The sequence below is a fragment of the Thamnophis elegans genome, chromosome 10, assembly GCF_009769535.1.
Source record: "Thamnophis elegans isolate rThaEle1 chromosome 10, rThaEle1.pri, whole genome shotgun sequence".
Lineage (NCBI taxonomy): Eukaryota > Metazoa > Chordata > Lepidosauria > Squamata > Colubridae > Thamnophis > Thamnophis elegans.
The window spans coordinates 66,214,665-66,286,753 of NC_045550.1; the positions used below are offsets into that span (position 1 = coordinate 66,214,665).

A 72,089-nucleotide genomic window follows, 5' to 3' on the forward strand; every position below is an offset into this window, starting at 1 on the left:
GACCAACTTGCCTTCAGAATTTGTGGGGGCTTCATCAGTGGAGGTTTTAAAGAAGAGAGTGAACAGTCATTTGTCTAAAATGGTATAGGGTCTCCTGCTGGAGCAGGGGGATGGACTAGAAGACCTCTAAGGTCCCTTCCAGCCCTATTCTGATTGATTGATTGAAAGTAGTGGACAGGGAGGTTAGAAAGTGACTTCCCTTTTGTGGATGTATAATTTTTCCTTTGAAATGGTGTACCATCCAATGCATCCTGAATTGAAGATATCTATCTGATGGATATCAACAATACCCATTAGGGTATTATTCCCATTAAGAATTGAATTTGCTCAAAGATAGCATTCAACATGGACAACTATTTCACCTGCTTGATACAAATCTTTACTGAATTCCTTGGTGATGGGGTGTACTCTGGAGAACAGATTATTATCCCCTTTATCCATGCTTTGTCTCATCTACAGGTGAACGTGCCTGTGTGGGAGAGCAGCTGGCAAGAATCGAGATCTTCATCTTTCTGACCAGCCTGTTGAAGACCTTCAGCTTCCAGTTGCCTCAAGGAGTGAAAGAACTCAATGAAGCACCTCTTATAAAAGTGACAACGCATCCACACCCTTACAAACTGTGTGCTATTCCCACACAGGCTTAAATGTAGACACCATAAAAAGCATAAAACTAAATACAGAGTAGCTACTTGGTATGATAAATGTTTCCTATATACCTATTCATTTAATATTGCCTTTTGCTTCTATTTACTCAATACTGAAACTTGTTCAATATATTGCTGTGTTCACACAGCATACCTAACCAGGTAAATGTGCTATATGCTTGTTGAGTTTTTTCTTTTTTTCTTTGGGGTGCCAATAAAACTTATTACTTGATAAGTTCTAGTTTGAGAATTGAGTACCAAACAGATGATGACTACTAAATTATTTGCACATTTGAGAGATTGCCACAAATAGGAGGGGGTCAACTTATTTATCAAAGCACATGTAGGCAGGACAAGAAACAATGGATGGAAACTACTCAAGGAGTCAAGCAACTTAGAACTAAGGAGAAACTTTCTAACAGTGAGGACAATTTAACAAGTGGGACAGCTTGCCTTCAGAAGTTGTTGGTGCTTCATCACTGGAGGTTTTTAAATAGAGACTGGACAGTCACTTGTCTGAAATGGCATCTTGCTTGAGCAAGGGGTTGGATTAGAAGACCTCCAAGATCCCTTCCAGCTCTATTCGGATTGATTGAAATGTTTGCATTATAATGCATTGTGGAACAAATTTAATGAGTTTCAAAGCAGTCGAGTACCAAGGTACCACTGCATTTATTTATTTCTGATCCCCACTAGTAACCAATCTTTGAAGACCCCATTTTATCGTGTTTTCCCTACTGAACAGCTTTTTTTAAATGGAAAGCATTCTTACAATTAATTTCAAAATCTTCATATGTTTTTAAACAAAATTCAAGTCTGCCTGGTCCCTCAGTTTGTTTATCACTTTCCAGAATGAAGGTTCTAATCAATCTTTTGCTGTTTATTCCAAAATAAGAATTTTTAAAGACCTAATACTTTCATAAATCTTCATTAGCCAAGTATTGAAGGAAACTCACACTGTGTAATCAAACTTGCCCTTCTGAAGTGTGTGTGTGTGCGTTTGTGTTTGTGTGTGTGTGTGCATGGCATGTTTTTTCCCCATTTTTTAATGTTCTGCGCATGCACAGATCTATTTATGGGCCTGCACAAATATGCGGAGCAAATTTGTTAACATACTGATAATAAACTGATTTATTTAATTGCACCAAACTCTAAATAAAACGAGAACAGAAAGTCCTAAGCTCTAGTGTAGGCCTATGCTACTCAACTTTGGCAACTTTAAGGTGCATGGACTTCAAGTGTGTGTGTGTGTGTGTGTAGGTAGATACATACATACCAGTGGTGGGATTCAGCCAGTTCACACCTATTTGGGAGAGCCAGTTGTTAACTTTCTAAGCAGTTTGGAGAACAGGTTAATGGAAGAAATCTTACTTAATTTTTTCCCATTTCACAGGGCTAATCCTTAAGGAAGGCAGGAAGGAAACATTCTGGCTTTTTTTTTTTTTGAGTGCGCACTTTTTTATTTAAGTATTGTAACAGGAATTCATGGGTTTTCATTTTAAATCTCCCCCCTCTAATGGACAACAAACTCTGATTCTGGATTTAAAAGTCAGCTGAGTGACATCCGAAAGATCAAAGGCAGAGAGAAAAAATGCCAATAAAATAAGTTACCTCAGGAAGAGGCAGAAAGTTATGGAATCTATAGCTTAGATTCCAAAAGGGAGCCAAGTGGTAATTTTATTCCCCTTAGGCCATCATCTTCCACCATTGTGCACCATGAAAAGTCTCTTTGCCAACCGACAGATAAATTCTAACTCCCAAACAGGAAACCCGCCTCCAAATCTTAAGATGGCAGCAAGGGAAAACTTTTCAGGAAGGAAACATTCTGGTGTTGCTTCTAGCCCAATCTTTATTGCCTTGCTTACAGAAACTGCCTCTCTGGTTAACTCTTATTACATTATAACAGTTAAGGCAAAGCGCCCATCGATATGAGTGACGTTGAATTGGCTATGCCCACACAGTCACATAACCACTGAGCCTGCCTACCCAGCTGGTCACTAGGGCAGAAAACCGGTTGTTAAATTATTTGAATCCCACCACTGATACATAAATACCGGTTTGGACCAGTTAGAATGAACCGGAAGTGGTTTACCAGCCTGGGTTACTGAAACCGGTAGCCTGCCACGCCTCTGAACTGGTTGTCCTGTTGGCGTGGCATGTTTTTCATTTTTTAATGTTCTGCACATGCACAGATCTATTTATGGGCAACTCCACAGATATGCGGAGCAAATTTGTTAACATATTTGTTAACAAAATCACAACTGATTTATTTCATTGCACCAAACTCTAAATAAAACAGGAACAGAAAGTCCTAACTAGAAGTCCTTCTAGTGTAGGCCTATGCTACTCAACTTTGGCAACTTTAAGGTGCATGGACTTCAAGTCCCAGAATTCCCCAAGCAGCATGAAGTTCACCCATCTTAAACTTGCCTGACTGAAAAATGCTGATCTGCAGATAGGGATTTTTCCATTCCTCTTTTACTGGTTGTTACTTACTTATGAGCAATCATAATGCAAAATCCTCATTCCCAACTCACCCTAGAGCAGGGGTGTCAAACTCGATTTCATCGAGGACCGCATCAGGCTTCCTTTTTTTCCTTGACCAATTTTTTTTTCTTTCGATTGTGCCTGTGCTCCCAACTATTATTTTCTTCAACTATTTTCTTTCAGTACTCTGCCAGCCAAAATGGAGCATGCGGGGGCCACTTGACACCCCCCCATGCCCTGTTTTGGGTCTGGAAATTCTCCTGCACCACCCTGGAAGCCAAAATAGCACGTGTGGGGGACTCCTGGGAGCCTTGAGTCCTCCCCACTGCCCCATGCCTCAGGCGCCTCCTGATGGCCAACCATCTCTGGTCCCTGCTATGAGTCTGAACCCTACCCAGGGTCCTCCACATCTTCCCTGGCAGACTCATAGGGTTCCTCGCTATCTGAGTCCATCAACAGCTCAACCGGATCCTGCTGGGCCACAACACCTACCCTACCCTACACTACCCTACTCTAATTCTATTCATTAAATTAAAACTTGCTATACTTACAGCCTTATATCCAGCTTTTCTATCTTTCTCTGGAGCCAGGTAAATGTTTGCATGCACCAAACCAGCAGTAATGCCAGGAGCAACCTGCCCCTGCATGTATCCCATGGAATGTGTTCATTTTTTTTTTAACAACCAATAGTTTGTATGGTGATTGTATTGCTCCTGTGGCCAATCTTAATTTAGGTTCTCTCAAAGGTGCTCTTTCAAGAGGCAACTGGACTTTCCAGAAAGTCCAGTTGTCTCTTGGAAAAGCACCTTTGGGACAACCATGACCTGGATTACTGAGAACTTCCATGGACACTTAATTCAGGTTGCAATCCATCAGATAAAGAGCAACATTCCAGGGCAGATCAAAGTTTCTAGACCGTCCTATGAACACAGCAATCAGTTGGCAAGTTGAAGAGTTGATGAATTAAGATGAAGAGGTTGAGAAACCTCTACAAAACATCCAAACTGAAGTGCACAAAATATGTTAATCAGAACCATTTGGACCACACGTCTCAACCAGGGTAAAGCAATAGACGCTATTTACATAGACTTCTGCAAAGCCTTTGATTCAGTAGTAAACGACAAGCTACTGTTAAAACTAAGCTCTTATGTCATTTCCAGATCCCTGCACAAGTGGATAGCCGTGTTCTTGTCAAACAGGCAATAAGTAGTCAAAATAGGAAGTGCCCTATCAAACCCGACACTTGTTAACAGTGTGTGCACATGTGTATATGTATATGTATGTATGTATGTATGTGTGTGTGTGTGTGTGTGTTTGTGTGTGTGTACTATATGTAAAGTGGATGAGGGCTAACAAGCTTGTACTCAACCCAGAGAAGACCGAGTGGCTGTTGTGCTTTCCTCCCAACAATTCGACCAGTGCTCCATCGCTCAGGCTGGGGGGTCAAATTCTACACCCCTCAGAGAGGGTTCGCAACTTGGGAGTCCTCCTGGATCCACAGCTGACTTTCGACCATCATTTGACGGCTGTGACCAGGGGGGCATTTGCCCAGGTTCGCCTGGTGCGCCAGTTGCGACCCTACCTGAATCGGGAGGCTCTCACAACAGTCACTCGGGCCCTTGTGACCTCTAGGCTGGAATACTGCAATGTGCTCTACATGGGGCTGCCCTTGAAGAGCATCCGGCGACTTCAGCTAGTCCAGAACGCAGCCGCGCGAGTGATCGTGGGTGCACCTCGGTTCACCCACATAACACCTATCCTCCGCGAGCTGCGCTGGCTACCTGTCGATCTCCGGGTGCGCTTCAAGGTGCTACTTGTGACCCATAAAGCCCTCCATGGTAGTGGGTCTGCGTACTTGAGAGACCGCCTTCTGCCAATTACCTCCCTGCGACCAATTAGATCTCATAGACTAGGCCTCCTCCGAGTTCCATCTGCCAGCCAGTGCCGGCTGGCAACTACAAGGAGGAGAGCCTTCTCAGTAGTAGCTCCGACCCCTTGGAACGATCTCCCCGTGGAGATTCGTACCCTCACCACCGTCCAGGTCTTCCGCACAGCCCTTAAGACCTGGCTAGCCCGTCAGGCCTGGGGACAAAGATAATTGCCCCCACCCGAATGATGGATGAATGTTGCTCATTATTTTATTCTATGTTTTGTTTGTGTTATTGTTTGTATATCCCTTCCTTGATTTTATGTAAGCCGCCCTGAGTCCCCTCAGGGAAAAGGGCAGCCTATAAGTGTTAATAAAACCCTAAAACCCTAAAGGTAAAGGTTCCCCTCACATATATGTGCTACTCGTTCCCGACTATAGGCAGTGGCGCTCATCTCATTTTCAAAGCTGAAGAGCCAGCGCTGTCCGAAGACGTCTCCGCGGTCATGTGGCTGGCATGAATAAATGCTGAAGGCACATGGAATGCTGTTACCTTCCCACCAAAGGTGGCTCCTATTTTTTTACTTGCATTTTTTACTTGCATTTTTACAATTGTTGAATTGTTAGGTTGGCAGAAGCTGGGACAAGTAATGGGGGCTCACTATGCTACACCGTACTAGGATTTAAACTGCCAAACTGCCAACCTTTCTGATTGACAAGCTCGGCATCTTAGCCACTGATCCACCGCATGCCTATGTATATATGTGATATATATGTGAGATAGATAGATAGATGATAGATAGATAGATAGATAGATAGATAGATAGATAGATAGATAGACAGATTGATAGATATAGAGATAGAGATATACAGATACAGATATATATTAAATTTTTAATTTGTATGGAGAGTGTTGTGGTATGATTGTGGTTGATTGAATGTACCCACTTTTATTAATTATACTGTTGTTATTTTGTTTTAAATTGTTTGTGGGGATTGGCTGACAGTATGGCTGTGTAAGTTTGAGAAGGCTGGGACCACAGCCGGGTACCTCCTGCACTGAGTGCTCTGCAGAAGTGTCAGGGGGGCCTAGGCCTAATCCCATCCTTGGATGTCTGGGTTGAAGGGCCTGCCGGGGAACGCGGTGGCCATGGGGGAGGGTGGAGGGACCGTGGACACGGGAGTGGGCCGGAGCATTACGGTCATAACAGGGAGGGCCAGATATGGCGGGGACTTTAGGGCTAGCCATTACCGGGGAAGGAGGGTTCACTACGTCACAGAGATCCCCCTTCCGGCCCTATTAGTTCCACTCCAATGCCAGATGGCGTGAGTAGTCAGGGCCCTGGTCTCAGGCTGCAGTTGCTAAATGCCAGGTCTATGGTTCACAAGGCTTCCCTCGTACAGGACCTAATTTTAGACGAGAGGGCAGACCTGGCATGTATTACTGAAACCTGGCTGGGCCCGGAGGGAGGAGTCCCCCTCACTGAGATGTGCCCAGAGGGTTTTCAGGTGCTTCAGATAGCCGCAACCCCAAAGAAGGGGTGGGGGGAAGGGGTGGGGGAGTGGCCATTGTTATCCGAGGGTCTCTAGTTCCTTGTAGGATCCCTGCTCCGGAGCTTGTCGGGTGTGAGTCCTTACTGGTGAAGTTGGACCTTGAGGGTCAAGTGGGCTTGTTGTTAACATACCTGCCTCCCAACAACGTTACAACAGCTCTCCCCTCACTCCTCGAGTCAGTAGCCGAGCTGGCAGTTGAGTTCCCCAGGCTTATGGTTCTGGGGGATTTCAATTTGCCTTCGCTCGGTGAGCACTCTGATGGAGTGCAGGAGTTCATGGCTTCCATGACAGCCATGGGCTTGACCCAAGTAATCCAGGGCCTGACTCACTCAGCGGGTCACACGCTCGACCTCGTATTTTTCTCAGAGCAGTGGAGTTGTGATCTTGGTTTGAGGGGTATTGAGATCTTGCCCCTGTCATGGTCGAACCACTTCCTACTGAAGCTTGACTTTTGGAGGCCAATCCCCCACTGTATGGAGGAGGAACCGATTAGGTGGTTCCACCCCAGACGCCTTATGGACACTTTGGGCTTTCAGACGGCGCTTGGTGTTATACCTGATACTCTTGTCCACAGTCCGGCTGAGGCCTTGGTCGCTGCTTGGAACTCAGCGGCGGCGGAGGCTCTTAACTGGATTGCGCCTTTATGGTCTTTACGCAGGGCTCGGTCTGTCCCCCCTCCTGTTTAACATCTACATGAAGCTACTGGGTGAGATCATTCGGCGACACGGGATAAAATACCACCAATATGCGGACGATACACAGTTGTATCTGTCCACCCTGTGCCAACTCAGTGAAGTGATTGACGTGATGTGTCAGTGCCTGGAGGCTGTTAGGGTCTGGATGGGTGTAAACAAGCTTGCACTCAATCCCGACAAGACCGAGTGGCTTGTGTTTTTCCCTCCCAATAATTGGCCTTGTATTCCATTTCTCAGGGCTGGGGGGTGAAATTATATGCCCCTCAGACAGGGTTCGCAATTTGGGAGTCCTCCTGGATCCACAGCTGACTTTAGAACATCATTTGTCGGCTGTGACCAGGGGGGCATTTGCCCAGGTTCGCCTGGTGCACCAATTGTGTCCCTATCTGAACCGGGAGGCCCTCAGAACAGTCACTTACGCCCTCGTGGCCTCAAGACTGGACTACTGTAATGTGCTCTACATGGGGCAGCCCTTGAAGAGCATTCGGAGACTTCAGCTTGTCCAGAATGCAGCCGCAGAATGCAGCTGCACGAGCGATTGTGGGTGCACCCCGGTACACCCACGCTACACCTATCCTCCGTGAGCTGCACTGGCTGCCTATTGGACTCCGGATGCGCTTCAAGGTGCTAGTCGTTACTTTTAAAGCGGTTTTTTGAGAACCGGGCGGGATGCGGGAAAAATGATGAAAAGTTGTGCCTGTCCCACCAGATGCAGGACGTCTGGTCACCCTACCTATGTCACACGTGCCACAAGTGGCATGCAGAGCCATCGCCCCAGTTCAGTTCCACCGCACATGTGTACACACACCTCCCACTGGCCAGCTGATTTTTGGGTCTCTGCTGTGCATGTTCAGGGGGTGGGACACATGTGGGAGACACACGTGTATGTGCAAGGATGGGGGGCGCATGCAGAGGTCACGGGTGCATGCACATGAAGTGGGTTGCACAGGGATGGGTCACGTCCACATGTGCGGGGATGGGGCATGCAGGGTTGTGTGTACGTCATTACTCAGCACCCAAAAGGCTAACCATCACTATGCTAAGAAATTAAGCGCTGAACTTCAGTTCAGAATTGTAACCATGCCTGGCCATGTGTTTTTTTTTCTCCCTTTCTCGGGGCAATGTGGTGTGATAAAGAAATATGCACCCAGCTCTGTGTTTTAATGGAAGGGAGGAGAGAAAGGAAGCTAAACAGTTGAGAAGCTACTGCTCTCACCAACTGCTATGGAAATGAACAAATAGGAGTTCACAGTGTCAAGCTACATGTAAATGTTTCATCAATATTGCTGGAACTTTTTCACCCGTTTCCCTGATGAAACTGCTCTGTTTAGTCATCTCTATTTTTACAGGGAAGCTTTATTATCGCAGACCTGTGCTCCGTCCTTCTTGATCCTGAACAATGGGAGATACCTGAAGAATTCAACCCAAATCACTTTTTAGACAAAGATGGGAAGTTCATCAACCGAGAAGAATTCCTGTCATTCGGAATAGGTACATCCAGGAACCCAAAGTCACTTATAACAAAGAGATTCCCACTTATCATCACCCCTGCGTTTTTCTATGATCATCATGGTCTGAATAGAAAACCAAGGAATCCTGATTCCTATTCATTTGAAAACTAAGGGAGTCCCATCCACATAGGTGAAAAACAACTACTGCCTACCAGGAAATTCTGAAAAAAAAATTCCCCAAGCAGCTAAAAGGCAGCTGAAAGATTTCTAAGCAAAGAGAGCTAGAAATGTAACAGAGCTTTTACCTAGTTTAGCAGCAGAAAAGCATCTCCATATTGCAACAATTTTGAATGAATGAATGAATGAATGAATGAATGAATGTGTCAGTATACCAAGTAATAAATCCACAGCAAGCAAAACTTCAAGGCAGGTAGATTCCTCAAATAATACTTTTATTGGAATTATCATATTGGCACATATCTGGTGAAAACTGACTCTGAAGTCTCCCACAGTTCTCACCTAATTAAAAATAAAAGTTTTTTCTACTTTCTCAAAACAATCAGTCACTGTGTGGACTGGCAGCCAGGTGGCATCACTCAGCCTTCCTCCGACCAGGTGTGAGAATGTCCTTGGCTCCCAAGAGAAAATATTTTGTTTTGGCTACAGAATCCCCTCTATCCCAAATCTTACCTCCCTATCCTCAGCTCGACACTGAAGATAGCATTTTAATTTCATTGTATGAGGTGCAATTACAATAAAGTAAAGTAAACTAAATTGAAGCAGTCAAAGATGGCTTCAGTTAGGTCAGGTTTAGGGTTGACAGGATGAATGAATGAACTGCAACAACTATTATCTGTAAATCTAGTAGCACCTGACAGCTAATTCCCAAAATTCAAACCTCCCACTAATTGCCCCAGCTTCAGCCAACCTAGCAGTTCGAAAGCATGTAAAAAAATGCAAATAGAAAACTTGGAATCACCTTTGGTGGGAAGGTAACAGCGTTCCGTGTGATTAGATGTTTAGTCATGCCAACCACATGACCACAGAGACGTTTTTGGATAGCGCTGGCTCTTCAGCTTTGAAACGGAGATGAGCACTGCCCCCTAGAATCGGGAATGACTAGCATATATGTGTGAGGGTAATCTTTACCTTCAATATTTGAGAACTATCTATAATAAGGTGACCAGATTTTCAGATTGGAAAAGAGGGACACCCTTGACCGGGGGGGAGGGGGGGGGCTTGATTAAAAAAATTTTTTTTTGTCAAAAGGTCACCCCAGGACACTGAAACCAGCATAAATACGAATCTGTTGCCAAACAAAATTTTGATCACGTGACCATGAGGATGCTGCAACGGTCGCTAAGTGTGAAAAATGGTCGCAACGGTCGCTAAGTGTGAAAATGGTCTCAACGGTCGCTAAGTGTGAAAAATGGTCATCAGTCACTTTTTTCAATGCCATTGTAACTTTGGTCACTAAATGTTTTCCCCCTCCTCGAGACTCCTCACTTTTTCCTTCATTCCTCTTGCTTATCTACCTTCACCTTATCTGTCTTCTGCTCTTTCCCTCTCTTCCTTCCTTCCTCCCTCCTTCCATCCTCTTCTTTCCTCACTCACTCCCTTCCTCCTTTTTTCTCTTCCTTCCTCCTTCCATTATTTATACGATATAAAATTCAATGAGGGTGAAACACACCAAATCTGGCAAAGCTGCCTTGCACCAACCTGGCCTGCCCATAGAATAGCAGCCACTTTGAGACACATAAACCTGGTCTGAACATATTGCATCACAAAGATTTGCAAAGATCACATTTGCAAAAAGGAACATTTCTTGTAGTAAATACATTTTATAAACAATTTAAAAGTAAAAATCCCCCCAAAATAATAAAAAAGGTATTCTATAAATAAAAGAAATCCTTAAAAACCATTGTTAAGTATTACACCAGCAATAATTTATACTGTCACCATTTCAAACTATCATCAGAAATACGAATCCGTTGCCAAACATCAACATTTTGATCCCGTAACCATGAGGATGCCACAACGGTCGCTAAGTGTGAAAATGGTCGCTAAGTGTGAAAAATGGTCATCAGTCACTTTTTTCAATGCCATTGTATCTTCCTGATTATTAAAAGTGCAAATTCACTCAGTGTCAATCATGACTCCTGAGTCCATTTCAAAGTATTGTGCATAGAAAATTTAAAAATGGCTTGTTTCAATTTATTTTGGATAGAATCTTTTTTTAAATAGTCTAAGACAATTTAAAAAAAGAATCAACACAGAATACCACTATTTTAAAAAAATCATATGCACAATAAATAAAATATTATTTTAAAATACATTGAGCCTATACTCCTTACAGTAAATGACTCATCTGGAAACAAGCCAATAGCATTTTTTGTGCTTTCAAATTTACAGATGTTCCAAAATCAGCTTAAAGTCCAAATATTTAAAGACCACCCCCCTCAAAGCTATCTTACCAGAGCTTTAAATATCTTCTGGGGAGGCCCTGTAATCCCATTCATGACAAAGGTAGGGCTTTCTCAGGAGGAAGGTTTCAGCTGGTGCCCATCCTTTGGAAACCTCCCCCAAGAGCAGGGAGCCCTAACCTGCTGTCCATTCAGGAAGGCTGTACAAATTATTCTGTCTTCTAGAGCCATTGGGATTTAATATGGTTTTATCACTGGATTTTCTTTTTATTGTTTTTGTGGAATTGTTACAATGATTTTATAATAATATAATTTTATTTGGCATTTTTGTTGCTGTAAACTGCTGAAAGCCCCTGATAGAATACAAATTATTTAATAATAAATTTAAAAAGCTGGGTGCAAGATATGAAAACACTGCAAACTATTGTTCAAGATAATTTGAGAAAAGGGAATCATTCACCAAGAGTGCTAATAACTACTGCTAAGTTATATAGCAAATCAGATACTAAGGCCTAATGCCACAGAGGGGAGAGAAATTCATAAGTTTTCAAGATTTCCTGCACTGCTTCAAACATATACACTTAATACCAATGAATCCACAGCTATTATTTGATACAAGAAGATGGGTATGGAGAACGGAAAGAAATTTAAATTAATAAAAAAGATGCCACTGAAATCATCTGTTTTAAATTATAATCCCTCTTCCTGACAGTGGATCAATAAAAAAAGATTATGCCCAATTCAAACTGGAAAAATACATTTAGCTCAAAAAAATAAGATCGTCATGGTGATGAAAGAACATGGCAAGTATCCCTAGGAATTATTTGTCTCTCCAGGCAAATAAGGAAATACCTGTTGCTCTGGTCTTTAATGCAATTCTTGCTTAAGGCAGAGCCCTCCCCCGAAAAAATGCTTCTGCCGGGCTGCGAGAGCCACGTGGAAGTTGTCTGCACAGCTGAAAAAAGGACTGTTTGCTGGGCTGGGAGGAGGAGACAGCCCCCTGCCTTCTCCCCCTTTGGCTTTGCGGAGTTCCCAGCCAGCACGGGCGGCAAGTCTGGATGGAACCACGTGGAAGTTCTCTGCCGCTTTTTACTCCCGAGTAAAATTTTTACTCGGGAGTAAATTTTACTCCCGAGTAAAATTTTTACTCGGGAGTAAGTAAAATTTACTCCCGAGTAAAAATTTTTACAAAACATGATTAATTTTACTCACCACCAGTAAGCGCAGCTGCAACCCCAACAAGAAAGACAAAATAAAATGGAGACTCCTCTGCGTCCTCAGCTAAGGAGTCCAGCCAATCAGTGAGCTGGTTGGCCAGCTCACTGATTGGCTGGAGTCCAGCCAATCAAATCAGTGAGCGGCAGACTGGGCTGGCTTAAATTTGTAGGTAGCATAGAACAGAACGATGAGCCAGCCCAGCAGCTGATGGGCGGGAGCTGCCAGGGCGTGCCTTTTAAAAAAGCGGGCGGGACGCGGGAAAATGCATCAAAAAGCGGGGGTGTCCCGCCAAAAGCGTTATGTCTGGTCACCTTACCCATAATGCAATGCATGACACCCCCCAGCACGCCTTTGTGCATGACAGGCGTGACCCACCCACTTTTTGCATGCTTTTTTCACCCTCCCAAGGCTTTATAGGAGCTGGGGGAGGGCAAAAACAGCCTCCCCCATCCCCAGAGACACTCCGGAGGCTTCAGGAGCTTCCCTGAAGCCTCCGGAGTGGAAAAAACTCGGCCCTAGGGGCAAACCGGAACTCTGTTCTTGAAAAAGACACTGGAAACATGGAGGCTGACTGGAAAGATGGTTCTTAATGGTGGATAAGACTACATGATTTGAAGTCCTGGAGGGGGGGGAAGTACATGGGGGGGAAAGATGTATACCCTCTTATGGGCTCCACCTTAGAGCTTTCTGTTCTTGTGTAAGAAATGTATTCTGGTTGGTGGTCAGACTCCTAGGAGGCGGGGGTCTTGGCTATCTTTGTAGGCTGTCTGTGTCCCAGGTTTGGTTGAGCCTTGCTGGGTGATGTAATCTTCAGAGGTGCCATGTTGTCAGTTGGGTATAGGGCTAATTCTACCATGTCCTGAGGGCCATGTCTTAATCCCATCCCCTGGAGCTGAAAGGTCGGGGGGGGAGGAAACTGCTTTGTCTTAATATGTGTTAAATACTCTGAACTTAGTGTGGGTGCCAGAATAACTGAGGCTCAGGCAGGAATAAAGGCTAACAAGTTTATTCCAGCTAACAGTAAAACACACCCGCTTACTGACAGGCAACAGCTGAAGCTGCCGTCTGACAGCCTGTTTTTATAGGAGCTGTCAGATGGCTCCACCAATCAGCTGTTAGCTGCGTTCCTGCCAAAACTAGAACGTGCTGAGCATGCTCAGAACCCAACACGTTTCTCCTTTTCTCACCCAGGGAAATATAATATTCTGCCTTTTTAATATTTCCTAGAATATTTCATTCTTTTAGGAGAGGGGTGGGTGCTAACTTTCTACAGTTGTCAGGGAAAAATTAATGTGGGAGCAAATAGATCTTTCATTCCAGATGGCTGCTTTCTATTTCATTCCCCTGCAGTTGATTTTATGCCCAAATATCCCCCCCCCTCCCCCAATAGCCTTTTCTTTGTTCCTCTTTTGTAAGGGACAGAGCAGACCAAGAGGTCACAGGGTGGCTTTTCCCCCCTTCAGGCTCATTTGGGTGACTAGTGAGGCTCCCAGGGAGCAGAGATGCTACATGTCAACTGCCATTCCCTAGAGGGCCTTCCCACCATTTCCCCCTCAGCAATGTCTTTGGCTGAGGAATTGCTCCCATTTCCTCAGCCCCCTGAGAGGCAGCAGGGGCAAGATGGAGGAGGAAAGAAGACCTCTGGCTGGAAAGGCCTCCCTTGCACAACCTGGCTCTTTTTCCTGTGGTTAAAATCCAGGGGCCTTGATGTCCTCTGGCTTCCGATGCACAAGAGAGAAGCCATCTTGCTTCCTTCTGCCAGAAATCCAATAAGAGGGAGGTTTTCATGGCTCTGATGTTGCTCCCACTTTGGCCTCTGGCCAGAGATGGCGGATTAGCACTGGCATAGCTGCATTTCTCCGTGAAGCACAAACACAGATGCTGCAGCATTAATTCCCCTTATTAATGTGTTGCTGTTCCCCTCATGAAAGAACCCAAAGAAAGTATGTGATATTGACACTCCCCATTGAAAGAAAAACACCACAAACATAAGTGCCCATTTTTTTCTCTTCAGTCAGCTTGGTTTCAAGGAGACCAAGCTTATAAAAATACCTCAACCGCAGGAAGAAGCCTCAGCCTCAGCATGAATTAGCTAAATTTCCCTTTATTTTCCTTTGTCAGATTTATACCTGACTTTTCTGCAAGAGCTTCCTTGGCTGAAAGTCCCCCTGGCAGTTGATGCCACAGATCCCTGGTTTCCCCACTCCCAGCTCAGAGAGAGGAACTGCCCCACATTTCTCCAGGGAGCTTCTGTGGCTGAGGTGGGCTCCCCATTCCAGCAGATTCATTATCTTATGGTTCGGTGTATTTTGGAAAGCCAGAAAATGAGTCATATCAGTAATGAGCTCAGTTAGGCATTTTGTGCCCCTGTGGGTTTGCTCAGGCCATTTATCTGGTTTATTATACAAATCTATTACCTGCATTATACTACCTGAATATACTACCTGAATTATAAGATAATTGAACAGGTAGAGTTTGCAATGCATAAAATAACACAACATTCAAATTTATATACAGGATGTTAAGCTGAATAGCAACCCAGTACCCAGTTTTAACTGGGTTTTAACTGCATTTTTTTCTGGCAATTTTTCAAGGTAAGAATTTATTTCCAGAGACAATGGAAAAAAATAACCTTTTCATTATTGGTGTGACAGATCCTTGACTTTTCAATACTGGTGTGACAGATACTTGAAATAGAAAAAGGCAGTAAGATCTTTAGAATAAAATAAACATTTAGTCATTTTTCCCTTCTATGGTGTTCCAGAGCGAGGAACAGCGCAGATCTTAAAAGGAGAGGGATGATTAATTACTCTATTTACTGGTTTTTCACTGAGTTTCTCCACTCCTTCTGGGGGTTGCAATCTAAATGCCCTCAGTAGGCTGGTGAATATAATGAAAATCTGAATCCTTGCAAAGAGTTCTCCCAAGCAGCTCCGAACACCTACAATGAAAATAAAATAAAAGCATAAAATGAATGATAGCAACCTTTACTACCTGTTCATTGACCTTTACCACATTTAGCAACAATCCAAAAAAGGTATCTCAAACTGGTGGAGTAAGTCTTACTTCACTCACTAGTCCCATACCAATTGACAGGAATGGACTCTGCTTCACTGGATAGTTATAATAAATTTCATAAAAGAAAGATGTATCCCTTCAAACCAAAGGCTTATCTAGTCCGAGCTTCTGTTTCTATTGTGGAAACTAGATGTTGGTGGGAAGACACCAGCAGGAACTAATTAGTGCAAAATCACTTTTGTAGCACTGTTCTCTTTTTTTACTCATTTACTCATTAACATTCATTAGAATAGTCCACACGACACAATGTCTTAGGCTGAGACTTTTCCAGGATCTGGTTCCTCTTCCATACCCTATCAGGAGAAATCCTCAATCGAGACTACCATGTTTGCCTCAACAAAGAGTAAGGCGATTTTATTCACATTTTAACATGCTTCAACAGATACATTGCTTTTTATTTTTCTCAAATCTCTTTTCCAACAGGTATTAGCAATCCAGTATGTGGTTTTTGCATCCCTACATTTTCTAACAATGAAAAGAAGTGGCTACATTAACCACTGAGCCGAGGTGGCGCAGTGGTTAAAGGCAGCAGTGCAGGCTACTTCAGCTGACTACAGTTCTGCAGTTCGGCTGTTCAAATCTCACCGGCTCAAGGTTGACTGAGCCTTCCATCCTTCCGAGGTGGGTAAAATGAGGACCTGGATTGTTGTTGGGGGCAATATGCTGACTCTGTAAACCGCTTAGAGAGGGCTGAAAGCCCTATGAAGCGGTATATAAGTCTAACTGCTATTGCTATTACATTTAAAGAAGCAGTTGTAGGGGAAATCCCTTTGTAGGACAGAGTCAGCTTATAGGGGAAACGGCATCAAAATAAATAAATAAATATCTAATAATTAAGAGCAGATGGTTGGATTAGCTTCACTATAAAGCAATAATCCATATATTTTTATTGCTTTGCTTTGCAGAACTCTTTTTAATCCCCAATGGCTTGCCATTCTGCCCCACACCTCAGCATACAGGCTTTAGGGATAAAAGGATCCATCTTATATGTGCGATTTGAAGAGCTTCCTCTAATTCTTTCTTGAACCTTTCCTCTGACTCATCTAATTGTCTTCTTCCAAGTCACTGTCCTTGGATGCCAGGCACTGTCAGCCCTTGATTCAGGATGGTGAGGTCTGATAGTGGTGACTGCAGTAGCTCAGAGGCTCCTTCCCCAGCTGAAGTAAATATACAAGGAAGCCCTCATTTCCTGATCCACTTATATTTTCCTCCCTTTTCTTCAAGCTGGGACCATTTTTAAAACAAGGATAGAAAGGAAGCATACAGTCGAGGGCCACTGCAGAATCACCATTTGGACCCACCATGGATGTACTGTATTTCTGCTCTTTTTTTAACCCTGCCAGATGCTCTGGGGATGAGGGTGGAGGGTCCATAAGATACAGAGTACTGGGGCCTCATTTTTCAAACAGCCTCTCTGGGACTTTTGTCTCATTTTAGGAAAAATAAAGATTATTAAACTCAAGGTTTGACCACATACTCACTGGCTGGAGCTAAGATAGCTATGTGTATGCCTGAGTTTTACTTAGATTAATTAATGTCAGGGGAAATTGTATAACAAAAGGTTTCTTTCAGTTTTCCTGCATCCCCCCCCTCCGTTGATCCAGTTCTGTATAATGGAAAAGAAGATTCTTAATTTACCTTTCCCCAAATCTCCAGTATATAAATGCTATTTTGCCCTTTAACACTTTCAAATGCAATCTCTTTCCTTACAAGCAAAAGAAACCTAACCCTTACCAGGGAAAGAAACCTACACTTTCTTTTTACAAAAGAAAAAGAAACCTACATATTACCTGCTCCAAAGGGCATAAATGCTTCTTTTGTGACAAAATGTCCATCTTTGTCCAGAAAATGGTTGGGGTTGAATTTTTCAGGTGTCTCCCATTGTTCAGGATCAAAAAGAACAGAGCGCAGGTCTGGTAAAATCATAGCTCCCTAAAATGAATAAAGAAACAAGTGGAAAAATCTAGACAATATCATTAGTTTCTGTATATCCTATTTCAAAATAATGTCATCTCAGAGCTGTTATTCTCTGTGTGCATATGTGGGTATGTGTTGAAACAGATTTTATTCCTGTATGCTGAATAACCATTCACTCATTACACTACTGAGCTACATGCACTAACATGGAAGGATATAGTGTTTCATCTGATGCTTCTCTTCATTAATCATATTTTTGTCTTTATACTATACTAATATAGTGGTAAATGATATCCTTTTCCAAAATTAAATCCTTGGAATGGAAGTATAAATCCTTCCATTCCCCACCATCCAGTCAGAGCCCAAGAAGCTTCTTGCATAAGAAGCAAAATGTCTTCAAAGAAAAACCAGAAAGTCCAGTTCAAATCACCTTGAATGTTTCAGGTATATTCAAGTAGTCAATTTTTTGTAGCAGTTAAGGTGCTAGCCTGGAAAACCAGGAGACTAGGAGTTCTAGTCCCAGTTTAGGCAAGAAAGCCACAGAGTGGAGCCAAGGCAAGAAAACCACAGAGTGGAGCCAAGGTGGCGCAGTGGTTAAATGCAGCACTGCAGGCTACTGCTAGATCAGCAGTTCAGTGGTTCAAATCTCACCGGCTCAGGGTTGACTCAGCCTTCCATCCTTCCGAGGTGGGTAAAATGAGGACCCAGATTGTTGGGGGCAATATGCTGACTCTCTGTAAACCGCTTAGAGAGGGCTGAAAGCCCTATGAAGCGGTATATAAGTCTACTGCTATTGCTATTGCTATTGTAGGAAAAATAGGAGGAAGGAATATTAGGTATGTTTGTTGTCTTGAGTTACTTATAATAAAGTAAATAAAATAATAAAAAAATAATCTGATGTTAATAACATAAATTCTTCAAGCACTCCCTTTGCTTAATCTGCAGGCTACATCTGCCACCTCCCTTTTTATTTCTTAATTTGTACTCTGCATTTATTATTTTTAGAAATAACGAATCTGCCTTTTCGCTTTGACTGTCATCTCTTCATAGAAGCAGCTGAGAAGCAAATAGGGAGGTCCTCCATTGAGAGAATTTGTCTCCTTAAAGTTTTGGATGGGTAGTGCTAATTTTCCCAATGAAAGACCTAACACAAGGTCGACTTTGAGTTACAGCCTGGAAATTAGCCCAGTTTACAGCAAATACAAGTGGTCATTTCTGAACTGTACGTTTGTGGGTCAAAACAAAAGAGAGCCAACTCAGTTGAAGAAGAAAGAAGCCTTGATGGTTTGATACAATAGTGAAAGAAGTGAACAGGGTTCACCGACAAATGTGCGCCCGACAAAAGCACACCGACAAAACCACAGCGAGAAAACCGCAAGCTCAAAATCGCACCCACAGAAGCACGCCAACAAATGCGCACCGACGAAGCGCACCGTCAAGAAACAACGTGAAAACAACGTGAAAACAACATAATAACAATGTAATAACCCTAACCCTAACTCTTACCTTAACCCTATTAGCGCTTTTGTGGACACGGTTTTGTCGGTGCTCTTTTGTGGGAGCACTTTCGACCTCGCGGTTTTCTCACCGTGATTTTGTTGGGGCGCTTTTGTTGGGTGCGCATTTGACGGGTCACGAGTGAACAGCAAGCAGACAATGTAAGTTTAAAAAGGAATCCTCATTCACACCTAATCAGATAGAAATAATAACCAGAAGGGTAAACCGAGGCCCAGACAATGGTTTCCACTGTGAATGTTCATTTATATTACCAAGAGAGAGCAACCTTGGATGTGAATGGATGAATGTCAGTCACTGAATCTTCCATTTAAAAAAATAAAACTGCAAAGGAGAAGACATAAGCATTTAACAAAAATAGGTCTGAGAGGACAGGCTGCCTACAAAATGGCCAGCACCTAGATATTTTCCTCAAAACAGTTAATTCCCTTAATGCACCTTAATGTTAATTACTGATATTTGTCTTCATCTGTTCAATCTCTATGTCACAATGTATACACATACATCCATGCATACATATACATATATACACACACACACATATGCATACACAGACAGACACATACATACATACATACATACGAATGAAAAATATCTAGACATGATTTTGCTTATTAAACAGCCTTTGTTTGATCATCTTACGCAATCAAAAGCACATCTTTATTTCAAACATAAGCCTGCATAAGATAACATGAGAGTGTAAAAATTAGATTATGCAAGCACGGGGAATTAAGGTCACAGTGATTAGGGAATTGGTAATTTGATATGTATGACTTTAAAAAGGTGTAACCCATCCTTATATATGTTTATGGCCAGAGCTGCAAATGCTGCAACAATGGTGCCCGCACATGTCTGCCCGACATGTGGCAGAACATTTTGTGCTCAGATAGGTCTTACCAGCCACCTGCAGAGACATCGTAGGCAGCCCACAACCTGTTAGATGTCAAGGTCCTCTTCAAACACAATGGACGAACATCATGTTTGCAGCAAATGAATGAGCAAATGCCATTTAAGCCACCAGCAATGATAAAGGGGGAATTTTCTTGGAATATTTTATTTGAATTAGCTGGACATGTGCTTAAAACATTGGTTAATGTTTAATTTCATATTAAATGTAAAATTTCAAAAATGGCTTTAGGTTGTAGGTAAACAGATAAACAGGATTGAATTTTAAACACGATTGTTTAGAATGTCTCCCTATGCAGGAAATGCTCAAGCAGTGCAGTTATTAAATAATATTTTTTTTAAAGGCCAGCATCTGTGCTGCTGCTGTTCCTTTAAGGTCTTTCCCTAGTCTAATAGCAACTGTTGGCTATAAAAGTTGAGCAGAGAGGCAGGTTGGGGTGCTATGTTTGTCTGTGGAACTGAAACGGCATGAAGTAGCCTAAAACAGGCAGAAATATATTATTCTCCAGCAGTAGGACTCACAAGAAGTAAGGTGGAGGAGCAATAGGAGGAGGTGTAATGGATAAGAGTGGAGTAGTGAGCAGTGAGTGCAGGCATGTGAGTGCTTCTATGTGTGTTGCCTAAGGTCTTGTGTTGTTGGATTGACTCTCTTGTGTTGTGGAGCCAACTGAGTGGGGTATACTTAAAAGAAGAATGACAATAAGGCATTGAAACTTCTCAGGTGAGGTACTGGAAGAAAGCTTTGGGTTGGAAGTTGGCCAAGTGTGATAAACCAGAAGTCTGACAAAACCAGCATTCATACATTCTTCCTTAAAAGACACCCTTAGCATAACAGCAAGTGGATCACTTTGATCGAAAGATTGCATTCCAACAAACTATTAGCTAACAGTGGAAGTTCAAAAGAACTCTTAAAAGATTATTAGAAGCTGCGGGCTAAAATATATAAGGAACAGTTGCAGAACTGGGTATGTCTAGTCCAGGGGTGTCAAACTCACTGCCTGTGAGCCAGATGTGTCATGCGCTGACCACTCCCACCCCCATTTTAGCGAAGGAGGAAAAGGTTGTGATACGTCATGTGATGACAAAGTGTCATTGTGAGTTTGACACCCCTGGTTTAGTCTAAGAAAGAGAACGGCTGGGGTAACATGGCAGCAATCTTCCAATATTTGAGGGACTATCACAAAGAAGAGGGAGTCAACCTGAGGGCAGGACAAGAACCAATGGATGGAAAATTACCAAAGAGAGATTCAACCTAGAACTAAGGAGAAATGTCCTGACAGAAAGAACAATCAGTCAGTGGAATGGTTTGCCTCTGGGAGTTGTGAGTGATCCATCACTGGAGATTTTAAAGAAGAGATTGGATAGTCATTTGTCTGGATTGGTACAGTCTTTTGCTTGAGGAGGGGATTGGAACATAAGACCTCTAATGTCCCTTCCAACTCTGTTATTCTCTTCTGTTATACTTGGAATTCAGAAAGATTCATACCTTGGGAATGAGAAACCCATTGAAATAAAAATCCTTCACACATTTTCTTGGTGCTCCAAAGTATGTGATGAATTTCCTTCGTAGAATCTCATGAATCACAGCATTGGTGTAAGGCAGATTCTTCCGATCTCCATAACAGATGGAGTGAGATGGCTCCAAAACGTTTTCTATCTCCTTGTAAACCTTGTCTGAGAAAAAGGGTAAAAAAAGTATCTTTTATTGAAGACCTTATAAATTATCTCAGAAAATAAGTAAGTTGGTGAGGTTCGGGGGTGGGGATCCCAAATCACTGAGATTCTTCCTAGCTCAAGTCTGGAATTAAATCCACAGAATCCAGAGGTTTTCTTTCTTAGCATTAGAAAGAGGCAGACCTCACATCACATAGATCTTTTGCTTCTAAAGAAGTCTGTTCTGTTTTTGCAGACTTTACCTGCTGCCGTTCCTGGAATCCAAAGCAATGTATTCAGTCCTTCATGCAAACAGTAATACAAGGATGTCTTGAGGTTCTGGGTTGCTTGTCTTTCAGATTTCTTTTCCTTGTTCAGGAGAGTACATTATTCTTACTGTCCCTTTAAAAACAAGGTATTGAAAGAACTGCTTCTGTCTTAGATCACTGCATCCAGCATAACTAATGTATTCAAATTCGGTTATCTGCATCAGGGATTATTTCTCCTGGATGTTTCTTGGACTTTGTAGGTAAATTGGAGAAAGGAAAAAAAAATTGCAGAAATGAGAGTACTACTATTCTTCCTTGCGGCCACAACAGCACTTCCCAATACGTGATAAGTCCAGGAAGCAGATGCAAGAGGTTAACTGCACCCAGTGCTCACAGTGGCTTTCACTCCATAACAACTGTGACTTCAGGAAGCATTAAAGCTGAGAAGACAAGCCAAAGAACACTGGGAACCCACTATTTCTAGAGATCTCCTATTATTCCCTACATCTGTTGGAAAAGTCATTGAACATGAGCCCTGGAGGTCCAAATCACTCAAGCAGGGCACATGATTCCCCACCTAGAACACTGTGTTCACTTCTGTGTGCAACAGCCTAAAGAGGGCTGATGGGAGCAAGTTTCAATGATAAGGAGATTAATATCAAGGCTGTAAGAACAGACAAAGGGACAAGCTCTATTTAGCCAGTAGAACATGTGTATCTTCAGGCTGCATATGATCCCCCGCCTTTAAGGATAATCCAGACAGAGCTGCTAAGTTTGCAGTCTTTATTTATTTTTTACTGTAAAACTCAAATCTTTGACTGATTGATTGATTCAGTTATTTATTTCAGAGGAGGATGAAAAAATAACAATTCTTCCAACAAGAGTGGCATTCCTTTTCCCCTCCCCCAAATTATATCCAGTTTGAGGAATGAGAACTTATTATCCTCCCAGGACATCAGTGATTTAGATGGGGGATTAGACTCATCAAATTTGCAGATGTCACCAAGCTGGCAGGAATAGCCAGCACTCCAGAAGAAAAACTTAAGATACAGAAGGATCTTGACAGACTTGAACACTGGGTCCCATCTAACAAAATGAAATTCAATGGTGAAAAAATTAAGAATCTACATTTAGGCAAGAAAAACAAAATGCACAGTTATAGCGTAGGTGATACCTGAGTCAATAGTAGTAATTGAGAGGATCTTGGAATCCTAGTGGATAACCACTTAAATTTGAGTCAGCAATGTGCTGCAGCTGCCAAAAAGGCCAATGCAGTCCTAGCTGCATTAAGAGAATCAAGATCATATGAAATGTTACCCAAATTTATAATGCCTTAGTAAGACCACACTTGAAATAGTGCATCCAGTTTTGGTTGCCACAGTATAGAAAAGATGTGGAGACTCTAGAAAGAGTACAGAGTAGAGCAACAAAGATTTGAATTTGAATTTGAATTTGAATAAGTTTATTTATAGGCCGCCCTTTTCCCTGAGGGGACTCAGGGCGGCTAACAACTTATATGGGAGGGGGAACATACAATGACATATAACACAATGTATAATTAAAATCGATCAACATTCATTCAACATTTGGGTGGGGGCGGATTATACTCTTTACCCCCAGGTCTGACGGGATAGCCAGATCTTGAGGGCTGTGCGGAAGGTCTGAAGGGTGGTGAGGGTACGAATCTCCACGGGGAGATCGTTCCAGAGGGTCGGAGCTGCTACTGAAAAGGCTCTCCTCCGCGTAGTTGCCAGCCGGCACTGGCTGGCGGATGGCACTCGGAGGAGGCCTAATCTGTGAGATCTGATGGGTCGAGAGGAGGTAATTGGCAGGAGGCGGTCTCTCAAGTACGCAGATCCACTACCATGAAGGGCTTTATAGGTAGTAAGAAGCACCTTGAAGCGCACCCGGAGATCAACAGGTAGCCAGTGCAGCTCGCGGAGGATAGGTGTTATGTGGGCGAACCGAGGTGCGCCCACGATCACTCGCGCGGCCGCATTCTGAACTAGCTGAAGTCGCCGGATGCTCTTCAAGGGCAGCCCCATGTAGAGCACGTTGCAGTATTCCAGCCTAGATGATTAGGGGACTGGAGGCTAAAACATATAAAGACCATTTGGTGAAATTGGATATGTCTAGTTTGATGAAAAGAACGACTAGAGGTGATATGATAGCAGTCTTCACTATCTAAGGCAGGGGTTTCAAACTCAATCACATCACAGGCTGGATCGTAATGTTTTTTTTGCCTTTGCAGAGCCAGGGTAGGTGTGGCCTGCATGGGCCATATCTGACTTGCGGGCTGCCAGTTAGAAAGGTCTGATTTAAGGGTTTGGCACAAAGAAGCGGGAGTCAACCTGTTCTTGGAAGCCTTCAAGCAACGGATGGAAATTAATCAAGGAGAGAGCCAACCTGGAACTACTGTAAGTAGAAAATTTCCTGAAAGTTAAAACAGTTAATTAGTGGAATGACTTGTCTGCAGAAGTTGTGAATGCTCCAACACTGGAGGTTTTAAAGAAGAGATTGGGCAACAATTTGTCTGAAAGGATATAGGGTCTTGATGGCGAACCTGTGGCACATGTGCCACTGTTGGCACATGCAACCATATCTGAGGGCACGAGAGGCATTGCCCTATGCCAGCTCCAGCAGGCATGTATGCACTGGCCAGCTAACATTCGGCCTTCAAGATGATGTGGGACGCCGTTTTCGCCCTCCCCAGGATTCAGGAAAGCTTCCAGAACCTGTGGATGGTGAAAATCAGGCCCTACGGAAGTTAGGAAACAAACCTCTAGTAGGCCTGTGGGGCAATTTTTCTCCCTCCCCAGGCTTTAGGAGACTTTACTGAAGCTTGGGGAGGGTGGAAAATGGCCCAACAGGCCTACCAGAACTCTGGAGGTTTGAGTGAGGCCTGCACACATGCGTGGGGGGAGTGTGGGGGAGTTGTACTTGCATGCGTTGAATGGGAGGGCATTGCATTATGGGTGTGGCCACACAGGCAAATGCTTTTGCGCACACACACACCCTTTTGGCACCAGAAAATTGTTCACCATCACTGATATAGGGTTTCCTGCCACAGCAGTGGATGGACTACAAAACCCCCAAGGTCCCTTCCAATACATACAGTACATACACCCATATTCTGTGTAGTGTGACATCATAGAGCAGCGGTTCTCAACCTGTGGGTCACGACCCCTTTGGGCATTGAACGACCCTTTCACAGGAGTCGCCTAAGACCATCGGAAAATTGCAAAATTACAGTTATGAAGTAGCAACGAAAATAATTTTATGGTTGGGGGTCACCACATGAGAAACTGTATTAAAGGGCCGTGGCATTGGGAAGGTTGAGAACCACTGTCAAAGAGGAATTGCCGTTCCCTACTAAAAATTCTACTTTATTGTCACCTTGGATATCCAGATGAGTTGCCATAAGTAGCAATGCCCATTGCAGAGTACTACTAGTTGTGTCTGTCCCAGTAATAAAGAGGTCACCAGCACAATGTACCAAGTTGTCTTCGTCATAAGTAGAATTTGGATCATCCTTGCTCTAAAGTTAACAGTGAGAAAGATGAAATGTCATTTCTAGATATTTTCCTTATTATTACCACTTCTTTCCCAAACTAGTGTTTCCCCTCTCTAGTTCATGGTCCATTTTCTCTGTAGAGATTGAAGCTGTAATCAAACCATCAGGATGAAACAAGGTGAGAGACTGTTTATAAAAGTGGGGCATATTTGAGAAATATAGACCCAATTTAGACAAATTCCAGTAGAACTAAACATTAGGAATAATTCAGACACATTGTTGAGCTTGCACTGACATGGATGTAGTATTTCATCTGATATTTCTCTTTATTAATCATATTTTGTCTTTTTACTATACTAATATAGTAGTAAAAATTAATTTTCAAAATTAAATCCTTGAAATAAAAGTATAAATCCTTCCATTCCCACCATCCAGTCAGAGCCGAAGAAGCTCCTTAAATAAGAAGCAAAACGTCTTCAAAGAAAAACCAGAAAGTCCAGTTGCCTCTTGAGAGAGAGAGAAAAAAAATCACTTTTAGTACTTATGACCACTGTAGCATCCCCATGATCACGATTTACATTCAGTTGCTTGACATTTAGAATGGTTGGCGTGTCCCATGGTCATGAGATCACTCTTGGCAACCTTCTGCCAAGCAATTCCAAACCAGATTCACTTAACCTTGTTACTAATTTAACCACTGCAGTGATTCACTTGGCAAGAAAAGTCATAAAATGCAGCAACACTCAATTAACATATTTCTCACTTGGCAACATAAATTTTTGGCTCAGTTGGGGTGATAAGTAGAGGACTACCTGTACAAAGAGCCGAGGTGGCACAGTGGTTAGGGTGCAGTACTGCAGGCCACTTCAGCTGACTGTTATCTGCAGTTCAGCGGTTCTAATCTCACCGGCTCAAGGTTGACTCAGCCTTCCATCCTTCCGAGGTGGGTGAAATGAGGACCCAGACTGTGGGGGCGATATGCTGACTCTGTAAACCGCTTAGAGAGAGCTGAAAGCCCTATGAAGCGGTATATAAGTCTAACTGCTATTGCTATTGCTACTTACTTTCTCCATTTGAAGCAAATAATAATCAATGAAATCCTGTGGTTCATGCAGATTCTGGTATTCCTTGTGGTATGTGATCTTCTTCTTTATAATAGCAAGTATACGCTCCACAGCAGACAAGACTTTCTGCTGAGGCCCTGGGAGATATTTCATGATAAATGGAAATATTTCATAAATCTACCAGAAAGAGAAATCAAGTCCTGTTACAAGACAGGTCACATGATTCATAAACCAATTCCTATAAATTACCAATTCAGCCTCATGATCTGTCCCATATCTGACACCGAAAACATTTCTTTGAAATGAATACTTAAATGTATAGAATTTCTGTCCTAGGTTAGTTCTCTAAATACATATTGCCACCCAACAGCCCAATTTATAATCCCAAAAGATTTGAGGAGCTAAAGTGCCTGTCACCCTGCAATATTAACTGCTCTCAATGGTCCTCATGTGCATTTCAAATTGTTCAACTTTAAGCTTAGTGATCAGTTAGTTTAAAAATAACAGTATACATATTGCAATTTGAGAATGAAAAAGAAAAAATAATTAAGTGAAATACAATTCTGGTAATTCTAATGGGTCCATTGTTCTGGCTAATTCTGCACCACTCAGGGAAGAAAAAGGACAATGACCACAATACTCACGATATGGGAGGAAGTCATTAAAAAATTTGAAATAACGTCCATGGATTCAAGCAATTCCAGAAACTCGTTATCTTCAGTGGAAAAACCATGTCCAAAAACTAAAGCAGAGATCACATTGCCAACAAAGTGTATAAGGTACTTTGATGGGTCAAATGGCTGTCCTGATGACAGAAAACCTTTATTAATATTCACATTAGTTCTGGCTTTCATGTTAGTAATAAAAGGAATTTGGTCTAATAGAGCTTATTAAAAATAAATAAATGGTGCCGGGAGTAAAAAGTTAGTAAAGGCCAACGGCCGATAAGATCCCACAGGGTGGGCCTCCTTCGGATACCGTCAGCCGGACAGTGTCCCAGAGGAGAGCCTTCTCTGTGGCTGCTCCGACCCTGTGGAATCAGCTACCCCCAGAGGTCCGGGCCTTACCCACTCTCATGGCCTTCAGGAAAGCTGTTAAAACCTGGCTGTTCTGGCAGGCCTGGGGCTGTTGACCTTAGTGTTAAGGTCCAGCCCCGATTAGAACGTATGTGTGTGTTGTGAATTTTAAACTATTTTTTTTTACTTATTTTGCTTTTCTTTTTTCTTCTTTCATTGTAAGCCACCCGGAATCCTCCGGGATTGGGCGGCCTATAAATTTAATAAATGAAATGAAATGAAACGAAGTAGAAAATCAAACGGATTGCACCAAATAGAAGAGCAAACAGATTCTTGAAAACCTAGTAGACTGCTTTGTCTCACAAAAGGTCGAGAAGGAAACTGGAGGTTCAGCCATATTGGACCGTTCTCACTAACAGTGATGAAATGGTCAAAGGAGTTGAAATTATAGGAACCTTGTTGGTGGAATGATCATGCATTATTGGAATTCTACATTATGCAAGCTCAAGCAATAGAGAAATATCAAGTCATGGACTTCAAAAGAGCTGATAGAGCTTGAGAAGATAGAGCTTGAGAAGGGTTCCATAGATAAGAATCCTCAGGGGGGAAACAACCTAAGAATCTTGGGAAAGTGAAAAGTGAGATTATAAAAGCCCAGTCTAGTACAATTCCAATGAAGCAGAAAAATAAAAGATTTCAAAAGAACAAAATGAATTTCAATGTAGAGAAAAGGAATACATTTAAGCAAGAGAAACCAAATGTACAAGTATAGAATAGGTGGTACCTGGCTCTACTACTAAAACTACTAAGGTGCTAAAACATTTCTGCAGATTTAGACTCGAGACAATATCACTTGAGGTTATCAGGTACCTTTTTTACTTCTAAGATCCTCCAAAAATCTCTCAACCTCGGTTTGTATTTGAGATTCCAGGCCTGTTTTCCCCAGGCCTAACTTCCTCATAGTAAGAACACTCAACCGCCTTTGCTGCAACCAAGTGTGACCATTTGAAAATACAATACCTGAATAATCAAAGATTAAAAGGAAAGAATAGCTCACACCAATAATAATAATAATAATAATAATAATAACAACAACAACAACAACAACAACAACAAATCCGGCGAAACAACTGGCCGCTGTGATACAATTGTATAATAATAATAATAATAATAATAATAATAATAATAATAATAATAATAAACGTTACAACGTCCTAGGCCTCTGGGTGGGGCCCGATTAGTAACCAATGCCAAATCCGGCGAAACAACTGGCCGCTGTGATACAATTGTATAATAATAATAATAATATAAAATGGACAGTGAACAAACTTGGTTATGGTTAACAACATGTACATTAAAGAAAGAAACAGAGTCACTAATCCTGGCTGCGCAAGAACAAGCTATCCGCACAAATGCCATTAAGGCCAAAATCGAAAAATCCTCTGATGATGCCAAATGCAGACTTTGCAAAGAAGCTGATGAAACTGTTGATCACATACTCAGCTGCTGTAAAAAAATCACGCAGACTGATTATAAATTGTGGCACAATTCAGTAGCACAAATGATCCATTGGAATTAGTGCAAAAATTATAATATTAAAACAGCAACAAACTGGTGGGAACATCAGCCTGAAAAAGTCACCGAAAATCAGATGGTGAAGATCTTGTGCGATTTCCGTATACAAACGGACAAAATACTGGCGCATAATACACCAGACATCACACTGGTTGAGAAAAATAAGGTCACAATCATAGACATCGCAATACCAGGTGATAGCAGGGTCGCCGAGAAGGAACATGAAAAAAATCGCGAAATACCAGGACTTAAAAATTGAAATTCAACGACTATGGCACAAACCAGCAGTGGTAATTCCAGTGGTAATTGGCACACTGGGTGCTATCCCAAAAGCACTGGAATTACATTTAAAACAGTTAAAAATTGACAAAATCACCATCAGTCAAATGCAAAAAGCCGCACTGCTTGGATCTGCATGCATATTACGAAAATACGTTACGACGTCCTAGGCCCCTGGGTGGGGCCCGACTAGTAACCAATGCCAAATCCGGCGAAACAACTGGCCGCTGTGATACAATTGTATAATAATAATAATATCGTCATCATCATTTGTGGCTTAGAAAGGAGCTCTAATTTCTGCTCCTGTACTTAAGAATGCATGTGAGATTGGCAACATATAACTTTAATACATAAATGAATAAAAATCCAATCCCTGCCTGCGCAGTTTTAATACTCAACTGCAACATATACTTCAGAAAAAGGAAATGGGGGAAAATAATATCTCACTGTTAAAAAATGGAAAATTTGGATTCTTAATAACATACAAAACCTTGATTTATATGGAGAGGACAACACTAAACAATTCCTTCTGATTATGCAAAATATATCCATGTTCTTTTGTCTTCATAGATGGGTAGGACAAGCCCCTATCCTAACATTTTTCAAGTTTGAGGATTTAAATCTTTTGGATTCCATAGAGCCAGTATAATAAACTTCTTATAATACCTCTTATAACCTAAAAAAAACACCTGAAATAATCATCCTAACCTAAATATAACCAAATGTTGGTCATATATTCTTTACCAATTTGCTAAACATTCAGCTTTTTCTTGATTTGATCAATTAAACACTGCAGTGATGGGATTCAAACTTTTTTTTACTACTGGTTCTGTGGTTGTGGCTTGGTGGGTGTGGCATTGGCATGACTTTGTGGGTGTGGCTTGGTGAGCCTGGCAGGGGAAGGATACTGCAAAATCTTCATTTCTACCACACTCCAGGGGAAGGTTACTGCTAATTCCCTATTTCCTCCCCATCAACTGGGACTCGCGAGGCAGAGAATAGATGGGGCAGGGCCAGCCAGAGGTGGTATTTACTGGTTCTCCAAACTACTCAAATTTTCCTCTACCGGTTCCCCAGAACTGGTAAGAACCTGCTGAATATCATCCCTGAAACACTGCCTATTTCATGATCCTGCTCCTCATGTGAGCTACCAAATAATTTCATTTTAAAGAATAAATTCTATCTATGTGAAATTACAAAAAGAATTGTCAAAGCTAATATGGAGCAATCACTTTGCTTTATGACATGTTTGTCAAATACAGTGCAATACCTCATTTCATATTGGTCACTGAAGATCTAGGTTTCCTTTCATTTCATGCTTCTCTTCAACAGACTTCTCTAATATTCAACATCTTTATCTAAAACCCGAGTCTTGGCCATGGATATGGAGATTCTAATTCTGAAGAGCATAGTAAGTCCACAAAGTTGAACAAAACTTACCCCTTTTTTTGAGCATAGTCAATATGAATGGTGTAACCGGACGATCAACAAAGGCTTCTGCATGTTTAGTTAATGCTTCTTTCACAGTTTGGTATCCAGAGAAGACTATAATAGAATAATTTCCTCCCCACAGAGAATAAATGTTCCCATATTGCTTTGCCAGCTGCAGTTTGTACAAAGTGGAAAAGATAAATTTTCTGTGTTATTATGCATGTTACATACTGACAGCCAAATGGTAGGTTCCACCAAGGTCCTCTGATCTGGTGGGAAAATACTGGAAGCCGATTGGCCGAGCCATTTGACAGCTATAAAAGGGCTAGCTGTCAAAAAGGCCGGTGTTGGATTTGTAAATAGTTGTCGAATAAAGAGCTGTTGTTTGTCACTGAAGCCTGAGTCTGTCTCATCCATTCACCTGATCCAACAATGCATATTGCAGATTAATATGTGACCTTCTGTTCCAGTTTCCTGCCTCTTGCTTTCTCAACTTCCTGCCTTTTTTTCCCTCCAGAACTCAGTGAATTTCCATTAAACGTGGCTCCCAGTACTGTATCTGTACCATATATACCAATGACTCTAAGGATCTTCCCGCATCAAGCCAGGCTGCCTCAAGAGCTGTTGATAAAGTTCTACAGAGGAATTATTGAGTCTGTCGCTTGTACTTCTGTAACTGCCTGGTTTGGTACAGCAACCAAATAGGGCAGGTACAGAATTCAATGGATAATTAGGATTGCAGGAATAAAACAATGGGCACCTGCCTGCCTTCCATTGAAGACTTGTATATTGCACAAATCAGAAGGATGGCTGAGAAAATATTTACAGATCTCTCATATCATGGACACAAACTGGTTTAACTCCTTCAATTTAATTAATTTTCTTTATTCTCTATTTACATATCTTTGTTAACATTTTTATCTTCTGATTATAAATCTAATACTTGTTAATCAAATTCTTATCAAATTCTTTTAGTTTCCCCATTAATATTTCTGTTCCTTTGAATGGATTCTTGAAAAATAACATCAAATCATCAACATATGCCTTTAATCTATAAAGTTCTTTTTTGATCTTTATCCAGGTCACGTTTGACTCACCCTTCCCTCCTTCTGAGGTCAGTAATAGGAACCAGATAGCTGAGAACAATATGCTGATTATGGAAACAACTCATAGAGTGCTGTAAAGTTCTATGAAATTAACTCAGAGAGTGCTGTAAAACTCTTATATATGGAATGTAATTGACAGCAATTGCTGTCAATTTCTGTGAATTTGATATAGCTGTGTTGAGGCAGACCAAAATTGCATTGGCTCTTTTGCCAGCTGCTTCATACTGCTGGCTCACGCTTATTGCCTTTGTCCATCTCAAAAGTATCACTGCTTAACCAGGTACTACTTATATTATTCCTGTGTATTTGTCTAAATAAACATAGTTGATGTTTCTCATCATTGAGCAAATTTTGTTGGTTAGTGTTCAAGTCTGTTAAGCTCCCCCTATTTCAATTGTTATTTGATTAAGCATTTTAAAAGACATACCTTCATTAACATCTCCTCTGTCAAGACAGACCCTTCCAACAGTCTTCCTGCCAATAAGGAAATTGGAGAAGGTCCTGGGGGATGGTCTTTGTTTTTTCGGAACTGTTTCAGAAAGAAAAATACTGCGCACAGAATCACAGTGATAAATAACAATGTTAACATTGTGCTTCCCCAGCAGTAGCTAATGAGTGTAGGGATTAAGAGCTGTCTCCTTTAAGAAACCTTTAAATCCTGGGAAATACAGGCAGAGACTGCCTTAAGGGAAATGTAATTTCATGACATGTGATCACATCTGTGTTTCTGATTGGCCACTGGGACATTCTACCTGCAGCTATGTTCCTCCCCCTCTCTCAAGAATGGGAGTAAAATTGTCATCTTTTGACATCACGTAATGGGATAGGCTATGGAAAGTCAGAAGTATCTTAACGCTGAACTGTACGTTTTGCTATTAAGAATGCCTGCTAATCAACTTGATCTGAATGAGAGTCCTAAGCGTGGAGTTAACCGCATGCCCCGAGAAAGCCTACAATTCTCCAGGCAGAACAAGCATCAACATTGTCCTGCCTTCCCCTTTTTTCCCTTTGAGTGGCTGCTGCAAAAATGCACTTAAAACACCTTGTGATTATCTCAACCAATAAGCTGTGGATTATAATTTATATCCTTTTGCAGATGTATAATTGCATGGAGTTGAAACTTCAGAGATTATATTGCACAATCCTAATTTGCAAAAGATCAATTATGCATCATAGATATTAAGGATAGCTATGACATTATAGGGAAAAATGGTACAATGCAGTGATGGGTTCCAGCCGGTACGCCCTGGTATAGGCGTACCGGTGGCAACTGGGCGCTGCAACCATCGTACTGGAACGGTGTTCTGCCTGCCCGCGTTCCTTACCTATATTTAAGCTAACTGGGCCATATGATCACGCGTGTGCAGCATATGGTGCCTGCGCAACCAGTACCGAGCAACTGGAGCATCGCAGGATGGTGGGTGCATATCCTTGCGCAGCGCGCGTGCCCGAGGTGGATGCCCAGCCCCGTCACAGCATACCAGTTGCGACGGGATCCGGAACTCACCACTGGTACAATGCCTTTTTATTTCTAGAGTTTTTAACTATTACTCATGACAATCTCAGGTATCTGGGATCTATATAAAAGAAAGATACTGATATCATCCTTTAAGCTGTCGCTTTATTCCTGGCTTCCTAGCAACTTCTCATAAACATGTTTTTGTATTCCCTAATTGACACTGGGGAGAGTGCTTGCTTTTCTGTTGTTCCAGTAAAATAGGTTTAACTTTCAAAAATTATCACAGCTACAGAAAATTAAGTTTATTCTTAAAAGACTTTTAAAAATGATTATTCTTAAAGACATAATGGAATTGAGATATTCTCCTTTTGTCAGATTTTAATTTGAAATAGCTTTTTGCAAGTGAGCGATCTGGCTTAATTAAATGATGGCCACTTTGATGCCATTTAGCTGGCTAAACCTCTAAACTAGATTTCCCCAATGTCACATCCTCAAAATCTGTGGGAGGAAATCTCCCCTCTGGCCGGTCTTAAGAACATATTACCAAGATCCTATTTTGCTTCTTTCAGAAGTCAGTTGATAAATTAAAAGCTAGGAATGTCAGATTAGCCTTTCCCAATCTAGTATCTCCCAATATGTGAGTTTTGGAAAATCAAAGATTTCAGCTGGGAGCTGTGGATATTAGCAATCTGAAATCATTGTATTGGGGAAAACTAATGATCCTTATCCTTATGGAAGTTTTATTTAGAAATGTATGGAATATTCACAAAACAATGTTAGAATGCTGACCCACTGTAAAATAGCTCCCAGAAAATAATTGAATTTTATGATGGATCCACTATAGTTTGTATTGTGGCTTCTTTTCTGCCATTTTCTAGGACAGTCAAGATCACAAATACGGATAGAAGAATAATTCGGAGGGATCGCATTACAGTTGTGTCAGAAGCACCAAGGTGTTTCCGAGTTAAAAGGATTAGCTGATGACATCACCATTGCTGGGAGATGCCCTGTTGAGGGTCATTTCACGTCCCTGACAGGAGCTGGAGTGAAGAATGGAAGCGTAGCCCCGCCCCATAGCAACACTCAAATCTCAAACATGAGTTTGCTACCCTCCAACCCAACCTCCTAACTACATGAGCCAACATGTTCCGCAGGGACCGGTGGAAAGACATTCTAAGTGTTGTTATTCATGGTTGGGGTATTGGATAGAGAAACTGGCCCCTGGAACAGTCCGAATGGCTTGAGAAACCTGGCCTTAGGTGGACTTGATGCTTGGGAACAGGTTTGGATGGAGATACAAACAGATAATTCTGTGATAGAATTCAGACAGATGACCTGACACTCTGAAAATCATAGCTAATAGGCTCCATAGATTTTTATCGTAGAGATTCAAAGGGGATTGAAATTTAAGCTATTATTAAATACATTATGATTGTGTGTACAGATTTGTCTTCTGATAAAGAGTGAAAGTTTGAATATTGTACAATGTTTTATCCATTTTCAACAGGATAATTGGAAGAATGTTTTGCCAGCTGGGGAATTTGTATACAACAATGCAGATCAGATAGCAATTCAGATGCCCCTCTTCCTTGCCAATTATGGTGTCCATCCTTGGCTCCTTCTATTCCCACAAATCTCTTTTTTTGTCCCAGTGGCAGAGCAATTTCAGTAGAAATTGTTAGCAATTCATCAAGTTTTCATTACTTCAAGAAAGTTAGAGATATGCAAAGGATTTGCAGACAGACATCACCAATCTGGACCCATTTTAACAGTGAGAGATCATATTTAGATATCAGGTCAACCTTTACCCGTGCCACATCCCTGCAAGAAACTAGATCACAAATGATTAGTTGTTTCCACATCAAAACTATAATCAACTACTTATTCCATAAATCTGTCTCCTGATGATCCTGCCAGTGGTTTTTTAGTTTTTTCTTAAAACTGTGCATGCGCGCGAAGGCATGATCACTGAACCGGTTGTTAAACCGGCAGGATCCCACCACTGCTCTTAAACCCCATCAAAAACAAGAATACAATATATTTTTCTGAGTCTCTGTATGTTATAGTTATAGTTATAGTTATAGTTCTGTTTCATTCTCTGATAATGACAAGCAGTGTTAAAGGTGGAGCTTTTTAGCTAACTCTTAAAATAGAGTTTTTCTAAAACATTCCAGAATCTGTAGCCCTCCATCAGAAATGAGGTAAGAATGTGAGTCGGAGACCCCTGTTGGACAAATAGACAAGCTGTTTCAGTGTGGGGAGGGGGAGGAATGAATGGCTGGCTTGAGCCCAGAATCCATGGGGACAAAGTAAGGCATCAGTGGTAGAATGAACCATCCTTCAGTTGCAATATTGCACCATTAGAAGTGAACCACTCTTCAAGGTTCATTTGATACAAGCTGTTCATTTCCAGCAACCTCTGTAGTCTCAGCTACTTCTATTGTTAAACAAAGCAATTCACATAAAGAGTTTGTAGCAAAAATGCTACACATCTGTGGTAGGATTTAAAAAATTTTACTACCGGTTCTGTGGGCATGGCTTGGTGGGCATGACAGGAGAAGGATACTATAAAATCTCCATTCCCACCCCACTCCAGGGGAAGGTTACTGCAAAATCCCCATTTCCTCTCAATCAGCTGGGACTTGGGAAGCAAAGAATAGATGTGGGCCAGGCCAGTCAGAGGTGGTATTCACCGGTTCTCCAAACTACTCACAATTTCTGCTACCGTTTCTCCAGAACTGGTCAGAACCTGCTGAATACCACCTCTGCTACACGTCATGTGGCTTTCCTTCTAGTTCAGGGGCGTCAAAGTCATGTCATCACGGTGGCGTCACATGACGTATCAGGACTTCCCTCCCCTTGCTAAACTGAGCATGGGCCTGGCCAGCTTCTGACACATCTAGCCCACAGGCCAGGAGTTTGACAGCCCTGTTCTAGTTGATCAATTGACACGTCACTCAATTTTTTGTCTATGGAGATTGTCAGTCATCCAGGTCATGGTTGTCCCAAAGATGTTTTTTCAAAAGGCAACTGAACTTTCTTTGTCTTTGCTTGACGACGTTTCGTTTCTAATCCAACAGGTTTTTCCCATTACTAGTCAGGGCCATTCAAATCTGTTACAAAGAACAAGAGCTGAGACATTAATTTTATCCCCTGGAGGAAAAGATCTGAAAAACAGATTAGCTTCATTTGGAAACATATTGCCCAAGCACTGATGAAATTACCTAGTATTAATTTATTTGTCATCCATTTCACCTAGATACAACTATGGATAGCCTGCAAACATTAAAAGCCAAACTGTCTTTGCTTTTTTTTTTCATTCCAACATATGCCATAACACATTATACAGACTTTTTATGTTCTTTGAAGTCTTAAGTGCTCTCTGACTAATTTCTTACTTAATTTCTGGCTGTGATCATAACGCTTTACAATGTGGCAAGAAAGTCTTGCAAACTTTATATGCAAGGATTGAAGGGTTGATTACATACACCAAAAATGAGCTTCTAAACTGCAGAGAACTTTCTAAGCATATTCTTCCTCCAGTTTCCCCTGACTTTGCAAATGTGGAAAGAGGTTACGTGGATACTCTGATCAAAGGAGCAGCCGCTCCCTTAAGCAACTGGAGAATACAAAGGAAGCAAAGAAGAAGAATATAAAGGAAGCTGGAAAATACAAAGGTATGTGGAGGTGTGCTAGTGAGACTGAGGATCAGAGGGATTAGGACTCTGCTTCCAAACAAGCCTACATTCACTACTAGTCAAAAAACATATGAACTGCTCCTTTTAAATTGGAACTGATTTTCTGTAAAGCAGAGCACTGCACAACTCAGCAGCACTGAGTCAAACATGCTAGTCTTGGTTGAGGATTTCTTGAGGAAGAGGAGCCAGATGCTGGAAAAGTTTCAGCCTAAGATAGTTGTGTCGTGTGGACTATTCTAATGAATGTTAATGAGTAAATGAGTAAAAAAAGAGAACAGTGCTACAAAAGTGGTTACTAATAATAGAATTGCACTAATTAGTTCCTGCTGGTGTCTTCCCACCAACATCTAGTTTCCACAATAGAAACAGAAGCTTGGACTAGATAAGCCTTTGGTTTGAAGGGATACATCTTTGTTTTATGAAATTTATTATAACTATCCAGTCAGGCAGAGTCCATTCCTGTTATATTGGTAAAGGATTAGTAAGTGAAGTAGAAGGTACCTTTTGTAGATTGTTGCTAAATGTGGTAAAGGCTAATGAACAGGCTGCTACTATTAATTTTGTGTTTTTATTTTTTTTTCACTGTAGGTGTCCAGAACTGTTTGGGAGAACTCTTTGCAAGGATTCAGTTCTTCATTCTGTTCACCACCCTATTGAGAGCATTTAGATTGCAACCCTCAGAATGAGTGGAGAAACTCAGTGGAGAACCAGTAATAACATTGGCTCTGCATCCCTCTCCTTTTAAGATCTGTGCTGTTCCTCGCTCTGGAACACCATAGAAGGGAAAAATGATTAAATGTTTTTTTTTTTTTTCATTTTACAGATCTGTCTTTTCCTATTTCAATTATCTGTCAGACCAGTATTGAAAAGTCAAGGATGTGTCACACCAGAAATGAAATGGTTAATTTTTGAATTGGCATTGGAAATAAATTCTTATCCTGATAAATTGCCAGAGAAAAATATAAAAAAGCAGTTAAAACTGGGTATTGGGTTGGTATTCTGTTTAATACCTGTATATACATTTTATATATATGTAGCCACCCCCAACAGGGCCACTAGAGTCCCAATTCCCCTACTGCCATTCCGCAGGTACCCAGGCTCTTCCCCACTACACATCATTGGCTGGGTGTCTCAATGTCCATTGTTCTGGACGTCAGTCTGCTCTGATTCTCCTCCAGCTCAGGTCACACCTCCACTGTCCACTGGGGTGTCTGGTACCCCCTGGTCACTAGCTTGGTCACCTCCATTGCATCTGGCACCCACTCTGTCTGGTCACAGGCTCACTCACTCACCTGACTCTCTGCCATCTTCCCTCCCCTTTCAGGATTCCAGCCAACTTCCTCCTCCAAAGTCTTCGTGCCAAAATCTTTTTCCAACTTCATTATGGTGTTTCTCTTTCACAGTCGTAGGAAGCAAAAGGAACATAGTATTCCTGAACCTGGTCTCAATTATGGAAATTAAGGCCAAGATTGGGATCATAGATTGACACAGTTGTGAAATGTGATTTCTCATGACCACATCATGTAAACATGGGACTGTGATTTTTTGGCAGCTTCATCATTCATTTCCTTGTGGGAAATTCCAGCAGGGAATGTGGGAAATCATAGTCATGTGAAAACAGGGACACTGCAAGAGCTGGAACGTCAATGGTCTATAATAAGTACTATTCATTTGACACTGTCGTAACTTCACATAATCACTGAATGTTCTCAAACCTGAGAACAACCTGTGGAATCATAATGTAATTTGCAGGGCACCTATATGGCATGTAAATACCAACACTGATTCCTCCTTCAGTGGATCCATTTGCAAATATGCTATTCTTGGATACATAAGTCTAGTTGCATTGCAAACTTACCTGTTCACTTAGCTTATAATTCAGATAGAATATTCAGGTAGTATAACACAGGTAGTAAATAGATTTGTATAATAAACCAGATAAATGGCCTGAGCAAGCCTACAGGGGCACAAAATGCCTAACTGAGCTCATTACTGATATGACTCATTTTCTGGCTTTCCAAAATACACCGAACCATAAGATATATGAATCTGCTGGAGTGGGAAGCCCACCCTCAGCCACAGAAGCTCCCTGGAGAAATGTGGGGCAGTTCCTCTCTCTGAGCTGGGAGTGGGGAAACCAGGGATCTGGGGCATCAACTGCCAGGGGGACTTTCAGCCAAGGAAGCTCTTGCAGAAAAGTTAGGTATAAATCTGACAAAGGAAAATAAAGGGAAATTTAGCTCATTCATGCTGAGGCTGAGGCTTCTTCCTGCGGTTGAGGTATTTTTATAAGCTTGGTCTCCTTAAAACCAAGCTGACTGAAGAGAAAAAAAGGGCACTTATGTTTGTGGTGTTTTTCTTTCAATGGGGAGTGTCAATATCACATACTTTCTTTGGGTTCTTTCATGAGGGGAACAGCAACACATTAATAAGGGGAATTAATGCTGCAGCATCTGTGTTTGTGCTTCACGGAGAAATGCAGCTATGCCAGTGCTAATCCTCCATCTCTGGCCAGAGGCCAAAGTGGGAGCAACATCAGAGCCATGAAAACCTCCCTCTTATTGGATTTCTGGCAGAAGGAAGCAAGATGGCTTCTCTCTTGTGCATCGGAAGCCAGAGGACATCAAGGCCCCTGGATTTTAACCCCAGGAAAAAGAGCCAGGTTGTGCAAGGGAGGCCTTTCCAGCCAGAGGTCTTCTTTCCTCCTCCATCTTGCCCCTGCTGCCTCTCAGGGGGCTGAGGAAATGGGAGCAATTCCTCAGCCAAAGACATTGCTGAGGGGGAAATGGTGGGAAGGTTTAGTATGTTATTCACAAAGTAGTTTTATAATAACTGTTAAAACATCTCATTTTTAGAATTCTGCTTCTAGTATAAACATAGGATTTTTTTAAAAAAAAAAGCTTGATAATTTTACTTCTATTAATTAACTAGAATATGTTTATGAAACCCAGAGCCAGTTTTAGTGTAGTTCTTAAAACTACAGAAACAGGTTCTGCAAATGTTGTCAAGAAAACTGAAGGAAGTCATCCAGACAGTTTGCCAGGAATCAGGCGCCGGGAGGGGAGATAAGGAAACAAAAGCAACACCCTCACTTTCAGTTCAGTATTCTATGAAATGCAATAAAGATGCTACTACTGGGTACATAAGGGTTTTTTCTCCCTAAAATTCCTACGTAACACATCTTTCTCTTCCTGTTATTTTTATGGGGGTGGCTGAGTTATTTCATGGATGTGCAAAAGACTAACAGAATGCATTCACATGAGAGGTGGTATTCAGCAGGTTCGGACCAGTTTTGGAGAACTGGTAGTGGAAGTTTTGAGTAGTTCAGAGACCCAGTAAACACCACCTCTGATTGGCCCCACCCCTATCTATTCTCTGACCCCCGAGTCCCAGCTGATTGTGAGGAAATGGAGATTTTGCAGTAACCTTCTCCTGCCATGCCTAGCAAGCCACACCCACAGAACGGTAGTAAAGTTTTTTGAATCCCACCATTGATCTACATATTACACAGTCAGATCTTATCTATGGATATGTGTAGTTGATTAGAAGTGAATGGTTTAGACACAGAGATAGAGAGACAGAAAGAGAGAAGTTCATGGATGTGCAGAAAACTAAGAGAATGCATCCACATCAGAGATGGTATTCAGCAGGTTCTGACCGGTTCTGGAGAACCGGTAGCGGAAATTTTGAGTAGTTTTGAGAACCGGTAAATACCACCTCTGATTGGCCTCACCCCTATCTCTGCCTCTTGAGTCCCAACTGATCGGGAGGGAATGGGGATTTTGCAGTAACCTTCCCCTGGAATGGGGAGAGAGTGGGGATTTTGCAATATCCTTCCCCTGCCACACCTACCAAGCCACACCCATAGAATGGTAGTAAAAATTTTTTGAATCCCACCACTGATCCATGTATCACACAGTCAGATCTTATCTATGGATCTGTGGAGTTGATTAAAAATGAATGGCTTAGACACAGAGATAGATAGAGAGAGAGACAAAGAGAGAGACAAAGAGACAGAGAGAGACAGAGACAGAAAATCCAATCATTGGTTTACAGAAGTCCTTCCCATTTGAGCTTATCAAATTTCCAACTTGACTTTGTACTTTTAAATTTGGAAACACTAAACAGATTTGGATTATTTGTTTCATCTAATGTCTACCAGTTCGAAGTAAAATGAACCATAAGCAGATCTCTGACCCATGTAGCCCATTAGCCTCCGGCCAACTACCCAAAGAAACGAGGATGCCCACAATCGTACTATCATCAAGAATTCAAAATTACTTTTTGGTCTTTGTTCTGCTCAACATAGCAAATGCATTCCTGTTTTGATTGTTAATCATATACAATGCATAGCAATAAATTGTACCAGTAGCAATCATTACTGTTTTAAATACTAATTAAATTAACAACAACTTCATTGAATAGATTTAACATTGTATATTAAGTTTTTAAAACTAAGAAGATAATGTTCACCCAAGGCATTATAGATAGATATTTCTGATGCTATAAAACTTGCAATTTTCTCAACAATACTTCACAATCTGGGACCAACAAAAGCCAGTTTTTTAAAATTATTAAGACAGTGAGCATGAAGTAAAAACAGTCTTCTTTATTCATTAAATTATTTTCTACATTAATATTGTGCCAGAATATTTTATTAGCAGAACCCGTTTCCCCACTATTGTTGTACCTTGAAAAAGTTTCAAAATTGCCTCCCATAATGTTTTATCCTAAATGTTGTTTAGAAAGAAATGAGGGACAGTTTGACCTGAGACCTGGTTCCGTCTAGTGGTTAAGGCATCAGGCTAAAAACCAGGAGACAGTGAGTTCTAGTCCTTCCTTGGGCATGAAAGTCAGAGGGTGACTTTGAGCCAGTCACTCTCTTGAGCCATGATGTCATGCCAAGGCAGCAAGGTGATCATTCAATTCCTGACACAAGCAATGGAGCAACACTCAATTGATCTGTCTATGGAGATTCTTGTTCATCCAGGTCAAAGCGATCTCAAGATACTTTTGCAAAAAGGCAAGTGGACTGTTTTTTTCCAGGCTGAGGAGCGGGGGGGACGACGACGAGGAGACATTTTGCTTCTCATCCAAGAAGCTTCATCCATTCAACTGATGAACTGATCAGTTGAACTGATGAAGCTTCTTGGATGGTAAGCAAACTTTCAAAAAGTCATTTGCCTTTTTGAAAAAGCACTTTTGAGACTGGATTGATCTGAAACCAGCAGACGCTGCGCCTGTGAGTAAATGTTAAGAAGAAAAAGCAGGTTTGGAAACAAATACCTTAATCAATGTATCTAGTCTAGTCCCAATAACCCACGTACTTCCAATGAGAGGAAAGGAAAGAGGCCCAGGAGGAAAATGCCTTCTTGACCACCGATGTGCTAAGAAATTCAAGATCAACACAGCCAACAGCAGAAGAATCAAAATAATCCATGTCTCCATCCTTCTGCTTCTTTGTTGATTCTGCCTAGTCTATCTGAATAAAGTGAACCTTATCCTCAGCTACCTTTAGATTTCTTTACACATGTTGCTGCTTCCCTATTTATATTATTTTCATTTTGTATACACCTTTTTAATTAGGAAGGACAACTTTTGGAGCCAAGCTAATTTGGAACCAGATTAAAAAGTTATGATCAAGGCTGCAGGCCTTGGGATTAAGTCTGTTATTGTCAACAGTAGTTGGATCGATAGATTAAGCAGAAAAAAAAACCCAACCCTGCCATTAATTATTTCTATAAGTCTATATTTGGATATATTTGGTTAGGTCTACTCTTCTTTCTTGGGTGTGAATATATGGATTATTTTGATTCTTCTGCTGTTGGCTGTGTTGATCTTGAATTTCTTAGCACATCGGTGGTCAAGAAGGCATTTTCCTCCTGGGCCTCTTTCCTTTCCTCTCATTGGAAGTACGTGGGTTATTGGGACTAGACTTCAAAAAGATACATTGATTAAGGTATTTGTTTCCAAACCTGCTTTTTCTTCTTAACATTTACTCACAGGCGCAGCGTCTGCTGGTTTCAGATCAATCCAGTCTCAAAAGTGCTTTTTCAAAAAGGCAAATGACTTTTTGAAAGTTTGCTTACCATCCAAGAAGCTTCATCAGTTCAACTGATCAGTTCATCAGAGCCAAGGTGGCGCAGTGGTTAAAATGCAGCACTGCAGGCTACTGCTAGATCAGCAGGTCAGCGGTTCAAATCTCACCGGCTCAGGGTTGACTCAGCCTTCCATCCTTCCGAGGTGGGTAAAATGAGGACCCAGATTGTTGGGGGCAATATGCTGACTCTCTGTAAACCGCTTAGAGAGGCCTGAAAGGCCTATGAAGCGGTATATAAGTCTACTGCTATTGCTATTGCTATATATATATGTTGTATTTGTGCTGATAAATAAATAAAGGGAGACTAGTATAGATCTATTTCAAGCTATTTAGCTCTCATCAGCTAGCCATACCCTTACTGGGATTCGAACCTGTGCTCTATTAAGGGTATGGCTAGCTGATGAGAGCTAAATAGCTTGAAATAGATCTATACTAGTCTCCCTTTATTTATTTATCAGCACAAATAAAAAACACAAATATAACAAAGACAACAGTAAAAATATTGGGTTTCTGTCGTGATGGACTCTTGAGACGAGCCGATTGACAGATGATGGAAGCAGTTAGCTTCCTCCCATAATTGGGACTTACTAAGGGTTGTGACTCTAAATATATATATATATATATATATACACATACATACATACATACATACATACATACATACATACATACATACATATGTTGTATTTGTGCTGATAAATAAATAAAGGGAGACTAGTATAGATCTATTTCAAGCTATTTAGCTCTCATCAGCTAGCCATACCCTTACTGGGAATCGATCCTGTGCTGAATTGCATCTTAGGCCAACGTCTTAGCCATTATGCCACAGGTCTCCTCCTTATCAGGATATATATATAACAACAACCCCTCAGTTTGTGAGAAACAAAACCTATTTCAAAGCTATGTCACTGAGGTGAAACCACCACCACCACCACCACCACAACAACAACAACAACAAATATTAGGCAGAAACGTCCTGCCCAGCAAAGGAATGTTTGTGGGAAGCTGAACAATTTTGCAAGTCTATAGATTACAATATATATTATTTCCCAGATCGGTTACACCGACCAAGAAAAACAAGGTTCGGGGTTGGTTCAGTGATACCAACAAGATGAAACGTGCCTTAGAGAATGTCTCGCAGCTAGGATCAGATGCTTGCTGTAATATACTGGAAGGATTATCAAAGCCGTTGCTTTGATTGTGCTTGAATTTCTTTTCAAGAACAGATCTTGATAACAAGGTGCCAGAAAGCAAGATAAGAAGCAAGACAAGAAGGTAATCGTGAGCTATGGTGGTCCAGCAGTTAGAACGCAGTATTGTGTGCTAATTCTGACAACTGCCCGAGTTTGATTCTCACCAGGTCAAGGTTGACTCAGTCTTCCATCTTTTCAAGGTCGGTAAAATGAGGACCCAGATTGTTGGGGGCAAGATAGTGTTTCTATAAACTGCTTAGAAAGGACTGCAAAGCCCTGTGAAGCAGTATGTCAGTCTAAATGTCTATGGAGATTCTCTGTCATCCAGGTCATGGTTGTCCCAAGGGGAGCTTTTTCAAGAGGCAACTGGACTTCCTTTATTTTTCCTTGAAGACATTTTGCTTCTCATCCAAAAAGCTTCTTCAGCTCTGACTAGATGGTGGGGGGTGGAAGGATTTATACTCCTTGCAGACAGCTGGTCATTTGCATCCTTTTAAAGGGCCATTTATCTGTGTCCTGGGGGGGGGGGTTGTGTGTGTCACCTGAATGGTGCAAATGGCTGTGGAGCCTTCTTGGAACTGTTGAAAGGATTGTGTTGTAGATTGGAGATAGATGAGGGGTGTTCAGTTTTGACATAGAAGGTGTCTTTAATGTGAGTGACATCAAGTTGGCCATGCCCACCCAGTCACATGCCTACCTAGCCACATCCACCCAGCTAGTCATTAGGCAGATCATATTACTGGTCCGTGGGATTTAAAATTATGAATTTAGTGGTCTCTGAGATCCGAAAAGTTGGTGACCCCTGGTCTAGAAGACCCCCCCCTTCCAACTCTTTATTTTATCAGGGATACAGTTTGCTTATCATTGGAGTATTTTTATGCGGGATACACATTAGCAATGTATGAGGAGACATAATGTTAGAAATGAGCACTCGCTTATTATTTCCAGAAATACATGGTAAATTATGCAAAAAGAAGTTGATAAAATAAGATTTGGGTAAATGAAATTATAAAGCAACATCCCAGTGCAAAGGGCTTTGAACAGTTAATCAAAAAAAATATGAACATATCAAGTCTCGGGCCATATAGAATAATGAGAAAGATTTAGAAACAATATCATGTTCCTAATTAGTGTACAGTGTTGGGCAAAGGGGGGAGATGAAAACAGCATTGTCTTCTCACAATGCAAGCTCTGGCCTTCTCTTTGTGTATTGTCATATTGCATTCAGCAATAGAAAAGGCAGAGCTTGTAGGTATGTGGATGCCTTTATCCAGGGGTGGGATTGAAAAATGTTAGCAACTGTTTCTCTGTCCGGTTGCTAGGTGGGCATGCCCATGGTGGGTGTGGCCTACTCGGTCTCCTACATCGTGGTGGGGCAGTGGTGGATTGCAGGCGGTATGCCCCGGTACGGGCATATTGGAGCCTGCCTGGAGCGATTCACCAACAAATGCGCACTCAACAAAAGTGCGCCGACAAAACTGCTGGGAAAAAACCACAAGTTCAAAATCGTGCCGACAAATGAGTGCAGAAGCGCGCCGACAACAGTGCGCCGAGAGGAACCTAACCCTAACTCTAACCCTAACCCTAACCCTAACCCTAACCCATACTCTAACCCTTACCTTAACCATAATCACGCTTCTGTCGGCGCTCTTTTGTTGACGTGCCTTTGCGGGTGCGCTGTCGATGTCCCGGTTTTATTGCCGCAGTTTTGTCGGGATAACTGTTGTCAGGCGCGCATTTGTCGGGTCACAGCCTTGAGCACTGGATACCATTCTGGTACAGTACTCTGGAGGGCCCACCTGCCCGCCCGAGCTCCTTACCTGTCTTTTAAGGCTTCTGCGCTTCCGCGAATGTGTATTTTGCATACAGCGCCTATGTGATGCTCCTCGGAGCAGCTGGAGCGTCGCAGAGGCTCGCGGAGCTAAGACGCTGTACAGGTTGGAACGGGATCCGGAACCCACCACTGGGGTGGGGGTGGGGGTGTTTTTGCCCTTTGCAGGCTCAGGAGGCTTTCCTTGAGCCTCTGGGAAGGTGAAAACGGCCTCCACCGGAAAAGGGCCTATTTCTGGACATCCAGGAGGCCCATTTTTTACCCACCCAGAGCCTCCATGCGGGCCTTGCACTTATGTGGCATGATGAACGGGCCATGTGGAGACTCCTGGGAGCGGCAGAGCAGGATGGGAGGGACCATCCAGTTCTTGCAACAATTGGTTTGGCAAAATTAACATCGGGTTTGCCTGAACCGGTACAAACCAGCTGAATCTACCCCTGATTTTATTGCCTCAATGCAAGAGTGTCTCTTCATTAAGATGATGTTAAGTTTTCAGATTAGCATTGAGAAATTGTGGACACCCACCCACACTCCCCACTCTTTTAACAATATTTACTAGTATTGGATGTGAATTAGCCCTCGTTGAACATTTTATGGGTGGATCTGAGAAAAAGTACCCTGTAAATTCGTTTTGCTGTTGGACGAATGTTGTGTGATGTGTTGATAATATCATTTTATACATTTATTTTTATCTATTAAATACATTTATTTAATAATTGCTTTAATAAGTAAAGATGGATGCTTGAAATGAAAACATCCATGATAAAAAAAATAAGGCAGGGACTAAAAACCACAAACATAAAATAAAAAGAACAGTGTTCTGAGAATCTTCCCACCTCTGTGTCATTTCTCTGGAAAACTCGCATTTTCAGAAGTTTCCATAACATTAAATCTGTGAGAGTCACCCAGACTGCTATTGAAAAACAATTCTATAAATTGTTAGGTAAGCTCCCCATTGGGAGAACAAGTGCGTTCAGAGCAGCGTTGTGAGAGTTGTGTTGGAGAACACACAAACCAGCATACAGAGACACTGCATCCTTGAGTCCATCAAACAGTCCAAGTCATACACAGTTAGAACAGTCAGTCATCAACGTCTTTCAGTTAAGGGATAATCCAAATAACATAGTCCATAATCATACAAACAGTCTGGTACACAAAGTTTGCTAGCAGTTGCAAAACTTACAGTAGCTCAGGCTGATCACTTTACGGCACCTCTAACAGCCATCTTCCAAACACTCAGATCAGATCAGCATCTAACAGTGATTCTGGCTCCATCTTATGGCCGATTGAGGAAACAACCAATCATATTTACAGCATGATTTAAAGAAACAGGTATAGCATTGTTAAATGATTTATATATTGCCAACCCAACCCTTTATATTATATTCCTAGGACCAGGATGAAGCCCGTCCTCTAGTGATATGCTTAAAGAAACACCCCCTAAAAACTGCCCTACCGGCAACAGGTAGACTACTTACGGGGCAGAAAAGGCCTTATTGGTGTCACTCTTGGAAGCGCAGTGGTTAGGGTGCAGTACTGCAAACCACTTTTGTGAAGTTTAGCTGACTGTGATCTGCAGGTCAGTGGTTCAAATCTCACCGGCTCAAGGTCGACTCAGCCTTCCATTCCGAGGTTGGTGAAATGAGGACCCGGACTGTGGGGGCAAGTTGCTGACTCAATTTGCTAAAAAAATTTGTAAACTGCTTAGAGAGGGCTGAAAGCCCTATGAAGTGGTATATAAGTCTAATAAATAGATAGATAGATGATAGATAGATAGATAGATAGATAGATAGATAGATAGATAGATAGATAAATGGCCGAAGATTTGGAGGAGGAAGAAGACAACGTTCCATTTATTAGACATAAGATGTATTAGAAAGTTTGAGCACCTGTCAGGAAATGGCAAGCCAAGTATTCATAGTCATAACTGCATTATCTCTCGCTTTAGTGAATGTACTTATTTGCTGCATATTCATCCCTCGTGAATTGCCCCCTCCAGGTACTGAGGCTAAAATCATTGACTGTGACAAAGAGGAGTGCGAGTTTTCTGATGACACTTATGTTTGATGAACCATGGGAAGGGGTTCTTTGCAGTATAATAGGAGTTTTTGGATTGTGGGTGATATGTTTAGAAAATAAGATTTGGTTTTGTGGATTGCCCAAAGCTGATATTGCCCTTCCTCAAATTATATATACCCTCTGCCTTCTCCCTGACGTGGTGATTCAGTAAGCTAAAATAATTGTGTAATGAGAAGTTTTGCGTGAGGGACAATGTTCAAATTGCACTTTTAGGCGTGGAGAAAGTACTTACAGAAGATAAGCCCTAAGAATTATTCTATGTGTATTGCTTGTTCCCTTGCTTTTTTGCTGTTGTGTATTCTGCATGCTTATATTGTTAATCAAAAAAAGACCCTATAATAGGCTAGACTCAATTGTGGTTATTAATAGAGTCTAGAAGGGGGGGGGGGATAAAGTAGGATGTAAAGTGAGATTTGGACATTAAGAGTGAACTTACTGGGTTAGGCTGGACAGCCTCTGAGGGGCCCTTTCCTTCCTTATTAAAAGGTCACATAGGCAGAGTTGCAGTTTGCATAAGAACAGGAAGTGAGTGCCTAACCGCAGAGTTCAATAGCTCTTGCAAAACCACAAGGTTCAGCTAAACGTCGCTTAGAGAAACGTAGTCAGTACCTATGACCCAAGACAAAAGGAGAAAGGACCCTATCTACTTATAAGGCTCTTTCCTCAAGAATGGAAGTTAAGCATTTCCGTGTACGTTGCTCTTAGAAAGATATATAAGAAACTGTCTTTTCTATAGGTTTTTGTCCAGATGTTAGAAATTGTTACCTCTGTCTGGACCTTTTGGCCAAAATAAAGCTTATGTTGATCTCTCAGTAATATCTCTTGATTTTCTGCAACAATGTGGCCAGCATAACTAAATGCCAAAGGTGCATGGAAAGCTCCCAATTTTTCCACTTGCAATTTTACCTGTTTTCAAACTGCCAGATTGGCAGAAGCTGGGACAAGTAATGGGAGCTCACTCCATTATGTGGCGCTAGGGATTCAAACCGCTGAACTGCCGACCTCCTAAATGACAAGTTCAACGTCTTAGCCACTGAGCCACCCTTCAGTTTCTCCTTAATTCCAGGTAAATTCTCAGCCACCTATAGCTTGATGGGAGGGATGCAACTATCATTTTTTAAATTACTCAACAACTACTTCAAACGTGAAGAGCTGTGCTTACAAAGATAAAAGTGCACTAGTTATAATCTCAGGGATTAAGAAATTCTACTGCTATTTATATGGCATTTGAAATTTGCACAGATCATAGTAAATCTGTAGTGGGAATGTTGGTATAACATAAACCAACCCTCCCCATTTTACCTTTTAACAGATGAATAGATGGCAGGTGCTTACGCAGATCAAAATATTTCTCCATTCTTACCGTGTTGGAGATGCACTTCTTCCTCATTAAACTGTAGTGAGTCTTAATTGTGATGAGTTGAGTTGTTCATGCTTGTGACTCTCATAAGAGTCTGCTTTTATTTCACAAGATTTCTATCCCTTCCCACTCCACCCCTGCAGTTTTTTATGGATTAGCAAGAGCCACTTACATGGTTTTTTTTTTTAGTAAGAATTGGGCGGCTGCTAAAACAAAAAAACAGAAATCGTTAACTAATTGAAATTAGAGCAGCAAGTTTCTTTTTTGACGTAGAAGAGAAAATACCAAATCCAATACCATCTCTCTCTTTCAGGTGCTAATTAAAAATGCAGGCCAAACGCTGGAGACTAGCTCAAAGTTGTGACTTGTTCATTATATGATTATGAACCTTCATCACGAAAGTTGATTCCTCTGGTGAAACAGGGCTAAAAATGGGACACCAGAAAATTTCATCAGGACTATATAGGTGGTGTCAAGGTACTGTAAAGAAGTAAAGCCATGTGTGGACTGTGGCATGGAAAAGGAGTAGGATGAAATTAAGACATAGTATTAAATACAGAAGTGATAGCATCTTAAATGCATATTTATCATTCTTTTGTAATCACATAGTATTAGATATAGTAGTGATAGTATCTTAAATATCTATTTATCATACATATAACCACCCATCTTGACCATGTGTCACAATGGTCAAACAATTGGCAACTTCAAATCTCAACCAACAAATGCTCTGTCTTACACATTGGCAAAAAAAAATCAGAACACACAATACAAGCTGGGGGGATATGACCTTGTAGACGACCCACAATTTTTCAAGGACCTTGAAGTATTCATCTCTAATGATCTAAGGGCCAGATCTCACTATAACGATATTGCCAAAAAGGAACTAAGAGTTGTCAACCTAATCTTGTGAAGCTTCTTCTCTGGTAATATTGCGCTGCTAACCAGAACCTACAAAACCTTTGCTAGACCAATTCTCGAATACAGCTCATCTGTCGGGAACCTGCACTGCAGTGGTGGGATCCAGTTGGCTCGCACCTATTCGGAGAGAACCGGTTGTTAACTTTCCAAGCAGTTGGGAGAACCGGTTGTTGGAAGAAATCTCCTTTTGTTTTTTTTACCCACTTTACAGGCCTAATCCTGTAAGGAAGGCAGGAAAGAAACATTCTGGTGTTGTTTTCAGCCTAATCTTTATTGCCCTGCTTACAGAAACTGCCTCTCCGGTTAACCCTTATTACATTGTCACAGCTAAGGCGAAGCGCCCATCGATATGAGTGACGTTGAGTTGGCCTCGCCCACCCGGTCACATGACCACTGAGTCCCGCCTACCCAGCTGGTCATTAGAGCAGAGAACCGTCTGTTAAATTATTTGAATCCCACCACTGCTGCACTGCATATCGGAGATTAATACCAAGGAATGAATCCAGAGATATTTCACGAGAAGAGTCCTCCACTCCTCTGCTCACAACAAGAATACCTTATGCCACCAGGCTTGAAAATTTGGGCTTAGACAACTTGGAACTTTGCCGACTTCGATCCAACATAAGCATAATACATAAAATTATCTGCTACAATGAACACTTCAGCTTCAACCACAATAATACACGAGCACACAATAGATACAAACCTATGGTAAACCGCGCCAAACTTGATTGCAGAAAATGCGACAGAGTGGTCAATGCCTGGAATGTTCTACCTGACACTGTGGTTTCTTCCCCCAAACCCCAAAACGTAAACCTTAGAGTGTCTACTGTCAACCTCACCTCATTCCTAAGAAGTCTATAAAGGGTGTGATAAGTGCACCAACGTGCCTTCTGTCCCTGTCCTAATGTTCCCTTTTATTTGTATCCATTTCATGCATTCAAAATCACGTTTACACATATATGTTATCTAATACATGCTTGACGAAATAAATAAATAAATATCTTACATTAAAAATTACTCTGGGCCATACACAACACAATTAAAAAAAAACAAAGACACTTAACAAAAAAAACCCAAAAAGTCACATAAAGCAAGAGGGAATAATATTAACCACAGTAAGGGAATTGTTGCAAAAGCATCTGGGCTCCCTAAGTCTGATAACATAGCCAGGTTTTATGGGGCTTGTAGGATTCAAAGAGGGGAAAGCTAATCTCACAACACAGCCATTCGCCCATGAGGCTGTGCCCGGCTCTTTGGGAGCCCGCTCACAAGAGAGCAGCTGCCCAGCGACCCCAAAACAATAAGCCCTCCCCCCATAATAAATCCCAAGCCATATTTTGTAGGCAAAAAGAAAATAAGACCCTGTAGTATTTTCAGGGAAACACGGTACTTTCCCTAACAGTGTCCCTAAATAGTTCCTAAAAGTGTTCATCCCAGTCCATGGGGTACATTCAACTCTACCTATTAACAAAATGGTGAGAAGAAGAGAAGAAAGTAAAGGTTGCTCTCATTGTTTAGTATAGCAAGAAACATACTAGCCCTTTGCCAACTAGTTCTGAAATATAACAAATGTAAACAAATTTGCCTTTTGAACCAGATAACGCTCAAGGAAATTATGGGGCCCGCGCACAGAATAATATTCCTCGATTTGTCCTATTTCTTGTTTTACAAATGAAAGATTGAATGTTGAGTCCAATGTCTCCTTGGGAGGCTTGTGGGATGCAAGGAAAGAACATATACATCTAAAAGTAAAAATGCAAAACATTGTCAGTATCTGAAGGAGCACAAAGAACATCGTTGTGGTTCACATGCTTTTCTTCCCATATCTGGGCCATCGTTTAGTAAAGCAGAACTACCTAAGGGATCATTTGAACTGGAAATCAGCACCCAGTTACACTAATGCACAAATTGGTTACGAACAGCCTGGAGGCAAGGGCACATCTAAAGATGGGAGAGGTTGTGGCCTCTTTTCATAGACATGTGCACATGAGGTGTGTGGGTAAAGCAGGTAGTATTAGGTAGTATTAGAGAGCAGGTAGTATTCAATTGTATCCTGTGCTAATGAGGTCAGAATTAGGGTGTAAAATGATGGTGCAAGACTACAACATAATCCAAAGGGCTCCTTTGGGGAGTGAGATGGGTGGCAGATAAATTTAACAAATAAAACAAAATAAATAATTGGGGTTCTGAAAGAACAAAAAGGCAGATTTCTACGAAAGCATATATTTGAGGAATATAATTTCTATTGAGTATCCAGAATTCTATTCGTCTCCCAGTATCTCTTACTAGCTTATTATCCTTGGCCTACTAAAAGTTTGATAGCTGAATTGAGAGTTTTAGTTTCCCTAGGATAGTGTTTTATGTAGAGGAATAGCAGAATAGCTAACCCAGTGCTCTATTCTTCATTAGTAAATTACTCCATTTGGGTCTGCCCAACATTGAACCATAAATTAGTCACATATACTTGCCAAAAAGGCATTAAAAGTTTTCAACCTAATCTTGTGAAGCTTCTTCTCCAGTAATATTATACTGCAAACTAGAGCATACAAAACCTTTGCTAGATCAATTCTCGAATACAGCTCATCTGCCTGGAATCCACAATAGATACATCGGATATTAATACAATGGAGAGTCCAGAGGTATTTCACAAGAAGAGTACTCCACTCCTCTACTCACAACAACTTCAGCAACAGTGTGGTCAATGCCTGGAATGCACTACCTGGTTTTGTTGTTACATCCCCAAACCCCCACAACTTTAACCTTACCTCTTGTGTACTACAGTTTCCTCTCTGGTACGTTTGGCTAGAGGGGCGTGTCCTTGTTTCTGATTGGTTACCTGTTTGACAGCTGGGGTATATAAAGAGCTGTGAAATAGGGCTCAGCTGTTGCCAGTTAGCTAAAATGCATGAAATGTGAAGTGCCACGTTGGGCAACCTGTTAGAAATAAAATGTTAGCTGACTTGAAATCCTGGCTCTCCTCTGTTTGTCTGACCGCGTTCTCCCAGCTAAAACAATGGCGACGAGGATGGGATTCCTCTGAGGCTGAGCCCAGGCAGAGCTGAGAAAGTCACTAATCAAAGAGTGAATTCACTAGAGCTGAATTCCCTCAGGGAATCCCTCGAGTGAGTCACTTCTACTACGAAGACCGATTTGGGGATAAGCCAAAGGGGAGAAAAAGTTACCTCACAATGGCTTCAATGAATACATTAGCCAGTTTTAACCTGGCCACGCAGACTTGGGATTCTTATATTTCCCAATTTGAGTGTTTTTTAGAAGCCAACGGCTTTACTAACCTAACTGAACCGAAAAAGAAATCGTGTTTTTAAATCTGTGTAGCATGGAGATGTTTAACCGCTAGTGGCTCCGCACTCCGTCCACGATGTGACACTGGTTTGCCTTTTACAAAAGGTTTCAGCGTGAAGTAGAGACAATTAATGAATATTTTTGAAGATCGGCAGAAAGACGAGATGAGAGCCAGGACTGCCAGAACTAGAGGTTTATTTACATTGAACTATTTACAGGCAATTCAGCACCATCCCTGCTTGACAGCTATTTAAACAAGCTGTCAGAGCAGGGATAACCAATGGGCACGCTGTCAACGTCTAGCAACTGATGACGCTGCGCCTTAACCAATCAGTGTGCCTCTAGCGGCTAGCAACAGGTGATGCTGCACCCTAGCCAATCAGGGCACTGCCTGGCCTGTTGCTAGCTGCCAGGTCATATGTCGAGGACTTTCCGAGTCCTCAACACCCCTTTCCCCCATTTTTTGTTGTTGTTGCCATAACTAGAGGTTTATTTACATTGAACTATTTACAGGCGATTCAGCACCATCCCTGCTTGACAGCTATTTAAACGAGCTGTCAGAGCAGGGATAATCAATGGGCACGCTGTCAACGTCTAGCAACTGATGACGCTGCGCCTTAACCAATCAGGGCGCCTCTAGCGGCTAGCAACAGGCGATGCTGCACCCTAGCTAATCAGGGCGCTGCCTGGCCTGTTGCTAGTTGCCAGGTCATATGTCAAGGACTTTCCGAGTCCTCAACAAATATGTGGCTGCCTTAAGAGCTGCGGCCCTCCATTGTCGTTTTAAAGATTTGGATGAGTCCATTACAGATCAGCTTGTGTGTGGGGGGGGGGGGGTTTAGAGACCTCCGGATTCAGTGCCATCTACTGGCCAAACCTGAGTTAGATTTACAAACAGCTTTAGATGAAGCCAGGGCAGCAGAGCTGTCAACAAAATCCACAGAAGAGATCCAGAGGTTGTGTAGACTACAAGTCGTAGAAAAAGCCACTGAGGTGCATCATGAAGATATTTTCCCTGATGAAGGGGCTATTGGAAATGATGAAGTACATCGCCTGAAGGCGGAACAGGCCAGAGGTTGACAGGGTAAGGTTTTGCCTCAAATTACCTGCCCAGGGTGTCGAGGTAGGCACGATAGAACGGAGTGCTGGTTTAAAAATACCATTTGTCTCCGTTGTGGAAAAAGGGGTCATTTAGCAAGGGTCTGCAGGGCGGCCGCTCCTTGTGCAAATGCGCAGGAAGGCAGTTTTACCTAGCACCAGGCAGGGCTACAGAAAGAAAAAACCAAATTTACCAGGGGCCAGAGTTTCAGGAAAAGGGATTCTTATTTTGCTGTAAATGGGGATAGGGAAGAAGCCGAAGTGGACCAGATTGTCCTTGGTCCAAGTGGGAAAATTTTCCTTACAGTCCACTTGGAGGGCAGACCCTGTCAGGTGGAGGTTGACACAGGATCAGCTGTATCAATAATTTCTTGGGCAACGGTTAAGGGGATTATTCCGGCTTTAGCCAAGACAAGTTTGGAGCCCTGCCTGTTAGGATTAAGAGATTTCCAAGAAATTTGAATTTAATAATAGATTTGAATTTTAATAAATTTGTATGCCGCCCAATCCCGAAGGACTCATTCCAGTGCTGGGTAAATATCTCTGTAAGGTAGCATTTAAGCAGTTCAACAAAAAGTTACCTCTGATTGTGGTGAAAGGTCCCAGGCCAAGTTTATTAGGATTGGAATGATTTGAGGCTTTGGGACTTGGCATAACAGGCATTGATCAAATCCAGAGTACTACATACTTGGATTTGTTAATTAAGGAATTCCCTGAAGTTTTGGGGGAGGGTTTGGGGAAGTACACTGGTACTCCCATTTCATTCGCTTTAGACCCACAGGTTCCGCTGCAGAGGCTGAAGCCACGGCAGGTACATTTTGCATTAAAACCTAAAGTGGATGCAGAAATTGATAAATTACTGGCCCAAGGGGTGCTAGAACCCATAGACCACGCTCGTTGGGAAACTCCGATAGTGACGCCAGTGAAGAGTGATGGATCTGTGAGGATCTGTGCTGATTTTAAGTGCTCATTAAATAGAGCATTGCAGCAGAATGCATACCCAGTGCCCGTGGTGCAGCATCTGCTGCACTCTCTGGGACAGGGGACCATATTTGCGAAGCTAGACCTAGCACAGGCATATCAGCAGTTGCCTGTGGATGAGGCAACTGCTGAAGCACAGACCATAGTCACACATAGGAGTGCATTCAAGTGTAACCGGCTCCAATTTGGAGTCAGTGTGGCACCTGGGCTCTTTCAAAATTTAATGGAAAGGCTGTTACAGGGCATACCAGGTGTCGTCCCTTATTTTGATGACATCCTGGTGTCTGCCCGCTCCCTACCCTCTCTCCTGGCCCGCCTGCGGTCTGTACTTTGTCGTTTCCATGACGTCGGCTTGAAACTTAAGACATTCAAGTGCTGGGTCACAGTTCCCCAAGTTGAATTTTTAGGATTTTTAATAGATAAGACGGGGATTCATCCTACCCCTGAGAAAGTACAGGCTATCAGTCACGCCCCAACGCCTACCTCGAAAGCCGAACTGCAAGCTTTCCTGGGGCTATTGAATTTTTATAACATTTTCCTGCCACATAAGGCTTCTATTGTAGAACCCCTGCACAAACTCTTAGACCGTTCGGCGAAGTGGGTTTGGGGACGTCGTGAGGCAGCTGCTTTTGAGACTATTAAGAAATTCCTCACGTCCGACAGTGTTCTATTGCAGTATGATGAAAAACTCCCTGTAGTGTTGGTCTGTGATGCTTCCCCGTATGGGGTTGGGGCGGTCCTGAGCCATTGGCTGCCATCCGGACTGGAGGCTCCAGTAGCATCTTTTTCCCGAACGCTGTCTTCGCCCAAATGGAACTATAACCAATTGGACAGGAAGGCATTGGCTATAGTGGCTGGAGTGAAGCGGTTCCACTCCTATCTCTACGGCCGTCATTTTCACATTGTGACGGATCACAAGCCCTTACTGGGCATCATTGCAGGCGACAAGCAGACACCCCAGATTCTGTCCCCCAGGTTCACCAGATGGACTGTATTTTTGGCTGCCTATGACTATAAGTTGCATTACAGACCTGGCAAGCACATCAGCAACACGGATGCTTTAAGCAGATGCCCGTTGCCTATTGCAGTCAAGGACCCGGCACCTGCCTCTACAGTGTTGCTGATCGATGACATGCAGTTACCTATTACCGCAGCTGATGTGGCCAGACATACCAGCCGGGACAAGGTGCTCACCAAGGTGCTCAGATGGACTGAACGGGGTTGGCCTTCCCACCCACTGGGCACTGAATGGCGATCTTTCTCCACCAGGCAACACGAACTTTCTTCGCAGCAAGGTTGCCTTCTGTGGGGCAGCAGAGTGGTGATTGAGAGCCAAGGTGGCGCAGTGGTTAGAGTGCAGTACCGCAGCTACTTCAGCTGACTGTTAGCTGCAGTTCAGCGGTTCAAATCTCACCGGCTCAAGGTTGACTCAGCCTTCCATCCTTCCGAGGTGGGTAAAATGAGGACCCAGACTGTGAGGGCAATATGCTGACTCTGTAAACTGCTTAGAGAGGGCTGAAAGCCCTATGAAGCGGTATATAAGTCTAACTGCTATTGCTATTGCTATTCTGGCCTCCCTCCAGGAAGCGGTGCTGACAACGCTACACGACGTCACCCGGGCATTGTCACCTGGGCATTGTCCGGATGAAGGGACTTGGCCGGAGCTATGCTTGGTGGCCGGGAATGGATCAGGACATTACTCGGTGGGTGGGTGGCTGTCCACAGTGCCAGGAAACCCAACCAGCTTGTCCCAAACCACCCATTCAGAATTGGGAGCAACCGAGGGTTCCGTGGTCCAGAATTCATATCGACTTGGCTGGTCCGGTTAAGGGCCAAATGTTTATTGTCATTGTTGATGCTTTCTATAAAAGAGTTGAATTGTGTTCATTGTCTACAACAACTGCCCCTGCCATAATTAAGGTACTACGTCAGGTATTCGCGACCCATGGGTTATCATACTTAGTGGTCTCTGACAATGGGCCCCAGTTTACTGCTGTGGCGTTCTTTGCCCGGTTGGGGGTCATGCCTTTGTTGCCCTGTTCAACCCAGTGGCTAATGGCCTGGCTGAATGTGTGGTCCATTCAGCGAAAGAGGCTCTCGCCAGGTTCGCCCCCTTAAACTGGCAGGAGGACATAGATAGGTATCTACTGTGGCAGCATGCCACCCCTTGTACAAGAGCCCAGCTGAACTTTTAATGGGACAGCGCATTAGGACAACACTAGATAGACTGCACCCTAAATATGCCCCAGATCAGCCTTTAGACTCACACAGTCAACTCAAGGGATTCACCATCAACACGCCTGTATATGGAAGAAACTACTCGGGCCATCCGCCCGAGTCAGGAAAATAACAGGTCCATGCTCGTACCTGGTAGAGGTAGAGGACGGCAGGGTTTGGAAGCGCCATATAAACCAGCTGAGAAATAGACAAGGGGGTGCCAATTTGGCGAAGCAGTCACAGGGCCTACCCGACAGACAGAAAGCCGAGAGTCAAGAACAGGCCACAAGGCCCCGGGCTATCTCCCTAGAGGAGCTAGAGAAATTAATAAAAAGTCCATCAAAAGACTTACCAGTGGTTCCCCATGAGGCTCCAGGGGCGACGGACTCTGAGAGGGCCAAGTCTCCAGCCAGGGCTGGCACTATTCCAGTCCCACCAGCGGAAGGTGCCCTGAGAAGATCTGGGTGGGTCCGGCGGCAGCGAAGCCACTTAAAAGTCTATGCATGCGCATTCTAAGTATGAAGGAGTATTGTGTACTACAGTTTCCTCTCTGGTCCGTTTGGCTAGGGGTGTGTGTCCTTGTTTCTGATTGGTTACCTGTTTGACAGCTGGGGTATATAAAGAGCTGTGAAACAGGGCTCAGCTGTTGCCAGTTAGCTAAAACGCACGAAATGTGAAGTTCCCGTTTGGCAACCTGTTAGAAATAAACTGTTAGCTGACTTGAAGTCCTGGCTCACATCTGTTTGTCTGACCGCATTCTCCCAGCTAGAACAATACCCAACTCACAACATGGCACCTCTGAAGATTACATCACCCAGCAAGGCTCAACCAAGCCTGGGACACAGACAGCCTACAAAGTTAGCCAAGACCCGCGCGCCCTGGGAGTCTGACCACCAACCAGAATAGATTTCTTACACAGGAACAGAAAGCTCTAATGTGAAGCCCATAAGAGGGTATACATCTCCCCCGCTCCCATGTACTTTCCTCCCAGGACTTCAAACCATGGAGTCTTATCCATCATTAAAAACCATCTTTCCAATCAGCCTCCATGTTTCCCGTGTCTTTTTCGGGAACAGACTTCCGGTTTGCCCATAGGGCTAGGGTTTTTGCACTCCGGAGGCTTCAGGGAACTTCCCTGAAGCCTCCAGAGTGCCTCTGGGGGGCAGGGGAGCCTGTTTTTGCCCTCCCCCAGCTCCTATAAAGCCTTGGGAGCCTCAGGAGGATGAAAAAAGCATGCAAAAAATGGGGGGACACGCCTGTCATGCACACATGCGTGCTGGGGGGTCGTGGATTGCATTATGGGTGTAGCACATCTGCACACGATTCCCCTGCTCTCCCCCTGCTTTTGGCACGTGAGTCAGAAAAGGTTAACCATCACTGTCCTAGACAAACTTTACCAGAGGTGAGTTCCAACTGTTCCCACTGGTTCGGGCGAACCAATAATAGAAATTATGACTGGGTCGCCGAACTGGTAGGGATGGCAGGCAGGGCACGCCCCTGAACTGGATCCCCGGTTGCCCCATGCCATTGCTGGCATGGTTTTTAGTCCTTTTTTAATGTTCTGCGCATATGCAGAACCATTTATAGGCAACTGCCCATACGGGCACAGCATGCACGCAGCGAACCGGCAGAAACGTTGGCAGCAACACACCCCTGAACTTTACCTAGGTGTGGCTATTCCTTACATGCATTTTGTCTGTGTGTTTTAGATATATGTTTGTCACCCAGTCTTTTTATTTTGGTCATAAATAAAAAGCTGTTTCTTTCGAGTCTTACTCTCCTTGGCATCTCAGTGGCCCGGGGAAACTTCTGGGATCTTACACTTTCAAATAACAATACTGCCTGTCCTGGTTTTACAAGGTAATGAGACAATCCCCAAACCTTTATAGATAGCCTCATCTAATTCTGTGGCCCAATGCTTGCAAGAGTAAAAAAATAATAATCAGTTTTTCAGAGTCTTCAGGCAGGCCAACCAAACAGGCCATCCAAATAAATAGCAGGTGTTGTTGCAAAGGACAAACACTGAGACAGTAATACTATCTCCTGAAGTAAAAGATCTGAAGAACATTTGGCAAGATATTGCACAAGCATTTAATCAATGTAATTTGTCTTATCTGTTTTAATTATCAAAGCATATGAATTAGGGAGACAAGTTGCAACTGAGCCCAGTTTGTTTTGATCTTCATTTCTCATGAATGGAAGATTCATAATGTTAATCAAAGTAGTTTTATAAATATCATCTGAAAATAGCTTTGGTGTTGTGATACACCTTCTTTGTATAATGATATCGCAGCTATTTTCAGATGATATTTATAAAACCACTTTAATTAACATTATAAACCTTCCATTCATGAGAAATGAAGGATAAAACAAATGGTGCTCAGCTGTTAATAAAAGAATGGGTCATTCCATGTCAAATGGTCTGGGGCTCCCTCCTCTATCATCATGGATTTTGATGAAATTTGTTGTGTACATGCACATATGTCCCCAATGAACATTGGTAAAGTGTTACATTGACACATCAGCTGGTGAGAGAGATAAGACCATTTTGCTACTGGAAAGATACTGGTTGATAATGCTAGTTGATGCTAAAAAATTAACCAATTTTTGATGATTAATAAGTAGGCATTTTAGTATTTTGTAGACTGTTTTAGATTATCATTGTATTGCATCTTAGACAAATGTCTTAGCCATTATGCCACAGGTCTCCTCCTGAAATATATACCTTCTTCCCTGGCTTCAGCTGATAAGGAAGAGACCTGTGGCATAATGGCTAAGACGTTTGCCTAAGATGCAATACAGCACAGGTTCGAATCCCAGTAAGGGTATGGCTAGCTGATGAGAGCTAAATAGCTTGAAATAGATCTATACTAGTCTCCCTTTATTTATTTATCAGCACAAATAAAACACAAATATAACAAAGGCAACCGTAAAAATATTGGGTTTCTGTCGTGATGGACTCTTGTGACGAGCCGATTGACAGATGATGGAAGCAGTTAGCTTCCTCCCATAATTGGGGCTTACCAGGGGTTGTGACACTATATATATATATATATATATATATATATATATATATATATATATATATATATATATATATATATATATATATATATATATATATATATATGTGTGTGTGTGTGTGTGTGTGTGTGTGTGTGTTATATTTATGCTGATAAATAAATAAAGGGAGACTTTATCAGCATAAATATAACATATGTAACAAAAAGGCAACAGTAAAAATATTGGGTTTCTGTCGTGATGGACTCTTGTGATGAGCCGATTGACAGATGATGGAAGCAGTTAGCTTCCTCCCATAATTGGGGCTTACCAGGGGTTGTAAAAATCTAATAGATACCTTTCACCCTGGCTTCGCTGATAACGGATAAGAGCCTGTGGCCTAATGGCTAAGATCTCTGCCTGGTGTGCCTAGTATGCCATATAGCCCAGGTTCAAATCCCAGTAAGGGTATGGCTAGCTGATGAGAGCTAAATAGCTTGAAATAGATCTATACTAGTCTCCCTTTATTTATTTATCAGCACAAATAAAAAAACACAAATATAACAAAGGCAACAGTAAAAATATTGGGTTTATATATATATTCTGCAGGAAGTTGTGTATCACTCTCATATTTAGTTGATGTTATGATGTAGTCCAATCCCTACAATTGTTAAAACCCTTCTGGCATACAAAAAAGTCAGATGAAAGAAGAAGCCAAGGATATGTATAAAAAAAACAACAAAAAAACCCGACCCTCAGACTTTTACGGTAAGAAATTAACTATTTTAAATTTGGATGTTTTAAGGAAATTGTTCCTAAGTGCATGTAAGTAAGAAGTGATGAGGAGAGACTGAACTTCAGACCAGCTAAAGCCACAGATATTTTTAAACTCTAACTGTGACAATCCAAACAGAGATTAAGAGTAGTAAATAAAATTAATTGGGAGAGATGTGCTTCTGGTCAAAGGATACACAACGAATACCAATGGTGGCTTGCTTGCTTTTCTTCGCTACAATAAAGATTCAAATACAGGAGTAGTTTGTGGCTTCTTCCATCAGTGACAACTTAAATTCACCCAGGCAGAGGTCTGTCATTATACGGCTGCCATTTGAATCTTCTACTGACTTCCCCATTGATTTTGCTTACTGGAAGACAGCAGTGAAGGTTGAAAATAGTGATCACATGATTGCAGGATGCAGCAATGTTGTAATTGTGAGGCAGTGGCCAAACCCTTGAATCACTATCACATGGTCATATGGATGCTGCAAAGGCCATAACATTAAGGACCGCATCATAGGTAGCATTTCTTCAGCGTCACCTTAACTTTGAACACTTGCTGAAAAAATGGTCTTAACCTGAGGACTACCTGTAGAATCACAAGCAATGTAATTTGCAGGGCAGCTATAGAACCCCTAAACATCAAGGCTGCTTCCTCCTTTGGGGAAGACTTAGCAGATGTAAGATGCTAATTGTGCATGAGGTTAGTTGCAGCTCCTGAGTGCATATTTGCAAATTCTGCCTTATTTGGTTAGTTTATGGTTCACCGGGTAGTAGATTACACAACCCTCAAAAGGACTAAGGAGGAACACAGTCCCACAATGTTCCTAATTAAATGCCAGCATTCCAAATATCATCCAGAATTAAATCAGAGTTCAAGGCATAGCTTTCCTCAAAGTTCCAATTTAATAAGAGAGACATGTTGGTACGATCCATGGAAAACCTGAATCTGAAAGCTTCCTTCGCTTTCCACCCAGTTGAAAGTGCCCCCACACCCACAAGTCCAACACATGGTCCAATCTTCCACTGCCACACTGACATTTCCACCCATCTAGTTATGGTGAAGTGCAGATGTGCAGAGACAAAAAATCACCTTGGGCTTTTAGAAAGGAATGTTCTATTTTGGCAACAACACATTCTACAATTCTACTCCTTACTATTCCCCCTCCCAATTACCCCACTAATGAAACAGCATAGTAAAATAAGAGAGAGACTGTGGCAGGCCAAAGATCCTAAAAGGAATATGACTGCAGGCCTGACATTAAGTCCATTACTGATGTTATCCATTTTCTGGCTTTCAAAAATACATGCAGCTGTAAGATAATTAATGTCCAGATGTGGGGAGCCACCCTCAGCCACAGAATTCCTCCCTCTGAGCCCCAGAGCCAAAGTGGGGTGATGGTGAAGGTGGAGGAGTGGGGAGGCCAGAGATCTGGAGCATCCCTTGCTAGCGGGAGCTTCGGCCACTGCTGTTCTCTCACAGTGTTGTTGCTGTGGTTAAGATGAAGGGAGGATCTGACAGAAAAGGCATGCTATAAATCTAAAATCTGATAAAGACAAATAAAGGTCTTTAATCTGCTTGCTATGAGGCTTCTGCCTACCACTGAGGCCTTTTTTATAAGCTTGGTCTCCTTGAAATGGGCTGACAGAAGGGGAAAATTGGGCTCTTGTGTCTGTGGTATTTTTCTTTCAACGGGGAGTGCAAATTGCACCTTCTTTCTTTGATTGTGGTCATCATTGTGGAGAATGAAAACGCTTTGTTTATTTATTTTTAAATGCTACAGTGCCTGTGGTTGTACCTCTCCAGGAAAGGCAACTGCCAGTCCTGACCCTGCAGCCAAGGCCACAATGGGACCAGCACCAGAGCCATGAAAAACCTCCCGCTCACTGGATTTCTGACAGAAGGAAGCAAGATGACTTCCATCTTGTGCATCGGAAGCCAGAGGGAGAGTAGGACCCTCAGCTTCTACCCACAGGAAAGGGGGCCAGGCTGTGCAAAGGAGGGCTTCCTTCCCTCCTCCATCTTGCCCGTGCTGCTTCTCAGAGAGGCTGAGGAAACGGGAGCTGTTCCTCAGACCGACACGTTGCTGAGGGGAAAATGGCGTGAAAAAGAAAAGCCTCTGTTAAATGCCAAGCGACTTGCAGCATCCCTGCTCTCTGGGAGCCTCATTTGCTGCTCGAGCGACTCTGGAGGAGGGAAAGGCTTCCCTGTCTTTCTGGAGAATTAAAAGTCAGGAGAACTTTGATTCAAATGGTTATTTCTGATTTTTCTGAAGCACTTTGCTCATTCAAACCCTAACTGCCATTTCCATTTCCCTTGGTAGGAAACTTCCAGGGATAAAGGAGATGTTGACACTCTACAAAGTGCAGAGAAGAGCAGCCAAGATGATTAGGAGACCGGAGGCTAAAACATATAAAGAATGGTTACAGGAACTGGGCATGGCTAGTCTAGGGAAGAGAAGGACCAGGGGTGACATGATAGTAGTCTTCCAATATTTGAAGGGCTGCCCCAGAGAGAAAGAGGTCAAGCTATGTTCCAAGGCACCTGAAGGCCAGAGGAATAATGAATGGAAACTGAGCCAGGAAATAAGTAGAAATTTTCTGACAGTGAGAACAATCAATCCATGGAACAGAAGTTGCCTTTGGAGGTTGTGGGCGCTTCATCACTGTAAGCTTTCAAGAAGAGACTGGGCTGCCATGTGTCAAAAATAGTGTAGAGTCTCCTGCCTGGGTGGGTGGTGGGGCTGGACTAGATGACCTACAAGGTCCCTTCCAACTCTCTTAATCTGTATCTGTATTTAGAAGTTGCCTTTCAGAGACAACTTTCTCGAAAGTGCGTCTCTTCTGAATATTTAATCCAACAAGGGACAGAGGAGGGTATTTGGAGCACTTGCAGCGATGATATTTTATTTCAGGGATAGCAAATATTTTAAATATTACGGGGCACTTCAGTTGACAATTGCTCCTAAAAAAATTAAAAACAACAGGGACATAATGAAATTTTAAAAGATTTCTCATCTTGGGCTGGAATGAAAAGAGGGATGATAGTGAGATCATGGGAAGTGATATTTCTGCTCTACGCTGCAGGGTCAGACCACACCTGAAACACAGTGTGAAGTTTTGTCATTGCACAAGAAGAAAGTACAAAAATAAGTGTGTGGAATGAAAATAACGGACCACAAGAAAATGATCAAGGCCCACTAGAATGTTTATTAAAGAGTATGTACTGGGAGGTGGGAATGTCTTCTATGAGGCAAAAATGAGACATCTTGGCAACAAAGAGATGCACTCATATTTATACATTTCAGAAAGATAGAGAACATTTTGCACAAGTAACAGTACATTGGTACAAATAGTACACATTCATAAAAACACAATATATTTCTGTTTACTTCCTACCCTTTACTATTTTAAAAAAAGCCTTAGTGAAGAAAGAAACCTTTACATCTTGAGGTTAAGGGAATCTCATAGAAATGTTCTGAGAGAAATTTACAATAGGTCCCTGTGAGACAGACATTGCAAGGCCAATTCTTTCTGTTTCAGTTTGTCTTAAACTATTCCATTCAACTGAAAATTGATTTACCCCCACAACTGAAAGTGTGTATGTTGAAAGCAAGATATTTATTTTTACAAAAAGCATAACCAAAGGCAAACCTGAAGAAGCGTAGTTGATTGTATGCAAGCAGCCATTTGGATAAAGTAGTTTTAGAATATAACAAAATGAATTAATTTCAAGACAAGGCACACATATTAAAGAAAAAACATTAAAGTTAAAAGGAAAGATACTAATAATCAAATAATGAATTTTATGACATCTGATACGGAATAGCACAGATTTTATAAGGATGTGGAAATAGTCCCATGGCTACTATAGGTTTGTCATTAAGCTTTTTAATTCCTTTGGGCGGCTGCAAATGGAAGGTCCTCACCAGGCTGGTTACTATGTTGAACACCTCCATTTTTGACAACTTTTCTCCTAAACAGTTACGCTGCCCTGTGGAAGAGACATGGGAAGGACAGAAAAGAGATTATAATCTTTACTGAAATAACACTTCGGCACCAAGATGAATCTGTAGCAAACAAATGGTAAGCATTTGTTAAAGATATTCTGACATACTCCTGATGTTTTGCTGAATGTGAGAAAGCATTTCAAAACAGGACATGCCCCCTCCAAGATATGCTCATGGTATCTCAATACCAAAATGCATGTTTAAATAGTCCAAATAGCAAAGCACACATTTTCTCTTGTATAAATCTGGAAACAGAAGAGATGGGAGGCAAAAAAAAGTTTGTCGTCTGGAAATGCCCAAATTCTGGTTCAAAAACTTTGCAAATGCACTGTACAACATGCCAACTTTGGCTTTGAATGTTAATGAGTTGCTTTACACTTTATTGTAATATTATACAAACCCCTCAAAATTATATGATCTAAGCCAGTGTTTTTCAACCTTTTTGTGCAAAGGCACACTTTTTTCATGAAAAAAATCACGAGGCACACCACCATTAGAAAATGTTAAAAAAATTTAACTCTGTGCCTATATTGACTATATATAAAGTAATTTTCCCACGGCACACCTTACACTATGTCACGGCACACTAGTGTGCCGCGGCACAGTGGTTGAAAAACACTGATCTAAGCCATTCATTTCCATTCTCAATAAGAAGTAGAAAAAGAATTTTCTTAATATTTTAATTTAACCCTTGTGAAAGAGTGTGTTACCACTTTCAAAATATGAAAGGACTTGAGCAAATAATTAATAAAGGACTACTTTACCAAAAAAAAAAAAAAGAACTGGAAAAGGAACTAATTTTGCATCAGTACTTTAAAGAAGAATCTGAGTATTCTGGCCACAAATTTATATACCAGCTGTGTACGGCAGCTGCTAAGAAGCCAGTGCTAACCTGGAGGGCATCATGAGAGGTATGATGTCTAAATCATGGGAAGAAATAGTTCCACTCTGCACTGAACAGGTCAGACCACATCTGGACCATTATATCCAGTTTTGGTTGCCACAATACAAAGCAGATACTGAGGAACTGGAAGAAGGGCAGGGAAAAAAAAGATGACGTTGCTCTTCTCTGCACTCTTCTTTGCACTCTTTCTAGGATCAGACAACCAGAATGTTTATCAGGCCACCACTTGTGAGCCACGAAAGCACCAGTGCAATCCAGTCAAGCAGTTTCTGCTGTTGTACTGGCCTAGAATGCAAAAGCTATTAACACTTTACATTCTGACTCACAAGTTAAGGCAACACGGGTTAAAGTAGAGCAAATACAGTGGAATAACACAGCCCAGAAGTCTTTTTCAGACCAAGCAATCATGGTTTTTTGATTCCATTTGGGACTCAGGCCAACTTTGCTCTAGGTTCTGGCCACAATGATTTCACCCGGTACATGTATTGTCCAGGTAATGTCATTCTTTGCAATAAGCTATTCACATGTCCACAATGTAAAGCTACTAGAAACTTCAATCACATCTCAAATGAGAAGAAACGGAGCTTAAGGTGAGACCATAGTTTCAAGTTCTGGCAGTCAATGAAAAGGAAAAGAATGGTTTTAAATTTCCTGAAAAAAACATTACAAATTGCCTCTTAATCACAAACTGTCTTGAATAGTTGGATTTACCTGCACCAAATGGCAGAAACGCTTCTGGAACATGAAGTTTCCCATCTTTGTCTAAAAAGTGATTTGGGTTGAATTCTTCAGGTGTCTCCCATTCCTCAGGATCCAGAAGGGCAGAGCGTATATCAGTCACAATAATGCTCCCCTTCAATAACAACAGAACAGAAAGGAAAAATTAACTTAAGTGGTTTCATAATGTGTAAAAAGTAGAAGAGATTTGTCGAGGAAGCATTTGTTGGCAATAGACCACCATGACTCTTCCTCCCTCTCTTCCCCTCTCTCAGCTTTTCAAAAACTTCCTTTTAATGCAAAGACTAATTTGCAGAATTGATATTTTTCTTCATCATGGGAATTTTACAAGTTGAATTGAATGTATAATAAGGTTTAATTTGACTAGTTTTGTTTGTGCTGGAATGGATAGCACCCAGGTGCCCCACTGCTCACGCATTGATTTGACATTTTATATATATAATTTTTTGTAAAAAAAAAGAAGGTGGCAAAACTCCATAGCCACTTGGCAATTTGGGAAACACCCAAAGTCCTAGAACAGTGCTTTGCAACTGCAAAGTCAAGGGAGGTCCATCTCCAGCCATTCTTGTGGCGGTTGGCAAGTTGTAGAGACATGGAATAGTATATCTTCATCTCTGGGACTCTCCTAATATTTGCTCATTCAATTACTTTTCGGCATTTCAGCCTCATTTCAGCCTGTTATCTATGAAACCTAAAGAACATATTGGTTGGCCACCTGGTGGCAACATATGGTGGCAGCAGAATAAGTAGGTGATATTCCACAACCAGTGAGGAGACATGACAAAGGGAGGAATAGCCAACAGTTTGATCATAGATCTCTTAGGTTCGGCCCTTAATCTCTGAGTTTTTTCTGTAAAATTTTTAGTTTACTTTTGAAATGGTTCAATTTGTCAGTTTAAACCCATTCAAAGAAAATGTCTATGGAGATTCTCAGTCATGCAGGTCATGGTTGTCCCAAAGGTGCTTTTTCAAGAGGCAACTGGACTTTCTGGTTTTTCTTTGAAGACGTTTTCGCTAATATCTTCAAAACCAGAAAGTCCCGTTGAAAAAGCCTCTTGAAAAAGCACCTTTGGGACATTCAAAGAAAACCATATTTAAGTTATTTTTGTGCCTACGGTTTGAATTCCTGAGCAGACATAACTTTGCAACTGCCAAGTGGGCAGTTCTCTTTTCTCTACCTTTGGAATGTGGAAACCCCGCATCTTCATATCTCTTAGGCATAGTCTGGGTATTGGTAGTAATATATTATATTTTGCTCGTAGGATCTCATGTAGCACAGCATTGGTGTAGGGCAGCTTGTGCCGATCACCATAGGAGATTGATCCTGAGGCACCAAAGACATCTTCAATCTCCTTGTGGACTTTTTCTGGGGATGGGTGGGGGAGAAGAGAGAAAGGCAAATCCATTTGAATGATGCCATTCATGATTGAATAATCTCTTTACTTTTATTTATTCATTTAGTTTGTCAAAAATGTACAAGATAACAGGTATAAGTATAAACATAGACATGAACACTGGAAATAAGTACGAATAAATGGGGACTGTAGGACAGGGATGGTAGGCATGCTGGTGCGCTTATGCACGCCCCCTACAGACCTCTTAGGAAAAGGTGTGAGGTCCATGCTAGACAGTTTAAGGTTGAAGTTATGGGAGTTTGAGGATGTAACAACAGAGTTGGATAGTGCATTCCAGGCATTGACCACTCTGTTGCTGAAGTCATATTTTCTGCAATTGAGCTTGGAGCATTCAAAGTTATCACAGCACTGAATAAAGTGACTGATGACCACTTTTCACAGTTACAACCTCTGCAGCATCTCCATGGTCATAGGATCAAAATTCAGATGCTGGGCAACTGGTTTATATTTATGACGGTTGTTGTGTCCCAGGACCATGTCGTCACTGTCTTCTGACAAGCAAAGTCAATGGGGAAGCCAGGTTCACTTAACAACTGGGTTACTAACTTAACAACTTCAATGCTTCACTTAACAACTGGGGCAAGAAATGTTGTAAAATGGGGCAAAATTCACTTAACCAATGTTTCATTTAACAACATAAATTTTGGGGTCAATTATGGTTGAGGACTACCTATATAATTTCTATAGCAATGCTGTAAAATATTTTTTGAAATTTTTGTATTTATACAATCAGATTTCTTTTAATTTGCAAAACTGATAATGCTTATTATATATTCCAAATTTCCATAGAATATTATTATGAAGATTAAGTTCATCATTCAGAAGTTATTGAGATGTCAAAGAATTCCTGTGTATTTTCCATTCTGGCCATTGTTCCCACTGCCCAGAGTTGTCTCACCTTGGATGTCAGGATTGTTTGCCATGAGAAGCACTGCCCACATCAGGTTGTAATGGGTTGTTTCTACTCCAGCCATAAACAATTCAAGCAGACAGCAAGCCAGGTTCTCTTCACTATAGACAGAATTGGGGTCATCCTTGCTCTATGTTTAAAATGAGAAATTCAACACAATAAATTCTAGGTTTCCTTCAATATTTTTAATGTTATTAGCCACAAATAACATCCCTCCATCCTTCCAACCATCCGTCCATCTATCATCTATCTATCAACTTACTTACTTTCTTTCTTTCTCTTCTTTCTTCTTTCTTTCTTTCTTTCTTTCTTTCTTTCTTTCTTTCTTTCTTTCTTTCTTTCTTTCTTTCTTTCTTTCTTTCTGCCTGCCTGCCTGCCTGCCTGCCTGCCTGCCTGCCTGCCTGCCTGCCTGCCTGCCTGCCTGCCTGCCTGCCTGCCTACCTCCCTCCCTACCTACCTACCTACCCACCTTCATTTCTTCTACATTGCCCATCTCACCAAAGTGGGTGGTTTGCAATAAGACCATAAAAAAATAAAAACCGTAATTAAAAACAAGATTAAAACAGAGTTTAAAAAAAGGATTTAAAAGGTTAAGAATTACAAAAAGATAAAAGAGGCAGGAGTGCCCACCCCCATTCACAAGCATACCACTTTAGATCCCCGTGACATTTGGCACCACCAGGTCATGAAATTCTTCTGTAAGGCCAAAAGAGTGGGGTACTCACCCCACCTCTGGGCACAAGACGTTTCACAGTATGGGAGCAATAATGGAGAAGGCTGTTTGTCTAGTCTCTGCCAGTCAGAATTCTGCAACCAATGGGGTTTGCAACATACCTTCCATGTCCCAAAGGTGCTTTTTCAAGAGGCAACTGGACTTCCTGGTTTTTCTTGGATGAGAAGTGAAACGTCTTCAAAGAAAAACCAACAAGTCCAGTTGCCTCTTGAAAAAACACCTTTGGGACAACCATGACCTGGATGACTGAGAATCTCATAGACACACACACTCCATGCTTGACTGGGTGGAATGGGTCAATGGAATATGGACCAGACTTGTTGTCATGCCATGAAGGGCTTTAAAAGCAATAATCAACACCTCAGATGGACCTGGAAGCAACATGGTAACCAATGCAGCTCTCATAGCAGAGATGTTACATATACATTGTCAGAATGCCCAAAACTGCTTGCCCCAACTGGAGCTTCGGGATACTCTTCAAGGGTAACCCAGTGTAATGTGCGTTGCAGTAGTCCATTCAAGAGGTGACTAGGGCATGAGTGTCAGAAAGAAGGACCTCTAAATCCAGAAAAGATTAGAACTGGAATACAACATGAAGTTGAGCAAAGCACAATTGTCATCTCCCCAAGCAGGAATCATGAGTCCAAGAGGACCCCCAAATTATTCATTGACTCTGTCCAAGGTTAAAAATGGTAAACCTCCAGGCCCAAACAGGTCCATACCCTCCTGAAGCCTGTGGTTTCCCATCCAGACCTCCTCAGTCTTCAAACATTGTCAAAGGGCATCCACAGAAGAAGTGCAAATGGGTAACATCTGCATATTGATGATACCTCATCCCATAGTGATGGCTTCATGTACATGTTAAAAAGGAGTCGAGACAGCACTGAGCCCTATGGCATTCCCACAAATTGGGACAGGCCTTTTGCTCCTTATCAATAATATTTTGGACCGGCCTCAGCTGAATGTGGTGAACCAGCACAAAATCATGCCCTCAACTCCCAGCTTCCAAAGCCAATCCAAAAGCATGCTATGGTTGATGGTATTGAAAGCCACAAAGAACAGCCATAAAAATGCACTAACTCCAACCCATTCCTGCCAAAGATCATCTAAAAATACTTTTTTTTCTGTTCCACATCTGGACATGTGTTTACCTATGTGTCCACATAAGCAGCTCCTCACCATATTTACACTGTTTGGCCCAGCAATGCACAGTACTCTCATTGGTGCAGTCGTTATCATAAAGGACTAGCATTTTCAATAGAGGGACTCCTTTGGCAGTCAAAAATTCAGTGGTGGGGCATTGTTAGTGCACTGATAAGTACTCACCAGAGGCTTCCATTTCACAAAAAAAGTAACACAACCTTTTCTCAGAAATGTCTGATTGCCTGAAGTGAAAGAACAAATGCTGGAGAACACATCAGAGCTACAGAGGAATACTACCATCTGTTGATGACTTGTAACAATTCAAGCATTAATTTTTATTCAATAGTTGCAAATAAAGTTTGTAAGACTTTATTGGCATATTGTAAAACTTTCTGATCATAACAAGACAGAACTTAAAACTTAAAAGAAGACAAAAAGTCTATGCATTCCCTTGTAAGGTCTATAACAATGACAATTTTTTATGGCAAAGACAGTGCCATAAAAAGTTAGCTGTAACAATCCAGAATTTCAGCACTGGAGAATTTCATGAACCA

At 42.0% G+C, this 72,089-nt stretch overlaps 3 protein-coding genes across 3 annotated transcripts in view; 1 reads left to right on the top strand and 2 right to left on the bottom strand.

Annotated features, from left to right (window-relative positions):
* The window catches only part of LOC116513985 (cytochrome P450 2C31-like), a 17,777-nt gene extending 17,133 nt beyond the window's left edge, over positions 1-644 (top strand). Inside the window, exon 9 of the mRNA XM_032225346.1 lies at positions 460-644. Within this exon, the coding sequence (XP_032081237.1) occupies positions 460-644 (185 nt within the window). The remainder of the gene's footprint in view (positions 1-459) is intronic.
* A 14,445-nt stretch (positions 645-15,089) lies between these two features.
* On the bottom strand, positions 15,090-38,201 carry LOC116513733 (cytochrome P450 2J5-like). The gene is made up of 9 exons (XM_032224916.1): positions 38,112-38,201; positions 30,566-30,728; positions 28,142-28,291; positions 26,900-27,060; positions 26,256-26,432; positions 25,074-25,215; positions 21,242-21,429; positions 17,208-17,349; positions 15,090-15,280 (listed from the first exon to the last, which is right to left on the bottom strand). The coding sequence occupies exons 1-9, from the start codon at positions 38,199-38,201 to the stop codon at positions 15,090-15,092; spliced, it is 1,404 nt and encodes a 467-aa protein (XP_032080807.1).
* A 27,287-nt stretch (positions 38,202-65,488) lies between these two features.
* LOC116513734 (cytochrome P450 2C31-like) overlaps positions 65,489-72,089 on the bottom strand; it is a 20,853-nt gene continuing 14,252 nt past the window's right edge. Inside the window, exons 7-10 of the mRNA XM_032224917.1 lie at positions 69,648-69,789; positions 68,513-68,700; positions 67,308-67,449; positions 65,489-65,676 (exon numbers count right to left, since the gene is read on the bottom strand). Coding sequence (XP_032080808.1) covers positions 65,489-65,676; positions 67,308-67,449; positions 68,513-68,700; positions 69,648-69,789 — 660 coding nt within the window. The remainder of the gene's footprint in view (positions 65,677-67,307; positions 67,450-68,512; positions 68,701-69,647; positions 69,790-72,089) is intronic.

Coding starts and splice junctions, on each gene's coding strand:
- LOC116513733 (XM_032224916.1), bottom strand. CDS start 38,201: ATGAAGTTGGAAAAAGATTTTGGCACGAAGACTTTGGAGGAGGAAGTT. Junction 30,729..38,111: donor GGAAGATGGCAGAGAGTCAG/GTGAGTGAGTGA, acceptor TACAAACTGCAG/CTGGCAAAGCAATATGGGAA. Junction 21,430..25,073: donor AACTCATCTGGATATCCAAG/GTGACAATAAAG, acceptor CCTTTTTCTCAG/ACAAGGTTTACAAGGAGATA.